This window comes from Glycine max, chromosome 6 (genome assembly GCF_000004515.6).
Source record: "Glycine max cultivar Williams 82 chromosome 6, Glycine_max_v4.0, whole genome shotgun sequence".
Taxonomy (NCBI): Eukaryota; Viridiplantae; Streptophyta; class Magnoliopsida; order Fabales; family Fabaceae; genus Glycine; species Glycine max.
The window spans coordinates 23,828,117-23,900,205 of record NC_038242.2 but is presented as its reverse complement, the minus strand read 5'-3'; the positions used below and the strand labels follow the sequence as shown (position 1 = coordinate 23,900,205).

At 34.6% G+C, this 72,089-nt stretch overlaps 3 protein-coding genes and 1 non-coding gene across 6 annotated transcripts; 3 read left to right on the top strand and 1 right to left on the bottom strand.

The window, feature by feature from the left end:
* Positions 1-3,068: 3,068 nt before the first annotated feature.
* On the top strand, positions 3,069-3,175 carry LOC113001988 (small nucleolar RNA R71). Its single transcript, XR_003267519.1, has one exon. It is a non-coding gene; the product is annotated as a small nucleolar RNA R71 (small nucleolar RNA).
* An 11,281-nt stretch (positions 3,176-14,456) lies between these two features.
* LOC100794308 (UDP-N-acetylglucosamine transporter UGNT1) lies at positions 14,457-24,416 on the top strand. The gene is made up of 10 exons (XM_003525860.5): positions 14,457-14,715; positions 20,664-20,740; positions 20,856-21,017; positions 21,111-21,244; positions 22,183-22,313; positions 22,406-22,450; positions 22,553-22,650; positions 23,172-23,279; positions 23,944-24,000; positions 24,104-24,416. The coding sequence occupies exons 1-10, from the start codon at positions 14,586-14,588 to the stop codon at positions 24,179-24,181; spliced, it is 1,020 nt and encodes a 339-aa protein (XP_003525908.1). The 5' UTR covers positions 14,457-14,585; the 3' UTR covers positions 24,182-24,416.
* Positions 24,417-35,386: 10,970 nt separating this feature from the next.
* On the top strand, positions 35,387-60,286 carry LOC100796770 (phosphatase IMPL1, chloroplastic). 3 transcript variants are annotated; one of them, XM_003527115.5, is made up of 10 exons: positions 35,387-35,845; positions 40,996-41,063; positions 41,773-41,906; positions 42,872-42,960; positions 47,483-47,540; positions 47,666-47,718; positions 49,167-49,265; positions 49,341-49,454; positions 58,669-58,770; positions 60,072-60,286. In XM_003527115.5, exons 1-10 carry the CDS (start codon positions 35,582-35,584, stop codon positions 60,168-60,170), a joined length of 1,080 nt encoding a protein of 359 aa, XP_003527163.1. In that variant the 5' UTR covers positions 35,387-35,581; the 3' UTR covers positions 60,171-60,286. The 3 variants fall into 3 exon arrangements, with proteins under 3 accessions (XP_003527163.1, XP_006582085.1, XP_040872130.1); XM_006582022.4 differs by lacking the exon at positions 35,387-35,845 and adding an exon at positions 35,888-40,379; XM_041016196.1 differs by lacking the exon at positions 35,387-35,845 and having other exon boundaries at positions 41,778-41,906.
* A 7,546-nt stretch (positions 60,287-67,832) lies between these two features.
* On the bottom strand, positions 67,833-68,642 carry LOC102663127 (uncharacterized). The gene is made up of 2 exons (XM_006582539.1): positions 68,378-68,642; positions 67,833-68,212 (listed from the first exon to the last, which is right to left on the bottom strand). The coding sequence occupies exons 1-2, from the start codon at positions 68,640-68,642 to the stop codon at positions 67,833-67,835; spliced, it is 645 nt and encodes a 214-aa protein (XP_006582602.1).
* Positions 68,643-72,089: the final 3,447 nt, after the last annotated feature.

The following is a 72,089-nucleotide window of genomic DNA, read 5'->3' as shown; positions in this document are numbered from 1 at the left end:
ATAAAGCGCCTATAAAACCCTGCATGACCAAGAAAAGAACGAACCTCTTGCACGCAAGAGGGGTAAGGCAATTGTGAAATAACATCTATTTTTGCAGGGTCTACCTCTATGCCCCTATTCGAAATTATATGCCCTAAAACTATACCTTGTTCTACCATGAAGTGACATTTTTCAAAATTCAGCACAAGGTTAGTTTCAATGCATCTATTAAGAACTCTATCCAGACTATCCAAACATGCATCAAAAGAGGATCCATAAACAGTAAAATCATCCATAAACACCTCTATGCAAGTCTCTAAAAAATCACTGAAAATGCTAAGCATACACCGCTGGAAGATACTAGGGGCATCGCATAGGCCAAAGGGCATCCTCCTATAGGCAAAAGTGCCAAAGGGACAAGTGAATATGGTCTTTTCTTGATCCTCAGGAGCAATATGAATTTGTAAATAACCAGAAAAACCATCAACAAAACTGTAATGAGACTTACTTGTCAAGCGCTCAAGCATTTGATCAATGAAAGGCAGGGGAAAATGATCTTTTCTGGTTACCTGATTCAGCCTCCTATAATCAATGCAGACTCGCCAGTTGTTCTACACTCTTGTGGGGATAAGCTCCTCCTTTTCATTCTTGATCACTGTGAGGCATGTCTTCCTAGGAACCACTTGGACTGGACTCACCCACTGGCTGTCAGAAATGGGGTAGATGATTCCAACTTGTAAGAGCTTGGTCACTTCCTTTTTCACCACATCTAGAATGACGGGGTTGAGTCACCGTTGTGGTTGCCTCACTAGCTTAGCTCCATCCTCTAAAAGTATCCTATGCATACATGTAGATGGGCTAATACCAGGAATGTCTGCTAAAGTCCATCCAATAGCTTTCTTGTGCTTCTTGAGAACTAGCAACAACTTCTCCTCTTGCTCAGCAGCAAGGGAGGCAGAGATGATCACTAGAAATTTTTCCTTGTCCTCCAAGTAAGCATATTTGAGGGTTGCTAGTAAGGGCTTCAACTCTGGAGTGGGTGGTGGCTGAACAGTGGGAGGAACCAAGGTAGAGGAAGAAGAAGGTTCCTCAGCCTGTACCTCGTAAAACAAGTCAGAAGTATATGTACTTCCTGCAACATGGTTAGTGCATTCTGACTCTAAAAAATTGACATCAAGAGGTACAACACAGACTTAAATTCAAATTCACTCTCAACATAAAAGTCAGACACAGGATCAAATTCAAACTCATATTCAGATTCAATGCATAAGGAATGACAAGTATGCAAACCAGATAAAAATGGATGTTTCCTACCATGAAGAACATAATCAAAATCAAACATATAATCATCAACAACCTGATCAATTATCTCAGCACGAAAAACAGAATGATCCTCAGATGGATGTTTCATGGCATCAAGAATGTCAAAATGAACAACAATATCACCAAATTCCATAGACAATGTGCCAGCATAAACATCTATCTTGGTTCGGGTTGTTTTCATAAATGGTCTGCCTAAAATAATCGGAACTGAACCATGGGAAAATCCCTCTTCCATATTAAGAACATAAAAATCAACAGGAAAAATAAGTTCACCAACCCGAACCAGCACATCCTCTATGAAACCTACGGGGTAAGCAACACTTCTTTTTGCCAAATGAATCACCACATCTATAGATTGCAAAGGTCCAAGAGATAAAGAATTGAAAATGGACAGAAGCATGACACTAACCGATGCTCCTAGATCTAGCATGGCATTCTCAAATTTATTGTTCCCAATAATGCAAGGTATAGAGAAAGTACCTGGGTCCTTACATTTTTCAAGAAAGTGAGGAACAGATTTACCTATCAATGCCGACACGTTTCTGTCCATGCTAATCCTTTCATTTCCCTTGAACTTCCTTTTGTGGGTGCACAACTCCTTTAGAAACTTGGCATATCTTGGAATCTGCTTGATGGCATCTAGCAAAGGTATGTTCATCTCTACTTTTCAGAAGGTCTCCAAGATCTCCTTTTCCGCTTCTTCCATCTTTTTGTTTGGAATTGCTCTAGGTGGGAATAGAAGAGGGATAAGAGGCTGTTATAAGTCAAAATTACTAGAAGAAGGTCCACCTGCATGAAAATTTTTGTTAGGAAGCTTTCTCTTTTGTGCAACTATCTCATCCTCTTTTCCAGGTGTAGGTGTTGCTACTAGTGGTGGCACTTGAATTTGGTTGTCAGACCTCAAGGTGATGGCACTCACATTTTTCGGATTCTGCACAGTTTGTGAAGACAATTTTTCATAATTTTGGGATTGAGCTTGGTTCAACTGAGTAGCCATCTGCCCCATCTAATTTGTCAGACTCTGAATGGAAGCTCTTGTCTCTTGCAGAAATTGCATATTCTGAATGGTCATTTGCCTCACTAACTGTTCTAAGGAAGGTTGAAGAGGAGCCTCAGTTGCTTGTTGTCTTTGTTGTGACTGCTGTTGTTGCTGTTGCTATATTGAAGGAGGAACATATGGCTTGCTTGGACCAACAGCATTCTAAAAAGGAGGGACAGGTTGTTGTTGTTGTTGTGGAGGACTTGTCCATCTCAGATTTGGATGATTCCTCTAACCTGGATTGTATATATTGCTTGAAAGGTCATAATTATTCTGCTATTGTTGGTTTTGCTACTGAGGAGGTCTATTATAAATGTTTGCAGCATAAGCTTCAGGTTGCTCATTGACTCTAGATTACTGCAAAGAAGGACATAGATCTGTACGGTGATATGCAAAAGAACATAGACCACAGACTCTTGCAACAGGTGTAGATTTCTGATTCATGGCAAGCTGAGTTACTAGGTTGACCAAGGCATCAAGTTTTCCTTCAAGCTTTTCATTTTCAGTAAATGAAGATGAATCTGTGGCCACCTCATGGACTCCTCTAAGAACAATAGCATCATTTCTTGTACTGAATTGTTGGGAGTTGGAAGCCATCTTCTCAATCAAATTCCTAGCCTCAGCAGGGGTCATATCACCAAGAGCTCCACCACTGGCAGCATCAATCATACTCCTTTCCATGTTTCTAAGTCCCTCATAGAAATATTGAAGAAGGAGTTGCTCAGAAATCTGGTGGTGAGAACAGCTTGCACACAATTTCTTGAACCTTTCTCAGTACTCATACAAGCTTTCTCCACTAAGTTGCCTAATTCCTGAAATGTCTTTTCTAATGGTAGTGGTCCTAGATGCAGGGAAGAATTTCTCCAAGAACACCCTCTTAAGGTCATCCTAGCTGAAAATGGACCTGGGCGCAAGATAGTACAACCAATCTTTTGCCACTCCCTCCAGAGAATGAGGAAAAGCCTTTAGAAAGATATGATCTTCCTGGACATCAGGGGGCTTCACGGTGGAACAAACAATATGGAACTCCTTAAGATGCTTATGAGGATCTTCACCTACAAGACCATGAAACTTGGGCAGCAAATGTATTAGTCCAGTCTTGAGAACATATGGAACACCCTCATCAGGATATTGAATGCACAAGCTTTCATAAGTGAAATCAGGTGCAGCCATCTCCCTAAGAGTCCTCTCACGAGGTGGAGGTTGAGCCATGTTCTCAGTATGAAAATTAGTAGTTGAATGCTCAAAATCAGAATATTTAGAATCACCAGTAACAGAATACTCAGAATGCTCAAAATGCTCACAATGCTCAAAATGTATAGAATGATCAGGATGCACACTATGCCTAATTAATCTATGAAAGATTCTATCTATTTCAGGATCAAAGGGTTGTAAATCACCTGGATTGCCCCTAGTCATGCACTATATGCAGCAAATAATGTGTTCTCAGACAAGCACCAAGGGAGGGTAAAACTACAACTATAGTCAAATGATATCCAAATGAGCTGAAATTTTGTGAGCAACACCCTAAAATCATGAAAAGATAGCACAAAAAATTTCAAACAAAAATTCAAAGTCTAACTATGAAAACTACTTAAGAAAAGTTTAGAAAAATAAGACAATAATACTTGAAAAATAAAAAAAAACTTAGTATACAGCTGATTTTTCGAGTTTGGGAGACCTCAACCGGCTAAAGCGGGTTGCCACCATATGGGAGATTTTTTTCTACCCTAAATGCATATATAATAATAGTCATTCTGATACCCAGAGCAAAAGTTATGATCGTTTTAAGTTTTGCTAAAAACAAGTTCCCAAAATTTTTGTCTCTCTCAAATACTGCCACACCAAGTGCTCCTGATTTTTTTCACACAAAATATGGGTCAAAATAAACTACCACACAAAAATAACAACTCTAACTATCAAAACAAAAATCGCCAATTAAATTTCAAAATCAGTCGCTAATCATTGTGCACAGCAAAACACCAACTGAATCAGTCGCTAAACAGGGGACGTGACTGAAATGCAAAACAAAACGCCACACAAAACAAAACAACTAAACACTATTATGAACCTTTGGCCCACTGCTCCTTGGCAACGGCGCCAAATTTGATCGAGGCCGTACCCGAATCAAATAAACATTAAAAATGTAGTATCTAGGAAGTGATCCTAGGTCGTCTCCCAACAAGCAATGGTCAACCAAACATTCATAACATATAGTAATAAAACAGTAACGAATTGGGGGGTTGTTTGTTTTTGTAAATTAAACAGTAAGCAAAATTGAATTAGAAAATAATAAAATTAAAACATGTTGTTTCCCCTTGATTCACAAGCAAGTCTCTTATCCTAGGTTATGAGAATTTATCCTTTATCAGTTCAACCACTTAATCCAACCCTAAATTAAATTACTAAGTGAAATTTAAAATAAGGCTGTCATTATGTGATTAAGCAACACATACACCAATTAATCATGAATGAAACTGATCATTAAGTATGAATGTAAATTAAGCGCAGAGACAATTAATCAAGCACTAAGCATGCATGGATTAATAGCAACAAATACAGAGTAATTGGTGAAGAGGAAAAACTTATCAGAATTCAATAGTAATAATAAAACCTCAAAGAAAGTTGTGCTTGATCCTCAAGAGAAAACAACGCTGGAGACTTAGCCTTCCATTAATCAGTAGAAAACAAATTTTCAGATTGAAGCAGAAAATGAAATTGCAAATTGAAGCAGAAAACGAATTTTATTGCTACGTGAATAGTATGCATGAACAGTAAAAACTAGAATTGCAAAACCTAAAATTATTCTCCTCTCCCAACGAAAAAAACTCCTAAAACTAAAACCTTGGTGCTGTTATATAGGTTCTCAGTCCCAAAGCTTACAAATTTGTTTTAAGTTCAAGCCCATAAATAAAATAAAATCTGGACAAGATAAGATAAGATTTGATAAAATAAAATCTAGATGAAATAAAATGTAGATAAGATAAGATAAGATTGGATGAAATAATATCTAGATGAGATAAAATCTAGATAAGATAAGATTTGATAAAATAAAATTGTCTGCTCTCTTCAAGCCCAAGCCCAATTCCGGATTCAAGCCCAATTGCTTATAATTCTCCTGAAATTAAATTAAAAACACAAAATTAGTCCAGTAGGCCCAAATGATAAAACAGCATAATTAATTTGACAATTAAGGCTAATCATTAATTAAAATGGTGACAAAAAGGGTTAAGAAATAGGAGAAAATGATGACACATCACTTACCCCTGACCACATTGCAAGCCCAATAAGGCCCATGTGGATCGAGGAATGACTAATTTTGCTTTTAAGTGTGGATTCTGGAATGGAACCCGCACATGCTTGTGATTGTTGTGTGTGTGTGTGTGTGTGTGTGTGTCTATATATATATATATATATATATATATATATATATATATATATATATATATATATATATATATAACCCTGAGGTTCGCACTTGCACATTTGAGAAAAAAACTCATTTGACTAGGAGCTCGTGGAAGATGCCCAAAGATAATTGTGATAGTAGGGTACATCTGATGTTAGTCTCTCATGCAAACTCTATGGGATTCCTTTCAAATCCAAGGATAGCTTCATAATATAAATTCTTTAGTGATCAGCTTATGTCATAAAGTTTCAACGGGATCGACAAACCCTTGGCATCACTCTATGACCTTAAATCAGGAAAGTTTCACTTGGTCACATACCAAAGTGTGACAATCCATTACCATCCTTCAATGGGGCACACGATCGATCCCAAAGCCTTATGTTTCCTTGTTGTGCAGAATAAGGTTTTAAACAAAAAAAAAGAAAGGGACAAGCCCTAGGATCAATATTTCAGTTGATTGATTAAATGTCAAACGGCTCCATTGTCGTCACTCCAAAATTGTCAAGTGACTAAATCAAACAAAACATACACTTTGAGGGAGTCCCCGAAGAGATTTGAAAAAAGATAGGATGAGGTCTCATAAGTTATCACGTCTTTTAGAAAGAGACAATCAATCCATGTTTTCCACAAAAAGAAAAAAGCAAAAAAATCAAATCAAAATCAAAATCACAAAAAATAGGAAAGAATGTCATGAGCATTACACAATTTTCATGATTCAAAACCTTTTACATTTTACTGCATTTCAAGATGAAGGTTGCATGCATCTGAATCCCAAAAATCATGTTAGGTTATAAGTGCATAGATTTCTCTTTATATACCCAATTCCCAAATCCTATGTCCTATCTTTTGAGTTTAGGATGAAAGGCCCTCTCAAAGAGTCAACCTCTTGCTTTCTCATAAGGTTAAGCCCTTTGGTACTAGTACCTGTTGGCTTGTTTCGTAGGACTCAACGCCCTTTTCTTTATCTTTCATAGGACTCAAAGTCCTCACTTTTATCTTTCACAGGACTCAAAGTCCTCGCCTTTATCTTTCATAGGACTCAAAGTCCTCGCCTTTATCTTTCATAGGACTCAAAGTCCTCGCTTTTATCTTTCCCAGGACTCAAAGTCCTCACTTTTATCTTTCATAGGATTCAAAGTCCTCTCCTTTATCTTTCATAGGACTCAAAGTCCTCACTTTTATCTTTCCCAGGACTCAAAGTCCCCGCTTTTATCTTTCATAGGACTCAAAGTCCCCGCTTTTATCTTTCATAGGACTCAAAGTCCTCGCCTTTATCATTCATGGGACTCAAAGTCCTCTGTCTTTATGCTTTCATAGGACTCAAAGTCCTCTGTCATTTACATTTCAAAGACTTCAATGTCTTCAGTCATTTATGCTTTCAACGACTACAAATATCTTCATTTACATTTCAAAGACTTCAATGTCTTTTGTCTTTTACATTTACAAGACTTCAATGTCTTTTGTCTTTTACACTTTATAAGACTTCAACATCTTCTGTCTTTTATAGGACTCAATGTCCTTGTCTTTGTGCTTCTTAGGACTCAACGTCCTTTGTTTCTATGCTTTGAAATAAAAAAAAAGAACTTCAAATGTCTTCCGCTCTACAAGACTTCAATGTCCTCCATTTTATGTTTCATAAAACTTCAATGTCCTCATGTTTTTTTAGTTTCACTTCCTTGGTTTTTGCTAGTTGCCCGGTCGAATAGCAAGATCACTCAAAGGAAATTAGTGTCCTTATCTTTACTTCCCCTTTATTTCCAATAAAAGGTAAGTAAAGAGAGGCAACTGTCATACCCTAATTTCATATGGGGACTATCGTTCATTGATCTATTGATCCTTACTAGTTGACTTACAGTGTTGAATGTCAGTTACAGTGCAAAGCAAGGAACCATTCAGTGTTTCGATCAAGAATGCGAAAAATACCAAAAAAAAAGAGGGGCAAAAGGGTCTTTTCATTGAGTTCCCTGGACCCTAGCTCACCCAGGCTAGCCTCTGGCTCGCCTGGGCCCCCATATTACTTCAGGGTGAAGGAACCAGCTTACCTGGGCGAGCTGCAGCTCGCTTAGGCGAGCAAGTTACTTCAGGAGTAAGCATCAGCTCGCCTGGGCGAGCTACCATTGTCCCAAGTGCCTATTTTCCTATAAATAGGAGTGACAGGGAGGCTAAGGGGAGATTCCAAGGTTTAGTACTTGAGGGAATTGAGAGAATTAAGAGAGAAAAAAAAAGAAAGAAGAGGAAATGAAGCCGAGGCGCTGTCGAATCACAACTGTGATCAATCTCTACGTCATTCCTCGTTTGGTGTTCTTCGTATGACCATCGATTAGTTCTTATTTTTGAGGATTGAATGTGATCTATGTACCCTTAGGGGTCCCCCTTGTTGTTTTGTGCACATTCATCTTCTCCATCTATCATCGTCGATCTCTTTTCCTTTGTAAAGTTCAATCTTAACCGATCGCTAGTGTTGTAAAGTTGTCTTTAAAAAGATTGAAAGTTAATAAACAAAACCAAGATAAAACCAACTCATAACTAACTTTTTTTTATCAAATATCACTTGAGATCGTTTCAAGGTCCAACGCCTTAATGACTCTCTCTGCTTTTTTCAAAGTTTAAAACATTGTTTCAAGGTCCAACGCCTTAAATGACTTTTTGTTTGCAATTAAAATGAATCTTTAAAAAACATAAAAAATCAATTTAACACACAACTATTCAGACTTAAAGAATTACGTAGGTCTGAATTCCTCATCGTACCTAAGGATACGTAGGAGCAAGGACAACCCCCTTGTCGACCCCAAAAAAAATTAAAAAATATAAAAAGGAAAAAGTAAATAATTTTGAAGTCACGTTATGCACACTTGATTAAAGGCTACCGTCCCTTGGGATGGGTGTGAGGGGTACTAATACCTTCCCCATGCGTAAACAACTCTCGAACCCTTATTTTCAAAATTCTCAGACCTTCTTTTTGGTTTTTCTAAAATTTTCCTCTAATAAACATTGGTGGCGGCTCCACGCATTTTTTTCATGAGAAGACACTTTTTCTTTTCGCCTCGCCCTCCCGTCGAAGGGTAGGTTGCAATAATACTAAATTATCTTCAATCTGGTATATAGAGTTCTGTGTTTGGATGAACGGACGTGAAACTAAGAGATCTTAGAACAACACCGCAAGGAACTAACAAAGACATTTAGATAGGTGAGGGGAGTTTATTGTTTGTTTACAACTTTTGATACCATAGTTGGGGTCAGGGAATCCAATTATGGGAATGTATGTATGTTCCTGTGCATGCTGGTTTTCAAGAAAAACTGTGTTTTTTTACTAATGAGATGTGATATATTTGTTATTGATGATTGAAATTGTCAATGATGTTGTTGTAATAATTGAATATTTTGGGAAAAGTCTTAATTACAAAAGAGACTCTGCCCAAAATTTTATATTTGTTCTTCTATTTACTTCTTTATTAAATTTTAAATGGGCATAAGAGTTTGTTTTGAATACCATAGTTCTCCTCTTTAATTTAGAATTTTCCTTAAAATATCAGTCTCATGATATTACGGATTGTTGTTGTATGATGTTTATGTTGCTTGAAGATCTGGGGAATGTGAGTCCTAGACATGAATTTATATATACGTATGTGGAATGTGATTGCTTGTGATGTTGATGATGATGCTGAGATGAGATGATATTAATGTTGATGATAATGTTGAGATGAGATGATTTTGATGTTGATAATGATATTGAGATGAGATGATATTAATGTTGAGGTGAGATGATATTAATGTTGATGATAATGTTGAGATGAGATTATATTAATGTTGATGATAATGTTGAGATGAGATGATGTTGATGTTAATAATGATACTGAGATGAGATGATGTTGATGTTGATAATGACATTGAGATGAGATGATATTGATATTGATGATGTCATTGAGATTATGTATGTTGTGTATGTACATGGGGGGGAGCAGTGACCATGTTGGATATCCCTGGAGGCAGAAATAGAGTGTTTAAATAGTTTTAAGTATCCCTGGAGAAAGAAGGAGATGACTTAGAATCTTTAACTATCCATGGTCAGTGCATTGATGATGCTCATGTTTCATACTTCATATTGCATGGAAATTGTATAAACTTTATCTGTAAGTACTCATAGTTTTTCATGAAGAAAAATACTTGTACTTGGGGGCATGTCAACTGGTTTAGAACATCCTTGAAAATCGGGTTTATCACCATAGGGGGGCGAGTTACCTGTGCACGATAAGGTGATCTCGACACTTGCTGCCTAGTTTTCCTAAGTGAGAGTGTCATGTGGTATCACATTACATTTTAAAGTTGAGTTAGGTGCATGCATCATTCTGAGCATAATTGACTTGAATTGTTGAAAAGTTGATGACTAGTTTGTTAAGTGTATGTTGAACTAATGGATTATTGAGAATGATTGTGGTTATTGTTATTGTTTTCTTGCTAATCATTGTCATTTGGTGTTTGTGGATCTTTTATAATAAACTCATCCTTGCAATTTTTGTACCGTATGGTTGGTGCCTATGATGATCTCAAACTTTCGTTCGTGGGAGCAGATGAGCAGCAATTGGTGACTTAGAGGGGAGTCTTTTGTTGGAGTTGTAAAGTCGACATGTAACGTTGGAATTTATTTTGGGGGAGAGTTGTGTTTTGTTATCAACTCTTCCTTAGTTGGTTCCTTGACTCTTTTTTATTGGGCATGTAAGTCCCAGGTTTAGATATATGCGAAAATTGAATTATGTTTTGACATTTGAATAATGTATAGTGATTTTATATATATATATATATATATATATATATATATATATATATATATATATATATATATATATATATATTCATATGTTTGTGTGTTGTTTGATGGATGTATATCGTGAAAAATTTACCATCATTTTCATAATCAAATTAATGGAGCTTTCACTTAAAATGGAAATGTCACATTTTATAGTTAGTGATATCATAGCGACGAGGTGAGTTGTTACACAACAAACATTTCAAACCTCTTTAGATTAAGCTAGAGAAGGAAGCTTACAACCTCAAAAATCAAACGCATGGATCAAAATAAAATTTAAAAAAGTGACTGAACCACACACTTGTTGGCAAGACCATTGACAACCACTTCATTCACTACGTAAGAGAGAACCCAAAAAATATTTTCTCTGCTTCAAACTGCAAACGATTCCAACATTACCCAGAAAATAAAAATTAAACCTTTTAGGGAGTTATCAATAATTCCCAAGTTTTCTTCCTTAATCCTTTTTATTTATTTTCTTATTAGAAAACAAACGAAGAAACCATAGAAGAACAAAAAGTATGGTTTCAGAACAATAATTCCCAAGTTTTCATCCTTAATCCTTTTTATTTATTTTCTGATTAGAAAACAAACGAAGAAACTATAAAAGAACACAAAATATGGTTTCATAATAGAAATCGAGAGTTGAGAATGGAAAAGGGTAATTAATCGCAAACCTTTATTTAGAGATCGTTATAGGAGGGGAGATTGATTGAAGATGTTTCTGGAAATAAGGTGGCGAAGGGGCTTAAACTGAGCGTTGAGTTTCATTTATATTGGTGGCCTTCACTTCTTGACATTATTATATCGAAACGCTAAAATATTTGAAAAGACAAAAAAACAAACCCAGGCTAGCAAGCTTATGTGTCAACATCCTGAAAATAAAAGTAAAAAACATTAATTAAGTAAATATATGAACCAAGGAGCCAGTGCCTTAGCATATGAGATAACAATCAAAAGGGTAAAAACTTTTCAAAACTCATATTTGAAGCATAAAGCTCACCTAGACTGGACATCTTTATAAGACACAGGAAATCCCAGCGTTCACTCCCGTCATCACAGCATAAAAAAGGGTCTTCGGCTAAAGCCTACATAATAATAATAATAACAATAATTAAACAAAACTGAAAAATAATACAAACTAAGAGAGAGTAGATAGAAGACTTGTGCTTGTAAAAATGTTGAAACTTTGGGGGTAAAAATGTTGAATCTCAAGTACCCAGGAATCTGTTTTAGATTATTTTCTGGTTAAAAGTTGAAGATTGAAAGTTAAAAAGTGAAAAATAAAAGTAGACCTGCAAGTAATAGTGAAGGCACCGAGAACCCCAAAGATGGTGACTTTCTTGTGGCCGGTTGTGTTCTACCTACACAATCCAAATGCGAATCGGAAGACAAGAGAATAGAAGAACAAAGAAAGGAAGAGGCAGCCAAGCTAAAAAGCGGAAATGAGAGTGTGAAGGAGTACGAAAGAGAGCGAAGGAAATGAGGATTTTAAAAAGAATGAAAAGACAAAAATGACCTTAAATTTGAATAGTTGTCAACATATTACAATGTCCAATTTTATCTTTTCGATGACCTATTCTTTTACATAATATATATAGATATGTCATACATATTGACACGCATGGCTTGAATATAGATTTTAAATATTAATTCTTTTTATTTTATTATATAAATAGAATTTAAAGACTATCATAGTTGTATAATAATAAATAATAAGATGATATAATATTTCTTTCTTAAAATGTTCGTGCGTTAATATTATGTTCATAAAACTATTTAAATAAGAAGTTGATTATGTCACAAAAGTAACACTTTAAAATTAAATTTGTATTACCAATTTTATTCTTTGAATACGACTTTAATTTTTGTGATGTTTTATGATTATCTTTTATAAAATATTTTTCAATGAGTTTCAATTTTATTATTATAGTATTTTAAAATACAATTTTTCTTTAAAAAAATTTAGGTATGGGAATGGATACTATAATATGTTAGCCACATCCTATATATTGTCATCCGTATAAGCATATATGTGGTTATGACATGTGCTGATTGAATTTTAATTTAGTTTTAATTTAAAAATATTAGTTAAAAATGTCATTTTATATATATATAAAAAAACATTATTGTAACTAGAAACCTTGTATCTCCCGAATTCAACCAGTTAACTTATCAACTTTGAACTTTTAAGTTTTAGCTAGTTTTTCAACTCCTTTTTTTCAATTTTTAACTAAATTATTTGCTAATTTGTTCACGCACGTCCTATTACAAAAAAGATTTGGTTGATCAGTTTGTCAAATAAAATGCACATAACGTCGAGATTTATTTGGATAACACAGTATTTTTTTTTCAGTATTGATCATAGTAATTTTATAGAATCGGAAACATTAATTATTTCCTTTAAATAAACGAGATTCGCGTGACTTTTCCGGTGGAATATTTGTTCGGTAAACATGGTATTTTTTTTCTCATTGTTCTATTTGTATTTTATTTAGCAATTAATTAGTACGTACTTATATATCAATTGGTCTCAAACTAGTACTAGAGTTGAATATTTTAAATAAGATATCAGATTCACTTTTGTCTATTAAAAAATTGTGATTAAAAAGAAAGTCATATTAAAAGTAGTCCGTTAAATTTTTTTAATAAAGATGGATGATTAACAAAAAATTTCGATGAAAATTAATAATTAATAAAGATGATAAATACTGTATCATAAGGAAAATAAAAGAAAAAAATTCTACCAAAAAGTGCATAGACAGATCTAGAGGGGGCAGCCCCTCCTCCCTTGAAACTATATATATATATATATATATATATATATATATATATATATATATATATATATATATATATATAAATTAATTTTGCATTATATGAAATTAATTTTGCATGTTGTTATTATAATCATTGATGGATTCAGATAACTTGTATATAAGTGAGAGGCTGAAAAAAAATCTTTATAATTGTTTATATGTCTAACTTTCAATCAATAATATTTTTTAAAAAAATTACTATTTTACACAAAATTGAATTTTTTTTATATTAAATGATAATAACAACAAGCACATAGCTAATTTTATATAATTTTACACTAGTTATCACTTTATATACTACAATAAAAAAATAAATATAATTAATTTTATATAATTTTTACACTAATTAATCTTAATCATTATTATAATAATAACACACAAAATTAATTTTATATAGTTTTAAAGTAATTAATTTAAATAGTTTCAAGGGAGGGGGCACTTGTTCTCCGGCCTTCCTCTAGATCCGTCTCTTATTATAATAATAGTTAAAATTAATTAATGTAAAATTAGTTATATTTGTTGTTTTAGTATACTGTTTAAAGTGATAGTTAATATAAAATTGTATAAAATTAGTTGTAATGTTGTTATCATTTAATGTAAAAACTAATTTTAATTTTGTGTATAAATAATAATTTTTTAAAAATGATTATTTATTGAAAATTAGACATTTAATAAATGAAAAAAATTTCAGCCTCGAATCCGTCGGATTCACTACAAAAGAGTTAATGTAAGTAGAAGAATTAATTGAACTCAAGTTTCATATATAAAAAAGTGTTTTTTCTCTTTCTAGAGTTTCTTTTTGGGGGGTGGAGGGGGCAAAAGACATTGTTTTTTCATATATATACTATAAAGTGTTCCTATCATAAATAAAATTTGTTGTTTTCAGGTACTTCTGATTTATGTATTAAAGAAAAATAAGGAAAAACAGATGTACTTGAACAGTTACATTTATGACTCAATGTTGTCATGTTGACCAAATAAACCTTATATGACTCAATCTTGGCGATTTTGTTTTGTCACTTTCTCTTATACACAAGGTAAAAAATCAGCCAGGATCATGCTTAAAATATCACTTCTTCTTACGTCCTTTATCTCTCTCTCTCTCCTCTTTCCTTTTCTATCTATAAAATAACATTTGTCGCCTCAATTTCTCATCAGGCAACAGAAAAGAAAAAATAGATCAGTGGCGGTACGTGAAAGTTAACGCCATTAATGGAGTCTGAGAAGAATTTAAGGCTGCCACTCTCTGATGATCGCAATCAGAGGGATGAAAGACAACGAAAAGTTTCAGCCATGACAAGAAGAGGAGTCTTCGCTGCCTTATCATATATGGCCTCTTCGGGTTCGTTTTTTTCTTCTTTTTTTTTTTACTTTAATTAACTTCATAATATTTTCTTTGTTACGTACATTACTATTTAATATTTTTAGGCGTGTATTGTGTAAAACTTTCAGTTTTTTAAGTTTCTTAATTACCCATCTCGTCTGTTACGTAATTCAACCTGATGTAATTATACAACTCATCAGATAATTGCTTTTTTCTTTCTATATTGGCTGAACAAGTGTTAGATGATTTGAAAATTTTCAAATGGGCATCTGAAAATGATTAAGTTTGACAAATCATCCTGTGCAAATATCAAAAGGCTAAATGATTTTACTTTAATTGCAAATATTAATTATCAGTTTTGTTAGAATCTTAGTAAGAGAGATTTAAACCCATAATATTTTCATGATCTTTTTTTTTCTTCAACCATTATGTTAATCTTATAACTTCTTCAACAGTATAAATAATTAATTTGATAATATGTAGTTAGTGTTGGGTTACCTAGTTACTTAATCTGGCACCAAAGAAGGGAGTGAAATAATGTCAAGGAAATGGCATTTTGGTGTTCTATTGGAAAAAAAATTTAAGTCTTGAATAGTGATAAGATTAAAATAGGATAAATGAGGTCAAACCCTCACTTCAATAGTCGGTTTTGTTGGATCAGAGTCAAATTAGATTCTAAACCCATAATGTAAGATATTTATTAACCAGTGCTATAGAATGTCATACATAAATTGTTTTGATGCATCAATTTGAAAAAATCAATACTAAAAAAGTCAAACAATAATTCAAAATAGAATTAATATGAAACTAATCATGAATGGTCAAAGGTGATGCAGTAAAGCTTACGCTTTAAGTCCACCAATAAAAAAATGTTTTTATTAGTATTTAAAAAGTAAAAAATGCCTCATATAGACATTGATAAAAAAAATCATATGTTAGAAAAAAAATCCAACATATTTAAAATTTAAAAAGTAAAAAAATTCTCTTAAAATTTTCTTTAAATCTCGTTTATTATTGGGTGATCGTGCAACTATTTGATTCTAAAAGATAAAATAATTTACATGTTGATGACATAGGATAAACTTATCACCATTAGAGACTAATTTACATATATAGATGTGAACTTTTTAAGAATTAGATCAAGTTGTGGCGAATTCTAGGGTGAATCACCCAAACAAGTGTTGTATAATGAACCACTATTATTTATCATCAGATTGATCTAATTTTATCCTCTCATCCTACACCTCTCCCACTCGATACAAGCTTATTTTCGGTCTGCTCTGTTAGCCACTACACGCTGCTGTGGAGGCGATTATCGGCGACAACGTACGATGCGTTTTTTTTCTTTCCTTCTTTCTCTTCTTCCCCTCCCTCCCTAGATTTGCTTCCCCAATTGTTGCGATCTCTCATTCCTCTCGTACGTGCCACACCAAATCCGCAACGTCATCAACTTCATGAAAGCCGCACCAGATTCACGACAACAAATCCGCACCATCATCATGACTTTTGCGATTTGAACAATTGCTGCGAGAGATTCACGTCTGACGCTTCGAAATCCATGGTGCACCCGCACCAGATCCATGACGTCGTCGAGTTCGTTGGAGCCTAGAACCATGACACCATATCACGATTTGAACAACCATTGTGAGGGATAAGAACCTGACACATCGGAATCCATGGTTCACGACGCAGACGCACCAGATCTACAACATCGTTGAGTTCGTCGGAGCCTAGATCCAGTGCGCCAGATCTACTTTCATCTCAGTTCCTATTAACTAATAATGAAATTTCTCTTTATTTGTTTATCTATCTATTTTCATTGATGGAACTGTGTGTTTGTGTTGCTTATTTGATGTCATTGCGTTTTGTTGAATGGTGGTTGTGTGTGGCGAGCTAGTGGTTTGTGTGCAACGGGGTTCAAGGGAGTTTATATTTGGAGGAAAACGTTGTTGTTGGATTTGTTCAATGATGATTGATCTCGATGCGATGGTCCATGGTGATTGTCTCATAACATTTTTTGGTTTTGGAAGGAGAAAAAGATTTAAAAACATGAAAAGTTGCCATTAGAAATCATCTTCATTGGCGGGAGAAAAAAATAGACAATACTATTATAAAGAAAATACACCTTAGTACTGTGAATATCAGATTAATCTAAAAGTCATTATTAATAATTTATATATGAATCACCTATGAGATGGTCTACCGAAACAATGTCTCGAGTTATATATTAGCTCGTTGAAAATAAGCAGGTGGGTGGGGACCATTTCTCATGTGAAATGAAATATTTTAGGATTGGCATGAAGCACTCAAATATTATTACAATATAGTATATGATAAACAGTAGGGAATTTGTCTGCTTATAGGATGTGATCCATAAACTGTTATGATAATGATACGAGAAAAAAGTTAACAGTGGAATGAATGATGAAGTCCGTATCATGGTAAGGAGTGCTCCATTAAACAAAATTTACAAGTGTCAACTTCAGGAATGCACAATTGAGGCCCTAGTAATTGACATTATTGAATGGGAGTTTTTTTTTTAGTATTGAATGAGAGTTTTTTTAACATGAGATTGATATGAAATAGTTGTCGTGATAAAGTGATTATTAATTCAAATATATATAAAAAGAAAATTTATTTTTAAACATAATTTATTTTATATTTAAAATTCAATCAAAATTCAAATTTTATATTTGTTGATTAATAAATACAAATTATGACCAGTTATATCAAAATGGTTATTGGTGGATTGAATGATAGTTCATTGAGAAGTTGATTGGGATTATGATGTTATAAGGGTTTACTTCTCCCTAGGCTTCATTTTGCTTCCTTCCTTCTCCTTTTTGATGAAGTGACCCCACGAGGGTCAATTGTTGTCGCGCGTGCATAAGGGTATGTGACTGTGCCTTAGTTTTTGGCTCACAGGGACGGGTCGATCGACATGCGCGGTGCTATGGCACAGTGGCTACAAGTGTGACGTGCCTTAGTTACTCATAAAACTTATCTTAAAATCTATCAATAGTTTTTTTTAAATTATCTTTTTTTTTCCATCTATTAGATGTGAGTTATGAGTGAATTTCAATTCTATATATTTCTATCTTATTCACATTTTTCTCTCTTTTATGTTTATGTCCAACCAAATTAAAAACAATTTTATATATATATATATATGAGAGGAGATTTACTTATTTTAAAAGTAACTATTTTAGGATTATTTTTCATTTTCTTAAAATTTAATAATTAAAATGAATACTTAATCTTAATCATTATATTTTAATAAAATAAATAATGAAGATAAAATGATTATTCTTAGAATAAGTGAATCTTTATTTTCTCTATGTATAAAAGACACGAAAAACAAGAAGTGTAAACAAAAAGATAGTTGATGCAATGAAAAGAGAAAGAGAAATAATATTATAAAAGTATTATAGAAAATTGTTGTATATATAAATAATATAAGTCTTGTAAAAAAGTTATAAAAATATAAATAATAGTAGAGTTTGAAAAATGATTGTTTAAGTATCTCTTTGATGTTTACATCTTAAGAGAAATATGGAGAGAAAAAATAATTTTTTGATTTAATTGTTGATGTAATATAATAAAAAAAAAAGATAAAAAGAAATTAAAGTTTTTAATGAAGTATTTAGGATTTAAAAGTGTTCAAATATAATTATGTTTTTTGTTTTGGTAACATAGAGATAGTAGAAAGAAATTAGAGAAAAGCACTTGGGTAATCCAATGTTATAAAGTGTGTAGAGAAGATTACTTTTTTTGGTGGAGAGGATCATCCCCTAGATTTACATAAGTTTTTATTGAAAAAAATAAAGTCTTACATTAACTAATATCAAAATAAAATATATAAGTGGGGTAATACTTATTTTATGAGTTAATTTTTATAGTTGAATTAAATGAAAATCTAATTTCTAAATTTTTTTCCCCATATTTCAATTTTCCGACTAGATTGTGGTTTTCTTAGAGTTTGAGGTTGATTCCTTTGTCAATGTTCTGTCATGAGGTTTTTTCAAAGCTTATCATTAATATGGTGGAAAGTATTTTGGCGGGTGCGAACATGATATAGTACTGTGACAGCCCCTGTGGCTTTTACTACTTTGGCTGGTTGTCGATATCTTTGAAGGCAAACAAAGATAAATTACCAAATTATGAGTCAAGCAAAATTCTAACAATTCTTCATCAGTCTTTTAATTTTAAAAATAACTAAAATAAATTACTTTCTTGTAAAATTAAGAACTAGTTGAGAATTCTTCATCCCTTTCAACTTTTTTGTTTGGACATGATCTCACTGCTTTGTTTCTCACCACGTGTATAATGTGTGCTATTCTAGTTCAGAAATTGGGATTCGTACTCTATAGTAATTTTTCTGTGGAATAAATTGTTTGGGATTTTTTTTTTTTGAAGAATATGCTATTCTATCAGTTTCTCCTTGTTAGTTGTTGAGCATGGCTTCTTTCATAAAGAAGATAAGATCTTGAAAGAGTACTATGTGTTGGTTGTTAAGTGACCCAATCACAGGTTCAAGGTGATTTCTTTGTTGTCTTCTTGTGAGAAAAGTCTTTTTCCTCTTTGTATATTCTTTTCTTCCATGTTTTTTTATCTTTCTTTGAAAGAAAGAAATATGCGTAATACAGGGTTTTTTTTTTTTTTGTTTATGTGTGTACGCATACAAAATTAAAATTTACCTCTCATCTAAAGAACTCGGTATCTCCAGGTAAAAACTTCTAGTTCGGTCATTAATCATACAAATATTTCAGGACAAGTATAAACTGAGAAAGCACAGATCAAAAACATTCTTTAAGTTTAAGACTCTAAACACATAGGAATCATTTTCTAAAATTCTACCTTTAATTGAAACTTATGCTGGCTAAAATTAAGCCGAATTAACAAATAAAAATAAGTCTAAACTAAAAATACAAAAGACTTTGTAAACTTGGTAGTAATTAATACACGTGTAAAACACTGTAGGATAGAGAACACAACTAAATGAGATACAAATGTGAAATTGATGAGATACAAATGTGAAATTGACGAGACCCTTATAATTGATCAAAGGCAAGTAAAACAAAACTTGAGGTGAATAGACTATAAATATTGGCCAAAAACACAGCAATCCACATAGGTGTCTATTTGAAATTAAATAGAACATGTTATTTAGAGCTAAACAGGATCAAGAACATAACCATTGAAACTGGAAACGACCAAACAGAGATATTAGAAATGAACTAAGCCTAATTCACTCCTAAAAACTAGCTTAAAGAAAGAAGTTTGTCCAATTCATATTAAAGTATTTTGACCATATTCCTAACTAATGTGGTATTCTTAGCTAGTATTGCTCTTCCTAATCTTTTACTGAAGCTTGATTACAACTTTTATTGCAGAAAGATTATATACTTTGAAAAGTTATAACTTTTATGTTGATAAAGTTGTCCATCGATCTCCAGGATGGCATTTTGCCCTCTGTCTGGTCTCTTATTTCTTTATGTGTTGCAATTGCAAATTTATAAAAGAACTGATATTTTTTGTTTGTTATTTTCAATATGGGCTTAAACATGTTTCTAGTTCATGTAATATACTCATTTTATACTTTTGGTCCCCATGAATTTTTTTATGGTTTTGGTCTCTGTAAAATTTTATTTTATGGTTTTAGTTCCTATCACTTTTCACTCGTGGATGTCAGCAATCTATTGGAAATAGACTTGGCATAGGACCTAAAATAAATATATTCTAATTTAAGAAGGATCAATATCAAAAGTTTGTAATTTTATAGGGAATAAAAACATAAAATAAACATATTATAAGGAATAAAATCATAAAAATAATTTTAAAAAACTAAAAGCATAAAACAAGTATATTATAGGGATTAAAAACATTTAAACCTTTCAATATGTTCCTGGTTGAAATTTTGTTGTATAGATATTAATGGGACATTGTAATGATTGATTGTTCTACAGTTCTCTTGGTCATGTTCAACAAAGCAGCCCTCTCCTCTTACAATTTCCCATTTGCAAATGTCATCACACTTGCTCAGGTAGTTCTTTTTTCAAGATGATTTTTTACTATCTCCTAGAGCTAATGCTTAAAATTAATATTTTTCTCAAAAGTTGCTTATCATGCTGAAAAGTTATGTTTCATGTTGGTTTCAGATGGTGTTTGCATTTATTATTCTCTACGTGTTGAGATCCTTGAAGATAATTTCTTTCACAGCTGGTGAATCGCTGAGCAGTTCTAAGAATACAATAATATTTGTGTCCTATAGGACATTAGCCCAGACACTTCCTCTTGCTTTAACTTATTTGCTTTTTATGGTAAGTACTTGTAAGTTGTAAGCATTTTGAGCCTTTTTTCCTTGACAATAGAAGGACATGAGTTTTCTACAACCATTTTCTATTTGATGATAGGTAGTGACCATGGAAGCAGTGCGCGGTATAAACATTCCCATGTACACCACCCTCAGGCGAACTGTTGTCGCCTTCACAATGGTTATGGAGTATTTTCTGTCAGGGCAGACACATTCAAGATTTGTTGTTGGAAGGTATGCATGCGACTCTCACTATTCTTATCCAGTGCTTAAACTTGGATCATTTACGATAATTATTCGAACCCAGGAGAATGGCATTCTGTTTTATTTGTTCTGGACATGTTACTATATCTAAGAGGTGGTGGAAAATTATACATCGATAAAATCTAATGGTTAGGGATGAAGGTAAGAAACTGTTTTTCCCTTAGCCACGTTGCTTTAAACAGTCCTCTAGAAAGTGAGCAGTAATCCTCTCAAGGTTAATAAAAGATTTATATTGTCAATAGGTTCATGGGAATTGTTGGAGTCTAAGTGTGGAGTGAGAGGAAAATTGTCGTTTACTGTGAGATGAAGTTTCATATCGAGTAAAAATGAAAAGTTGAACAGAGAGAAGACCTATAAACATGAGCGTTAAGGTTTTGAGTTAAGGTGTAATATCATATTCACTTGTATGATTACCTATGACTCATTAGTGTAAATCTTCCTGGTATTTATCCCTCAATATTTTATAATTTTCCATCAAGAGGAACCAAAATAACAATTACAAAATTTTGATGCAGTTTCTTCCGAAGGAGTTGCACCTAAATTTTATCCAAATATTTAAGAGATGGACCAAAAGTGAACTTTGATATGCATAATACAAGTAATGTACATTATTTTTTCAAAATATAATTAGAGTCTACATATATAATTCTTCTCCCTGCTATTTTATACATATTATATCAATTAATTGATTAATTTGATGATGGAGATGAGGGCTATATGCATAACAAGAACATGATATATTTGAGCAAATAGGTCGTGTCATGCCTTTAACTCTTTTCCTACATTCATTTTTTGAGCCATTTTTTATTGATCAACGTTAGTTGTTAGTTTTTGTTACTTTTTGAGCTAGATATGTTAGTTTTAGAGCGATTATGTTTCTTTGCCTAACGGACTAAATGATTCATCAGTGTTGGGATAATCATAGCCGGTGCTTTTGTTGCTGGAGCTCGTGACTTGGCATTTGATGCTTTTTCCTATTCAGTTGTATTTGTAGAAAACATGTGTAAGGCAGTATACCTGGCTTCTGTTTCTCGTGTTGGTAAGATTTCATCATTTCCTTGTTCTGTCTCATTCTTTTGATTACTTTAGGCATTCTTCATTGAATATTGGCACATTTACAACTTTTCTTAGGTAAATCCAGCGGCCTCAATATTTTTGGTATTGTATGGTGCAATGGTAAGATTTAGTGATCTTGAAGTTCTGTTTAATTTCCAATTAATGTCATCTGATCATAGCATATTAATTGTACTCTTCTTAACTCTTTAATTTTCTATTTAGTGGTGATTTGTGGACCAATCTTGTTTCTCTGGTCCTTACTCAGAGGAGATCTCCAAGCAACACTAAACTTTCCATACTTCTTTTCCCGTGGATTTCAGGTGCTTCTAATTTGTTTTCTAAACTTCATGCACAAATTGAATTCTGATACTTCCATAAAAAACTTGGCATGACATATCATTTTGTGGTTAGTGTTTTGAACAAGTAGTGTAATCAGTTTCATAAAAATTATTTTCTAATCTGTTTGTTTTTAGAGATATTTCTCATCTGATAGAAGTAGAATATCATAACATATTTTAAATTTTTCCATCTAAAATTGTACTCATACCATAATATTTCTGGTAAGTTTATGCTGTAAATGCTTATGATAGTGCACATAATATATTAAGCTGTGGTGCATCTCCCAATATTAAAAATTTCATCAATATCTTATTGAGTGTAACTTGAATGCCCTGATGTATTTTCTGATTATCCACTATTCATCAGGTTTTCAATTTATTAGAACTGTAGCATATGCTTGTGTCATGCATTTCTTGATTATATAACGTCATTGTCATTATTATATCTGTCAATTGATAATTTAGAGGCATTATATGATTTGCTCCATTGGAATCTTGGGCAGGTTGTGATGCTTCTTTCCTGCGCTTTTACTTTCTTTATAAACTACATCGTAGTTTTGAATACAACTATCAACTCGGCACTTACACAGGCAATCTGTGGTAACTTAAAGGTTAGTAATGTCTTTACCCATTTTTCCATTCCTGAATTATCAAAATTACCTAAAGATTTTGCTGACAAAACCAATCGTTAGTTCACAAGTGAAAACCATTTTGTTCTCCTTGCATAGTGATGTACGATACTCTTATGTGTACTATCTGAATTCAATTATAAGTAAAAACAAAATGTTATATATGATAAACTTAAATACAAACAAAACAAAATTATTTTATTTTATTTAATTATGTTATTCCTAAAACATTTTTTATTTAATACCAATTCTATATGTAATGAATTTTCTTTTTATCAATGATATTGAATTCTAATAAAAGGTATTTAAAAAATTGAAGTTAGTAAGATTAAAAAATGTTAACTTATTTTTAAATTTTTTTATCCACAAATATTACTAATTAGTATATCATGTTAGAATTGCTTATCACTCTAATCCTTATGCACCTTCTCCAACTATAAGATTATTACTCTAATCCTTATTAAATGATTTTCTTAATTAATGTTAAATTAATTATTTTTTCTTATATTTAACTGTGGAAGGAGAATTAATATTGTTAATCTGTGAAAAATAAAATTTGTCGCTTCTCAAGATTCCTAACAATACTTTCCTTAAAAAAAAGATTCCTAACTATTATACTGTTTCCTAATCTGTACGTTTGGTCCAGGATGTTTTCACAAGTGGTATTGGTTGGTTATTATTCGGAGGACTTCCATATGACTTGGTAAGACAAATAATTCCTTTGGAATCTTGAATTTCTTGATGGGTGTAGCATTTATTTTCACTATTTTTCATTAAACTTCTTTGTCTTATGTTTTTGTTCACAGTTCAATATTCTTGGTCAAGTACTTGGCTTCCTTGGGTCCTGTTTGTATGCTTATTGTAAACTGATGCAAGCAGTATGAGGATGACCTTTCAGGTGGGTGTTTAGGAACATCAAAACACCAAACAAGCATCGTATAGTGTCCCTACAAATTTTTTAGGGTTTACAAATTAAGTCAACAGAAAAAGGTCAAATATCAAATTATCTTTATCAAAATTTACAGTATAAAAAATGTTTTTGTCTGCCCAAGTGTAACTTAGGGAATGACAATAGAAATGAATTCCTGAAAATATTTAATATAAAAGCGTTTAATTTAACTTTTATAATTCTGGTCAACTAGTAATATAGTATGTGCTAGGCTACACATTGATATTTGATAAGAGCCCAAAAAATCACGTGAAATCAAGTAAATAACGCAGAAATTAGTAACTTGTTCTGCCTTGACGTAGTTCCTATATAGTTTTGGCAAGACCAAATATGCTCTAATGATTTAAATTCTCTAAAAAAAATTAATGATTTAACTTCGAACAATTAGATATAAGTCTTCTTGAGAATTAAACTAGTAATGACATTCGATATGTTTATCTTTGCTTGCAAAATGGTGCCTTGAGATGTTTTTGGAAGTTTGAGAATTCACACTATTTTTTATTAAAAATTATAAATTGCCCAATACACGTAATCTAGATATTGCGAAGACCTTTTTTCGTAGTCAACTATTCTTCGGTTTGAAGGATAGAAATAGTGGTGCGAGAAAAGGAAGGTTATGCTCTTAGTTAAGTTAGTTTAGGCTTTTTTGGTCCATATGGTTGACATTTTTTTAATCTTATAATTGAAGAAGGATTGGTGATTTATAGTTGATGTCAATGCTAGTAATAAAATGTTACTACTAGTAAAAAATATGAGAGAATTAAATATTTTTTTATAAATAAAAGTTGGAAGTTTTTGTAAATTTTTTATTTTTAATTTCAAATGTAAATTTCAAAGCAAAATATATACGATTAAAATGAGACTGAATTGATATTTAACCTATTTTTGAAACATTTAAACTCAATTTTTAAAATAAAAAGACATTTTGATATCTAGTTGAAAAATAACTCATTCAACTCTTTCTCAAAAGACTAATGTTTTTAAAATTGAATTGGTCATTAAACCGATTAAAGCACTAGTTCAAGGTATAATAGTTAAGTCGTGGTTGGACCATAGTTGAACCAGTATTAATAAAATAACATTTAAATCTTTTAATAAAATTAATTAAGTAATATTACAAAATATATATTGAATTGTTATTTATATACTTTTCTTGACAATCCTTAATACATTGTTTTATTTTATTTTTAAAAAAAGAATAAGTTGTGTAAATAATTACTTATCAATTCCTTTTATGAGTAAATGTTCATTTTGGTCTTTAAAAGTGTGTGATAATAATAAATTAGTTCCTGAAAGATAAAAAAAATTCAAATTTAGTCTTTCAAATCTAAAAAAAAATATGACGAATTGATCATATTGTTAACTCATTCCCGTTAACCTTCATGTACATGTCTATGTAGCACTTTTAGTGATGTCGTGCCAGCTGAAGGTTATCAGGTGATTGTTACATGTGTAAAAATTAAAAATATATATCTAGAATTAATATAGAATAATTTAAATTTAAAATAATAATTATTTTTATAAAACTAATTATATGATATCAAACCTTAATAAAAAGTAAATTAGGTGATCACAGGCAATAGACGTAGGTGTGATTAGTAAGGTGCAACATCCTCGAGCCTTTCATCATTTGTGCTTTCTTTTTCATTACTTCTATCAAAATTTTAATAGGAGTTCTTCTAAATAAAACATGTAAAACAAATGGTTAAAAACATTTTGAAGAACTCCTATTAAAATTTTAGGGTGTGTTTGGATTTCAATGGGAGGATCCAAAAGTATGTTTGAGAGGAAAATGAGTTTTGGATCATGTGTGGTTGCTTCCCAAAAATATATTTGAGAGTAAATTTTTGCTTGTAAACTCAACTTCAGAGAAGCAACATTTGGGATACTTTTGCAAACTTTAATCTAAACGTGCACTTAGAATATTGCATGGTTCCAAAGCACTCTCCATTGAGTCTACCCTTCTTCCTCTCATGTTGCAAAGCCAAGTGCTCCTCCATTTTTGTCATCTTTGGCCCACAAATGCTACCAAGAGATGCTACTTACAACCACCATCACAATTTGCATCACTATAAGTCTATCAAGGTTCCTCTATTGCTGCATTAACACTACTAGAAAATAGGTTTTTAACATCGGTTATTAAGGACTTTCAACATCAGTTATTAACCGATGTTGAAACTACCGACATTAAAAGTATGAACGTTAACATCAGTTTCCAAAAACCAATATTAAACTAAACTATGCAACATCGATTTTCTAAAAAATCAATGAAAATCAATGTCGTATAGTAAGAAATAACAAAAAAAGTAAAATATGTACAAAACAACATTAGTTTCTATAATAACCGATGTTGTCAATCAAAAACATCAATTTTTAGTAAAATTGATGTTGTCATTGACTGATAACATCGATTTTTACCGATGTTGCTTTTAAGAGACAGCATCGGTTTTTTTTAAAACTGATGTTGTTAGTCAATAACAACATCGATTTTTTGGTAAAATCAATGTTGGTATGCAGCTAAAAATCGATGTTGTTTTTTGGAATTTTTTTTAATATCCTGACTATTTTTTTTAATTATCCCAAATTAACTTGTAAATTGAAAAACAGAACCAGACCAAACAATTTTCATAGAGTTTTGTATCATGCAATTCAAATTTTGTCCATAAAAATTGAATATTTACTATGAATTAAAAGAAATATTTAAAGTAATGAAAGTTAATACATAAAATTAAATCATTTATAACCTAATCTAAATTAATATAACTCTACAATTTTAAAATTACTTAAATACCGAGTGTTTCATTTTTAACTTTTAGATAATATCTTGCCCACTAAATGCGAATTATCTTCATTCTCTCTAGTTCCAATGGTCTTGGATCAGTAAAATATTACATGATATAATAAAACATAAGTTAATAAGTATAAATAATAACAATTATAACAAATTCAATTAGTTTTGAAGTGAACAATTATCGTTTCCCCGTTATCCTTGAAACCTCCTAGGACTATTGTTGGCATTCAATGCATTACATAGTACTCGCACTCAGTGCTTCCTTTTGGCTTATTACACTAAATTGAATAGGATATTTAGATATTCAAAGTTAACAAAAAATTACTGTACAAAGTAATAAAATTTAATTTTTAAGGCATCAAACATTGTTTAAATGACTTACTTTAACTATAATTTGTGTAGCAGCAGCCTTGGATTAACTTTGTTGGCTGTCGTTGAATTCCTTCAAAGCACTGATTAAGAGAAACAACCATGCATATTGTACAATTAAAATATTGATGTCAACTATTATCTATAAAGTAAATGTATTACAAAATACAATTGACCTGTTAATAATTCCTTTCAAGTAGTCGTCGGGCCTATTGTGCAAGGAACAAAATCAGATGACAACATTGTTCTTAGGACATATAACGGCCAATTGCCAATATGCACTGCATTGGAGACATTCAAATTGCAATTGTCCAAATTTTTGTATGGATTGTGGCTTGAGGAATCCATACATAGAGGCATTCCCCGCTTGCATACTTGTCTCAGTTATATGCTTAATTTTGTTAAAATAAAGTAAATTATGTATGAATTTAAAACAATTAGTTAGCTAATATAGAATAATATAAAATGACTTACAGAATCCACAATTGTATAACAGAGATGCTCAGACATTGACCACCGTGTGCTATTTCAGAAAGATCTTCATGTTTTATGTACAAGGGGAAATTATCATTATACACCCCAAACACGGTAACATCCCACAACACCTACAATGACTTGAGGAAAAGCTTCGAGATGGTCAATGTCATAATGTATAAGGGATCGACATCAAGATCCAACCTATCTATAGGTTTTGTCGGTCCCTCAATTCCCTGTCTATCCTACACAGGTAATAAACATAAGTGAAAGAGAATGAAAACTTTATTTGTAACAAATATTTTTTAATAATTCTTAAAAACAACAAAATGAAATATCTATTCTGAAAAAGGCTTTACAAGATATGTCGGCCAAGCAAGGAAGGTGTTAAGTGCCTACCCCATTAGATGGGTCCTGCCCCGAGGGGTCGACACAACTTTCCTTTTTGTTGACACAAGCAAAAAAAGGACCAACCTCAGCCTCAAGAGGCAGTGCGAGTCCCTATGATTGCATTTGCAACTGCATCTGGCTTAAGGATAATATTAGTTGTCGAGTCACTTTTTTGTGATAGACTCCTCTAACAGGTCCCTATTTTTTTATGTCAGCTGCTCTAGGTCTTTAGGAGCCATGGATGAAGATGTTTAGGAGCTCCTTGAAGCCGGTCCAAAGTATTGTTTGATCGTGACACCGGCTCCAACAACACGGACACGACCAGGGTGCTCTGGTCGCCCAATGGTAGCAGTCAGTAATATCTTGATGTCCATGGAAGACAAAGCTTCCCTGTGAGGCCTGCTCTTCAAGGGAATCCTGTAGTCAATAGATGAAACAAATTTGATTTATTGATCCAACAATTATTATAAAAAATGACTACAGACAAATAAGAGTCACTTACAATCCTATCTGCAATTTTCTTTGCTTCCTGAGACGTCATTTGAACAGATTTTTTTGTGCGAGCCATATTCCACTTCACGTGTCGTCTAATGGGAGATGGAGGATCAATGATTGTGTTGGTGCTCTTGGATTGAGCTACTTCCTCCAATCGTTTCTTTTTCTTGTCCTTTATCAACTTTTTTTCTGGAAAATCATAACCCCCACGAGACAACACGTATGTGGTAGTGTTTTCTTTTTGAATGGCCTGCGCCTTCTTTCGAACATCTTGTAACAATTACACATAAGTCTAACTTAATACGGTTCACAATAATACGTAAATATGAAGTTTAAAAAACAATGAAAATCAACTAACCTCCCATGAGGGGTCTCTACGGCTTTGACAAAATTAGCTCCACTTGTCTTTGCTTATGTCTTACTTTTCACATACTTTGTCATCCTCGTCCTCCTTGTCGTCTGCTAGAGCCTATTTGGAGGTCAAATCTGACTTAAACTGCCTCTACCGCTCTCCTATGGTCTGAAGTATTTGTTTTTTCTTTGTCCTCGAATCAGATGCTTCAGGAATATAAAATTCAGCCTGTGATACAATAAAAACATTTTATAGTTAGTCAATTTCAATTTAAGATTTTTGGTACAACCAATTACCAACATTCAACATTTAATTGAAATACTTGAATATCCTCCCAGATCAAATCCTTTTGAGCTGTAAGGACTTGTTTCCAATTATCATATGTAACATCCACTTTATTGCAAGCAACAATCCCCAAATATGTTCTTAATTTCTTTTTATGGGGACCATCAGTTTTCCCCATGGCAGGATCCACATGAACCATTGGTCTCTTCACCCCAACTAGTCTAGTAGTCAATGATCTGAGTCGTGTTGTTTTTCTTGTCTTCTTCGACGTAAATAGTGAAGGTGTTGCTGACTCAGGAGGAGGATGAGGGGAGCTAGAATGGTGTAGCCATGTGCTTGCTAAAAGAAAACATTAATTAAACCATGAAAACTATATTAAGTTGTGTAATTGAAATTATGAAATCAAGTAAATATAAAATAAATTACATTATACGATGTTAATTAATTCTCTTTCATCATAATCATTACGATTTGTGAGGACGTTGTCAACTTCTTCTTCTTCATTGACATTAGTCGGCATTTGTCTGGAGAAAGGACCGAGACAAGTATCAACAATTGAATCATCATCTTCATTGACATTAGTCGGAATGATCTTGAACATAAAACACCTATTTAGCTTATTTTGTCATGATGAAAGACTTATTCTGATAAGCGAGCTTCTTTATATCTACCAAAGTAAATCTGAAATGATCGGTTCGCACACTAATATTGCTATCAACTCACTTACACTTGAAAACACAGACACTGAATTTTACATAATTAACCTCCCAGGTTTTTAATGACTCTAAAGTGAGGCATGAAAGCTACACGAGGATTGTCATCATGCACAATAGCAAAGTGTTGAGATTCAGCCCTTAGACTAACCCCATTGTTTTGCATTGTACTCTTGTTGTCTTATGATTTCATGTAGAACGAATACTTGTTGATATCGTATCCTTGCCAAGTTTTAACATTTCTTTTAGGCCCATCTGCTAACTTCCTTAACGTTTTAGAAGCATTATCGCAACAAAGATTATATCTTTAAACCAATTTAGGAAAGTCTTGTTATGCTCTTTCAATACCTTATTTTTGGTCATATTTGGGTTACTTTCCTTGACTAAAGCTTTGTCACAAACTATGTATGGCAGAACTTCATTAATGTTATTCAATATATACAAATGAGATTGTTGTAATTCTTCTAGACTTGAAGTGATAACATGCAGTCCTCTTGAACCCATACCTCCCACTTTTTTGTCATGTCGAGACTGGGGAACCCCAACAAGTTTTGCCTTTTCAATGTACTCTAAACAAAACTCAATAGTTTCTTCTGCAATGTACCTTTCAATAATAGATGTTTTAGGACGGTGTAGATTCTTTGTATACCCTTTTAAGATCTTCATGTATTGCTCAACCGAGTACATCCACTGCAAATAAATGGGACCACAACATTTAATTTCCCTCACCAAATGAAGAATTAAGTGAACCATGATGTTGAAAAATGGAGGAGGAAAATACATCTCCAACTGACACAAGATAATAATAGCCTCGTTTCTAAGCTCATCTAACTTGATATGATTAATGACTTTGCTACATATGACATTGAAGAAAAAGCACAGGCGAGTGATGGGATGCCTCACTTTGTTAGACAAAATGTCTCGTATCGCCAGGACTAACAGTTGTTGCATTAAGACATGACAATCATGAGACTTTAAGCCAATTAACTTTAGATCTTTGAACTGCACAAGGCTCTTAATATTTGAAGAGTATCCCTGGGGCACTTTGACACGATAGAGACATTGACAAAAACTTATCTTCTCATTTTTGGACAAAGTATGACATGCTGGAGGCAAGTATATTTTCTTACCATCAGACCTTGGATGTAACTGGTCTCGTATACCCATCTCAACTAGATCTTGACGAGTATTCAAATCATCTTTTGTCTTGCCTTGAATGTTAAGAAGCATGTCGATGACACTATCACACACCTTTTTCTCTACATGCATAACATCAATACAATGTCTGATATCTAGATCAGACCAATATGGAAGATCAAACAATATCAACCTCTTCTTTCATATACAAGTTTTAGTTTTTTTCCTTCTTCAACAGGTTATAAAAGCATAGGTAACAAAAAAGAGCATCAAAAGTTTATGAAAAATATTTGTGCTTGTGATAATGGTCACTATAATGTCCAACAAGGAATGTCGTGATCACAATGCAAACAACAAAACGAAAAGTGCCTACAAATTAAAGATTTGAATGCTAAGTGAGACATATGAGAAACTTGGATATATAAAGTAAGACTTTACATGAAATGAACAATGACCCTTGAGAATGAATGAACTATATCTATAATGAATAATGTATTTCATGATGAAGTCTTTACTTTATTCTTTTGCATGGAAACAGGGAACTTCTTAGGTAACACTTAAACGTTTGATAATTGGGGTATACTATTCACTAATGATAAATTTAAATTTTACAAATTATTTATTAATTTTAAAAGCCAAAGGAACGAGTAGTGAATATACAACATTAACTCAACACGTTCATTGCCTCAACAAGAATGACACTATGAGTGGAGGAGCTATGACACAGAGGAAGATGTAAACGACATCAAAGCTGCAAAAGAGAGAAAGAGGCAGGAGAGAGTAAGTGAATTAGGGCATGGAGGCAAAGTGATGTTAACGTTAACATCGATTTTCACTAAAATTCACCAATAGTGGTGTTATCTTTTTCCAACATTGGTTTTCGAAAACCAATGTTAACATGACTTCGTTAACATGAAAAATCGATGTTAACAATCTCATGTTAACATCAATTTTTTTAAAAAATTGATGTTAACGAACTCAAGTTATTTACAATTATGTCACCACGTTTTTGTTAACATCAATTTTTATCGAAAACCGATGTTAATATAGTGATGTTAAATCTATGTTTTGTAATAATGATTATTCCACTTACATCCCCATCTCTTGATCATCGATCAACTTCGCCCCTTACTCACTTCTCAATAGACCTACTTTTTTTATTTGTTCAACATTAGTTTCTAGAAAATCGGTCTAATCCATAGGACATTAGTTTGTAAGATATACAATAATGAGAATAAAAGATAATTTAAAATAGGGTTCAATATTTTATTGGTCCCTAAATATTTTTGGATTTATGCTTTTAGTCCTTAATCTAAATTTTGACCAGTCAAAGTCACTAAACTTTTTCTTTGTTACCACTTTTAGTCTTTACTAGCAATTAATAATATTAACTAATGACATGATAATGATGTTGACAACCCAATGACTTGCCACATCATTAAGAAATCTGACTAGGCAACCACATTTTTTTTCCGTTAACTATTTTTTTAAGCCTTACCTATTTAGATAACTAATGATGTTAGACAATTGATAAGGGATTAAAAATACAAATTATAAAAAAATGTGCATGGCTATCTCATCAGACTCCTTAATAATGTGGCAAGTTATTGTGCTATCAACATCGATGTTACATCATCAATTAATGTTGTTACTTGACAGTAGGGACTAAAGTGGTAACAAATAAAAAGTTCAACGACTTTGATCGGTCAATTTTTGTTATTAAAGACTAAAAACAAAAATCAAAAGAAGATTAGGGACTAAAAATGTATTAAAACCCTTAGAATATTAGATATCTCCTTTACAAGTCAATAAACAACTAATAGTGTTGGGTTAGTTGAGAATCTAGAAGAGGGGTTGGATAGATTCTTTCAAAATCTTTACCATTTTGTTCGTTAGTTCAATTAAAACGGTCTCTTTTGATTAATAAAAGTTTTCTCAAAAGATTACCACAAAAAGATTATCACAACAAGAAAACAATGATAACAAGATTATATGAAAAACAAAGTTTTATGGCCTTTTAACAACAATTCCATTTCCAAGATTGAATCACAGAACCAAGGGTTAGAGAAAGAGAATCACTCACAAAATTTATGTTGGTTCAGTCTTTAAAGACCCAACATCCAATTGTTTTAAGACCCTTAGAACTTCCACTAGTAGAGAATTAGGTACACAAACACTATGCACATGCAATTTCCTGAATTCCACTCTTACCTTAAACCCTACAAGACAAAGAACGAGAGTTGAAACCCTATCAACTCACAACATCTTGGTAACCCTAACCAAGATAAGAAATAACAAAGAAGTTCAGAATAGGAATGGATACACCTTGATGTGTAGATTTTAATCTATTCTTCCAAGAATGATCAAGTTATGATGAACAATGAATGAATCTTGATAAACTTGAATCTGCAGAAGAAATGCAGTAAATTTTCATTAGTTAACTCTCTTGAAGTATTTTCTCAGAGTTAAAAACATATCGAGAGTCACTAACGAAAAGAACATAAGAGTATTTATAATTTTGACAGATAAAACTGATTTAATCGATTGTCAATTATGATAATCAATTAATTTATCAAAATCCTCTTTTTTCTGCATTTCCAGAAACATGATAATCGATTATGTCGTTTCAAACATAGAGCTTCTCACGCTTTTGTGATTTCTAGAATAATCGATTATCAATTGTGGCAATCAATTATTTCATCTCACAAAGAGTTCCTTAAGTTTCTAGACGCAATCTAATCAATTACAATAAATGACAATTGATTATCTCAAGCTATCAAGTCTTCCTTCATCTAAATTTGACTATTGTAATTGATTATAAAAACTGCTAATCGATTAATTCATCACTTCTTGCCAAATTTCAAGTAGAAGAGAGTTTTGTTACTTGTTCTAATGCTTTGTAATTGATTACAAAACCTTGTAATAATCAATTACATTGTTGAACTCATTGCTCATAAGAAATTTAGAGATCAATCCATTTTTCTAACATCTTTGATTCATACTAAGCATGAATATAAGAAAGAAACTTAAACTATATCAAACATCATGCCTAGACTAAAACATTCAATACAAATGCCACATTTATAAAACTTGTTTGGCATTGTAAAATCATCAAACCAAAACTAAGACCTAAAGACAATTCTTCAAGGCTTCAAGCTTTGATCCAACAATAAAAATGTATACGTGTATATAACTTTTGTTTGGGTTGGATTTCAAAATCAAATCTGAAATCCGATCTAATGTAATTAAAAAGAATCATTTTTTTTGGTTTATTCAATTTTATTTTCAATTTTTTTTGGTTTTGATTGGACTAAATTGGTTTATGAATTCCCCTAGTCTCTACCATCACAACCACTATCACCATTGATCACCAATACTGTCACTATAACCACAATGACCATTGTTACTATTGTCACAACCAACTACCAATTGTTGACTGGTAGTTGTCCTTATCACTTATATTGTACAATCCCTTCAATGTCACCCCCACAATTATTGTTATCACCATCACCATTAGTCAACCATTGTTATCATTGTCATTTTGTCATGACCACATACCACCAACATTGTCACACAATAATTACTAATCAACCACTCTTACTATCACAGGTGGAGGAAGGGGAGATCGACATGAGCCATGAACTATCCATCTTTTTAAAGTGTGTATAAGTTATTATAAAATGATTTTTTGCCCCTTAAAATTTAAAAAAAAGCTTAAATAATTTTTTATTACCGATAAAATAAGTCATTTTGATTTTATTACGTAAATTATCATTTTTATTTTATTTTAATACTTCACATTTTTTATGTTTAATTTTAGTATCCATTGTTAATAAAGATCCATTAAATGATGACAAATTTAGTCTACAAATTTATTAAAAATTTAATATTTCAATATTAAACTTCAAAACTAATTTAACTCCACTTTAACATATTATAAATATGCTTTAAATTTTAAATTTAAATCTTGTAACAACTTCCAAAAGCACTTATATATATTTTTTTCTGAGTCTAAATTGACTAATGTTTACTCATTTTTTTTAAATCTAGATCAAAGGACTCAAACTCATGTCTCGAAATTTCTTATTAAATTGAAACAGCCTCACTTATCGACTTGCTTGGTGGTATATGAGTTTGCTCAATCTTGGGAACAAATATATCCAAAATTAAAAGATTTGTTTTTTATTTTTTATTTTTTATTTTTATTGTTTTTCTCCCCTTTGGGTATCCAACAACTATCCATTGCTTTGCTGAAATTAGTGGAGGAGTTTCGACACATTGGTTGGTTCCTCCTTCCTCCAAAGAAAAAACTAGAGTGAATCTCAAAACATGTCAATTGTCTTCTCTGCTGCTGCAACCCTTTCCCCTCGGTCTCGGTTATTATTCCCTCCACTTAGTTTTTCTCACACTTACCCTACGAAATTTCATCGAAATGGGTGGCATCCAAGTCTCTCCAAATCGAGGACGCAGCCCCTTATTACAAACTCTTTGCTTTCTGATAAGTTTCCAACGGTGGGTTCGCTGTCAACGGGACCCATTCCATCCACTCACCTCATTGAAGTGGTTAAAACTGCTGCACAGACTGGTGCTCAGGTTTTTATTTATTTATTTATTTTTTACCGTTTTCCTCTTTTGCATTGGATTGCTAATTTGGGTGATATTTTCTATTCTGCGGTTTGGTTATACATTTCTGTTGTTTTTGTTGCTACTAAGGGTTTTCTCTCGTCTCCCTATGAGGATTGAGGAGGAAAGAAAAAGTTGGTGAGTTTGGGAGAGAAGAAATACGATGGAAAGGAATAATTTTTTTTTAAAATTGTGTGGGTTTCACACCTTCGCCATTCGATTCACATATTTATTCTCTATTTCTTTTTCGCTCCACCAAATCCACTTTAAGTGTTAATTTTTAGTTTAAATATGCTTTTAGTCCCTCAAGATGTGTTTTTAAGTCCTCAAATTAAGATGTCTTTTTAAGTCTCTCAGAATTTCCAAAATATTTTTTCAGTCATCTCTGACTAATTTTTGGCGGTTTTGATGCACAATACAATTTGTGGCGGGTTTTTTTATTACAGTAAGGACTAAAAAAAACATTTCGTGAATGTGAGGGACTAAGAAAAATGCAAATTTTAATTTAAGGGACTAAAAAAGTCAGACCCCTAAATTTGAGGGACTAAAAACATATTTAAGCCTAATTTTCCTTTCCAGATTCTAAGCAGATTCTAAGTTTGAAGTAGACTCTAAGTTCAAAGTGTTATTATATTTCTGTGAAACATCAATGAGACTCTCTTGTTTTGATTTGCATATGTGCTTATTTTGGCTCTGAATGATTGCAAGTTGCCGCTGTGTTGTCATTGTGTTGTTTCTAACTTGTAAGAATTTGGTACTGGGCAGTCCATCTTGTTTTTGAGATTGTTGAGTGTGGAAGCTTTGCATTAAGTTGAAGGCTTTAGGCACATCACACAATCACCTTTACTTATTAGCATAGCAGATAAAAAGAAGGCAGTGTTTGTGGACTACGAAAGTGAAAATGTGAGTTGAGAGGAAAGGTAGAAGGTGACAGGGACGTAGAAAAGGTTAATGCATTTGTTTGACATATTATTTTTTATCGAAAAATGTTAGTTCGTTAGAATGTTAGTTTTGTTAGCAGAGGGAATCAAACCCATAGCCTTTCCCCTCTTCCTTTCTCCCTTAATCATCCAACCAACCTTATATCTCCTTTATTACAAATTTATGAATTACAATTAGGTCTTAGGAATTTAGGACTACCACAATGTTATGATAGCTGAACAGAAAAAGCCTTTTCTCACTAAGTTTTATATTGTAATAATTTTAATACACACACATATGCCATAAAAGCTAGGACAAGATTAGGGCACTTTGGTAAAGGCACAGATGGAGAGATACCTCTAAACTTTCTTTGTTATGGTCAAAAGGATGATTGGTTAAAACTATACTGTCTTACTTAGATAGTTTTAGCTTTCAAAGTACTTTGTTATCATGGTAGTAGGAAATATATCATGACCAAAGTAAGGTATTTTATAATACATATGGGCTAGGTTTCACTAAGTACTTGATGTGGGAATACAAACTAATGCACAATAGATATGTCGATCTGCAGCCAACTTCATTAAGTTGGACAATAATCACTGAGTATAAGAAATGGACAGAGCATGGCTATTCACAGAATGCTAGATCAATTGTCAGAATTTGGGTGCTTTAGGCTGGTTTGTTGTTGTGTTTAAGTGGCATTTGATCTCTAACTGAGGCACTGTTTTAAATTTTCATGGTATTTTGAAACATGACTTTGTCTTAATGCTTTTCAAACTGTTCAAGTTAAGCATTAAAATTCAGCACATACATAATGAGTTGTATAGGTGACTCATATATTAGTGCTATTTATCTCTAATTTAGGAGATGATTCCTCTTATAATCAATACTGTACATAATACATAAGTATATGTACTTGTATAGACTGATCAGTCACACAAACAAAATCTCTTCTAATTCTATATAACATCAGTGGTTCAGTTATCCTTTACATCACTGTGCTTTGCCAGTGGTTTTGTTGTTCTATTCCCATGCAAACAACTATTACCTTTTTGGAAAAACCATCTATTCCCAGTGCCCATAAATCAGTGGAAGAACCCACCAAACAAGTCCAACCATTGACAACTCACCTGTCACCGCCTCCAGCCCAAAAGTACATTCTCAGGCCTGCCGTCCATTTTTTTTTTTCATTTTCTCGTGCACTGACAGTCTGACATGTGTTAGCATAATCACATGCATTCTGTACGTTGGGATTCTGACATTAATTAACTTGGTCATAAGTAACTCATGCCACTATTTTTACACTCCACAGCAACCATTGCTGACAACACACATATGCACTCAGACATAAATTGAGGAATGGAGAGGGAAAAAGAGCGAGAGGTGCTCATGTAAGGAAGGGAACTGAGGGTCACTAAACTTTCAATTTGGGTGGGAAATCTAATACTGTTTCTTTTCTTTTACAGATAAAAACTCCTTGTTTATGTTGCTTGGTTTCGTATGGTAGTAATGCTACAAGTTTCCTGCCAGATTTACTCTGATTTGAGTTTGAAGAACTTTTGATTTTGACCTTATATTCAGTCATGCTATTACTATACTGATCTGAACTAAAGAAAATTTGGATTTTAAACTGAAAGGTATAGATTCTTGCTTGCCTTGGTTTGTGATTTGTCATGATTATTTTTCAAGAGATTTGATGTATGAATCTAAATTTTGATGGAGGAAAGGTTTCTTTTCTTGTAATAAATGAAGAAGCCTAAATGTTTTTGATTGGTTGAAAATTGGAGTTTTATCAGCTACACCCATGAACTCTTCTGAGGCAAACTCATGGTTCCTTTCTACATATTTTTTCTACTGTTCTGATATGGAAACTCACCACATGATTTATACTCAAACACAAGAGGTGCTATGGCGGTTTTTTTGCCAACTGCCATAGGCAATTTGTGAAGGGAGGTCCGCTATGGTGCTGCCATAGGCTGTAATGGCGTGCTTATATGGAGGAATTTCGGCCTTCCGTTGTGTTCTGCCATCCGTCATTGATAACATTGCTTGGTCTCCTGCTTCTAGATAACTCTCTTCCATAATGAATTCAGATTTATAAGAAAAAAAATCACTGCATTTGGCTAAGAAAAAAGAAGGCAGATAAGTTAGGGTTATTGAGGATATAAGGGTCCAGTTTCATAAATGCTAAGTTCTGTATGTAATCATTTTTTGATTAGGGATTGTGTTTTGAGAGACTTGTACCCGGTAGGTAGAGTTTTTGAAACATTTTTACCTCTAGGTAGAATGTATATTAACATACCCAACTAACTACTTCAATGTAAATATTGGTACACGAAAATGATGTAAAAGTTGTTTAAAACATGTAACAGTCCCTGATGTGGCTGCAGTACAAGTTCTTCATGTTTAAACCTTAAACTTTTGGCTTTTGACAGCTATGTAGTTTGGATTGTCATTATCTTTCATATATTTGTAAGGGACACCTTATCATTGAATAGCCATAGACATTGGACTATGACTAATTGGAATGTGCCAGCCTTTTATATGATAGATTATCTTACATGAAGAATTTCACAACATATTTGGCATGTTTCCATAAATCTTTACATATATGGAGACAGGACTGTGACATATTTGTACACAGCATGAGGAAGTAAGCACGCCAAGAGTAGAAAATGCTGAATGATTTGAGATGCATTTTCATTGTTATGAACTTGGTCTGCTAACTTTAAATAATTAGTAAACTTGTTTTAAAGATAAAATTTACTGGTAAAATATTGATGTGGGCATGTTACTTGACTCCTCTGAAGGTAAGTTCTTACCACTTGATTAGCTTATCATTAATACTTGATTATTATCTCTTTATGTAATTAGTTTATTTACCTACTCCGTATTAAAATTTTAATAAGATAATTGCTTTATGATCCGTATTTATTATATATTTTTGTGTTTCATAAGTAGCAAGTTTCTTTTGTAATCAAAGTCAAATGATTGGTTAATGTGCATTTCTTTCATATCTTTGCTTTTAGGACACTGCTCATGTTTAGTTACTCTTAAATAGAATAGGTACTATATCTGGAATTGTGTAGATAGTGTATCTAGCAGATACACTAGTAGAGACCAGTGTTATTAAAAAGCAGCCATGGCAGAATGGCGTCGTGGAATTTCGAAAAAACGTCACCAAATAGCGGTGGCGTTGCGCGTTGCGTATGGCGGCCACCATAGCCATGGCGGTCATGGCGGAATTGCGTTAATGGCGGAATAGCGGGTTTTTTTTTTTAAAACGTGCGCAATAGGGGTTGGGCTGACCTGACCCAACCCTACCTGAGTTTCTCCTGCAAAAGGAAACTCGGAGCGCGAGAACGAAGCCACAAACAGAACAGCACAACAGTCTTCAGCGGTGCGACCAGCAGCAGTCTCCAGGGCATGAACGGCGGCGACGACGATGCACACGACACCCGCACACGACGTTCTCGAGTGCGACGACGGCAGCCGGCCAGCAGCACGACGCACGCGAGAGACCCGAGCAAGACGCACGCGAGAGAGAGGACGCAGATGACCGAGCGACGTCGACAGTGTTCTGGTGCGTTTTTTTTTGTTGTTTCTTTTTTCTGTTTGACACCCGTTTTTGATGTCTGGAGCTTTTCTTTTTCCTTTTTCTATTTGACACCCTTTTTTTATTTGACACCCGTTTTTATTTTTTTTTCTGTTTGACACCACGTTTTGAACTCTTGAATGAGTTTATTTGGTGTTGGTACTTGGTTATTGTATGAACTCATGAAACTTTTTTAGTTTATTTGAATGCAATCCGTTGTTTTTTTAATTTTTTATTTGTATTTATATGTATATATATTTATCTTTTTATCCGCCATGACGCCCGCCATTTTCCGTTACGTCATCCGCCATATTTTTATGGCGGATTTTTGGCTTTCTGCCATGAACCACCATTCGCCATTAACAACTTTGGTAGAGACTCATGGAAAAGTACACATTGAGGTATTTAAGTTAGTTTTCTAGAGGTAATACTAAGTCATCAGGTAGCTCTAATCATGCTCCTGCAATGTTGAAGTTTCAGTTATAACTTTCACTGTATTTTGCTAATTATAGAGTTTTTAAATTTTGTTTTATAGCTAAATAAGATTTTGGCATGCCACTATCTTCAATTCTTCATATGGATATTACACCTCCGTTATTTACAGGTTGTGATGGAAGCTGTTAATAAGCCTCGGAATATTACATATAAAGGATTAACTGACTTAGTGACTGAGTAAGGTCTCATTGAAACTCTAATCGATGTTTATCTTATTTGATGTTCAAATCAATTTATCAACGCAAATAATGTGCCCTCTCTATTATTTTCCTTCTTGTATTCATATGGTTGGAATACAAATAATTTGGGCAATCTTTGAGTTGCCCAGTATTTTTGTGTTCAAACTCTGTTATATATGCTCCTAGATATTATGCCCTTGATATGTATTAAATATTAATCTCGGAAGTCCTATCCTATGTCTGGTAACTATTAGAATATATAAAAATATCTAATCATATCTTAGATTATTCTTTAGGACTAGTTTCCATTTTTCCAATTATCTCTTTAAGATTGGTTAGAATATTTCCTTATAGCATGATTTGTCCTCCAAATTAGTTAGAATTATGATTACTATAAATAAAGGCTAGTGCTCTAGGTTTTAAGAACCTACCATCTCATTGTAATACATTACCGAAATATTTTTTCTTAATAAAACTGCACAAGGGGAAATTACTTTATCTAAACTTATATTCATGACTACTTGCCCAGAATAGAGCTATATTACAGGCGGCAAATCTGTCCTAATAAAAGAAGAAAATAAAAAATCTGTACAGAATGAAAACAAAAATAATCGATAATAGACAATAACTCTTAACAACTTGTTTGTGTGTTTTGTTTGTTTCTCTGTATAACCTTATTTTCACTTACTTTTGTGAATAAATTATAGGACAGATAAAATGAGTGAAGCTGCCATATTAGAAGTGGTGAAAAAGAATTTTGAAGATCATCTTATTCTTGGGGAAGAAGGAGGAGTTATAGGAGATGCAGCATCTGATTATCTCTGGTGCATTGATCCTCTAGGTCTGGGATTTCATTTGACACTTCCTTCTAAACCATAATTTAAGGAATGACTGTAATTTACAGCACTCAAGTTTAATTAGTTCTCAGAAACTAGAACCAGGCATTCAGATCTGTTTCTTCAATTTTAGGGTGGACTTTGTTCAAATTTTGTAGCTTCATTTAAAGAAATGCATGGTTTTAACTTCTTTAAACTATGTTTCACCTTTCGTTTGAAGTATGTGTCTTATTTAAATGTGCCATTTGATTCTTGTGATGCTCCTTCTCGTTTTTTCCTATTAATATATTCTCTTTAATTAAATAAAATAAAAGATCCATTCTTAGTTCCTTATTTTCTTGATCAAGAGAAATTCCTTCCTGTAAAATAGGATAAAACTGTGGGATATTTGTGTGAAAACCGTGTATCAGAGTACACAACGGATGTTCTATTATATAGTGGTCATTACAATAAATACGGATAAAGAGAGGATATTCAATTTCCTCTAAATCATATATGTTTCCTATAAATCAGATCCTAATAAATCTATACATTAAATATTTCTGAATCTCAACACTTTTGGTAATTAAAGTCCTAATCCTAATCAAAGCCATATCTTTTATTTGGGTTGTGTTGCATTTGGAAATCATAAATCATGGCATAGAGTCCACCAAGGATGTGTGTTTAAATATAGGCTTAAATATGTTTTTGATCCCTAAAAATATGATGTTTTTGGTATAGTCCTTATAAAAATTTTATTTGTTTTTGGTTCCTATCTTTAACAAAATCGATGTGGTTTTAGTCCCTTGCTGAGGTTTAAAAATGCATGACTTTTGTAAATTTTAGGGACTAAAAATTAATATTTTTTTTGTGAAGTGTTATTTTTTAGGACAAAAAAATATGTTTAAGCCTTAAATATTTTTTTTCTCTTTGTATGATTTTCTCAGAGTGCATGTTCCTCATATATTTCTTTTTCTCTATATTTTTGCAGATGGAACAACAAACTTTGCTCATGGTTATCCCAGCTTTGCTGTTTCTGTTGGAGTTCTATATCGAGGGAATCCTGCAGCTGCTGCAGTGGTAATTTAACCATACATTTACTTATTTTTAATGTTGTGTGCATAGGCATATATATTTATGGTGAACATAGGGAAAACAAACAAGAGCTGCTTCATTATAATGGTCTCTATATTATGTTTTCATTGCTCTTAGCTGCCGTTATGTATTCAATCACAATTATTGACTCCACACAGCACCACACCCTCAACTGCTTCTTGTGCATTGGCAAAACCTACCAGTGATAATATTGGCATGGCATGGCAGATGTCGAACTATGGCTTCTATTTGTGAACGTGTATGATAAAAACAGTTTCAAGAGTTGAAGTTTTGCAGGATAAGATCTATGATCTAATTTGTGATATGAAGAAGCATTGCACACTGCTTCCAAATCTATTTCTTTCATGAAAAACTAAGGTTCCATTTGAGATGCTTTTCAGTTGAGTTTCAGTTTTCAAAAAGTTGTTGCAAATTTGAAATGGATAAAATGAGTAAACTCACTCTATCCTACCCCGTCCCACTATGAAGGGAGAAAATAACCCTTGTCACTCTGCTCTCTTTTCTTGATTCCCCTTGATCAATATGAATTTAAAATCGATTTTTTCAAAATTTATTTTAGAAGCAATAACCACTTCTAAAAAACACAGAATCTTATTATCTTTCCCTTTGTACTCAACATTAGCAGCCTTTCTCCTTGTACAATATGAAGGGAGAAGATAACCCTTCTCACTCTGCTCTCTTTTCTTGATTCCCCTTGGACAATATGAATTTAAAATCAATTTTTTCTAAATTAATTTTAGAAGCAAAAACCACTTCTAAAAAACACAGAATCTTATTATCTTTTTCTTTGTACTCACATTAGCAGCCTTTCTCTGCTCTTCCTTTGCCAGCAACTTTCTCATCATCGAAACAGAAAAAGAAAATGCATCACTAACAATACTCTAAAAAACAAAACAAAGAATGACATTCTCCAGCACTGGCAACAAGTACCAGCTAGGGAGTAATAATAAGAATTCCAACCTAGGAGGCATGGATTGCGGTGCTGGTGTCATATCGGTTGAACTTGCTAGAGACATGCTTATGGTTCACTGGAGCACTTATGTAGTTGTGGTCAGCACTCAGAATATTACTCAATATAACAATGTTATTTACTGTAATTATGTAGTTGTGTTGCACATGTTATTCTGATTTATAATGAATCAAGAGTACAATATAAGGAATCATAACCACTAATAATGTGTATAATCCTTAATTATCAGCTGAGAAATTTCCCTATTTATCGTGATCAAATCATATCTGTAAAATGAGAGAAAATAAAGAGGGATACTAGAGTGAAAACCGTGTATCAGAGTACACAACAAATGCTTGTTTATATAGGATAATTACATTAGTGGTACATAAATAGAGGATATTTTGTTTCCTCTAAATCAAATATAATGTCCCTATAAATTACAATTATTAATAGAATCAGAATATTAATTCTGATTTTCAACACTACCCTCAAGCTGAAGCTTATTAAGCTCCCGACTTGTTACAAGAAAAATTATTCCCAAACAAAAACATAAAACTTGAGCTCCACTAAAAATGACAATAGTTTGAAAGACAACTCATGGGTGTTGGTGAAGTCGGGCAATATTGCTAGAAAGAGAGGCCTAGAATATCCATCAGCCTAAGAAAAGCAAATTCTGACTTAAAAAACAACATTTGGAAGCTTCAAACAATATTTTTGAAGACAACTCAGGGATCTTGGTGAAATCGGGGAATATTGCTTGAAAAAGAGAGCTGGAGTATCCTACACATCAGCCTAAGAAAATTCAAAGCAAGTTCCGACTTTCTTAAAACCAAAATTTGGAAATTTCAAACCAACAATAGTGGAGGCCCAAAGTTATTTAAAACTTGAACAACTAAGTCCATTGCTTCTGGGACAAAGACAATGCATCTGGGAGAAAGACAAAGGCCAATGCATGTAGGACAAAGATGAAACAATGGAAGCCATTGCAGAGAGAAATAGAAACAGGATCCTAACATGGTGCAAAAGGGGTTTTTGCCCAAAACACGTCTGATGGAGTTGAAACTCCAGGGGCAGAAGATGGGCTTTGTTAAAAGTGCTCCAATTGGCGCGAAACTGTAGGGGGTGGGTCGCATTTGGAGGGTGACCATCGTGCTGGATGCGCTGCCGCACGCTGGTTGAAGGCGTTGCTTGGCTAAGTTAGGCATGCGAAAGAGGACGACTGTGAGGCCACATCAAACCTCCGATGAGGTCGTGGTCACTATCGTTGTGTAGATCGGTGGACGACGATGCAAGTGTTTGGGTCACTGATTGCAAAGGTCGCCAGATAAGGAGATGGGGTTATTAGAAGAAGGGTAGCGAGCAAAAAGGGCTCACCGGGGGCAGTGGGCCCCTTTGTGAGAGATGTTTTTTTGTTATTCCCTCAACCTGACTCTAGATACCATGTAAAATGAGAGAAAATAAAGAGGGATGATAGAGTGAAAACTGTGTGTTAGAGTACACAACGGATGCATGTTTATATAGGATAATTACATTAATGGTACATAAATAGAGGATATTTTGTTTTCTCTAAATCAAAGATAATGTCCCTATAAATTACAATTATTAATAGAATCAAAATATTAATTATGATTTTCAACAATATCTTTAACACTCCCCCTCAAGCTGGAGCATATGTGTGATATGAACCAAGCTTGTTATAAATGTGGTCAACCCGGTGGAAACTAAAGGTGGTTTGAGTTGTGTGGTTGTGCCAGATAAACTTGGCTCGGCAAAAGCCAATGAAGACTTGCAGTGATGATAGAGACCAAATTGACGCTTGCTGGAGATGCGCCACGCATTGTGTGCGTGAACTTCATGTGCTACGGCCATCCATCGGGTGCGTGCGACGGTGTTTTGAGTTGGCGGCGCACGTGGACAGTGTGATGGTCTTTGTAAGGTTGCCGAAAAAGCTTAAATAGGTCGCTGAAAAGTGACGAAGCACGATGTTGGGCCGCTAGACTGTGGGTCAGCCAAACAACCACAAACAGAGCCAAACAACAGCCAAACCAAGAGGTCGCTGGAAAGTGGGTTGTGTGAAAACGTCATGTGCCAGAAAGGGGATCGTGCGTGAGGGTGACATGTCGGAGTCTGGGGAGCGTGGTGGCACATGCGGTGGCGTTGGGTTTGTTGGAGAGAGACACTTCTGATCAGAGGGTCACACCAGCGAGATGGCAGCACAGTGGCGGTGTAAGCGCGCATGCTCGCAGCATGCGTGTTAGTGTTCGCGTCAAAGGGGAACATTGCGGCGAAAATGGGAAAAATCGCCGAAAAGAGGGATAGTTAGCATAGAGGTCCATTGGGGACAGTAGAGCACAATTTTCGTTATTCCTCTGTCAAGAATAACCTAAGCTTTAGATACCATATAACAATGCTACTTACTGCAATTGTGTAGTTGTGTCACACATGTTATTCTGATTTATAATGAATCAAGAGTACAATATAAGGAAACATAATGACTAATAATGAGTATAATCCCTAATTATCAGCTGAGATATTTTCCTATTTATTGTGATCAAATCATATCTATAACACTCAAACTTGGTACTTGGGGAACAAGTTTATATTGATACCTTACTGTTTGTTCTAGCAAGGGCTCTGATAGGAGATGAGCCAAGTACAAGCTTATTCAAGTCATGGTTGTCAAAATCATGATCTGTCTTATAAAATCATTTGATTTTAACATCAAGCACCCCTTGACAATCTGAATCTTGAGTTGAATCGCTGGAGAGTAGGATCACAGAGGGATTGCTTTTGTCCATGTTTAATCATGGGATCATTTATCCTGGTGAGGCAGAAGACGGACAAAATCACAAGGTTGGGGTCATATGATCCAGTTTGGGCAAAACCCCTTTTTCTCCTTCAAACAATTTCCTTTCCATATGTGACTATGTGACTTCTCTAACCTAATCTCCATCAATTGTTTTTTGAATTGTGTGCCATTGGACCTCTTTCACAACTGTTGAAGCTTTACCTTGTGCCACTATTGCTACTGCGGGTTGTGGTTAGTTTTGGCACTGTCAATTGCACCTCCTTTACCTAACATCTTTCTTTGTGGGTCTCTCTTACTCAGTCACTCTCATCTCATTCTCTGTATTATCTTTCTTTTCTTTTCTTTGGCTTTCCTCACAGTCTATAGAATTCCTTTTGAGTCATAGATGCTTCTCTCACAGAGGTTGAACCACTGAATAGAATATTTTAATTAGCTTGTATGTAATGTCTTATGACTTGTTAATATGTTATTAGAATTTCTTATGAATTTTTAATCAGGCTTAATTGCTTCTCTCATCATGACATATGAACTTTCTAATAAGTTTTGTTGTTTATTATGTATTTGACTATTTGGATCTTATGTTATGACAATACGATTATGAATTTTCAATTTAGGTTTGTTTAATATTGTGATTTAGGGGTTATTTTATTTATTTATATTGATTTTTATGCATATGTATAATTGTTGCAAGAGAGGATATGCCAACATGAATTTTTTTTTTTCAGGTTGAGTTTGTTGGAGGTTCAATGTGTTGGAATACCCGCCTTTTCTCTGCAACTGCAGGTGAAAGAAATTTTCTTGACTTCCATCAATCTCTTAAAGAAAATAAAAATTAAGTATAATAGTTTATTTTTATGCTAAATTTATCAATAATTTTCAATTTGTATGTTAATTTAGTTCTCTTGTAGGTGGTGGGGCATTCTGCAATGGCCAAAGGATCCAAGTGAGTGCAACTAATCAGGTGATTAATGACAAACTGATACCTTGAATGTTGAGTTAGCCGGGAATCTAGAAAGGGGGTTCAATGGATTCTTTCAAAATCTTTACCAATTCGTTCTTTAATCCAATTAAAATGACCCCTTTTGATTAATCAAAGTTTTCTCAAAAGATTGTATAAAAAATATCAGCACAATCAAGCAAACTTTTGATAAGTAGATCATGTGAAAAATAAAGTTTTTATGGCCCTTTAAAATCAATTCCAATGCCAAGATGAATCACAAGACTAAGGATTTGAGAGAAAGAGAATCACACTAGAGTTTATACTGGTTTAGTACATACAGGACTTGCATCCAGTTGTTCTAAGACCTCTTAGAACTTTTACTATTAGAGAATCAACTACAAACACTATGCATACACAATTCCCTAAAAGAAACTCTAATCTTTCCCTTCAAACCTACAAGAGAGAGAGACCCAGAATTGAAACCCTATCAATTTTCTAAACCTCTTGGTAACCCTAACCAAGAATTTAAGAAAAGGATTGAATACACCTGAAAGTGTAGATCTTTAATATCTTCAAGCTCTTCTCATAAGATGATCAAATCATGATGGATAAATGAATGATTCTTTGATTAACTTCAATCTTTAGACTAAATGTAGTGCAATCCTTTAAGAAGATTCTCTTGAAATATTATTCTCAAAGACAAAACGAATCAAGAGTCTCTAATAAAGAGAACACAGGGTATTTATAAATTTTGACAGTTAAAACAGATCTAATCGATTATGAAATCAGACAATCGATTAATTCGTCAAAATTTCTTTTGTTTTGCATTTCCAGAAACTGGATAATCAATTATTAGAAAGGGTAATTGATTAATTCGTTTCAGTCTGAATACTTCTAATGTTTCTGTGCTTTCTGGGATAATCAATTATCACTTGTAGTAATCGATGAATCACACAAAGAGCTTCCCATTGTTTTTAGAAGCAGGGTAATTGATTATCTAGGAAGGCAATTGATTATCCTAAGCGGTAGATCCTTTCTTCTTCTGAAACTGACTTTGGTACTCGATTACCAAGCTAGGAAATCGATTAATTCGATGGTTGCAGCCAAATTTCAAGTAGAGGTAAGTCCTATTGCTTTTACTTAGGAAACTTAGAGACAAAGGATACTTCATTCACTTCACATTTGATCACTACTAAGCATGAAAAAAACTTATATCACACACATGCCTAGTCTAAAACATTCAATACAAATGCCACATCCATTAAACATGTTTGGCATTGCAAAATTATCAAAGCAAAACTAAGGGCTTCAAGCTTTGATCCAACATTGAATACTGAAAGTGAACAGCAATCATGGGTTTATGATTGTTGCAGCATTTTATGAAACAATCTGAATTCTGAAATACTATTTATCTAGTGCTTCATGATTGTTGTATGTATGTTTTAATAAGTAATCTTCCTTTGTTTTAGGTGGAACGATCTCTTCTAGTGACAGGCTTTGGGTATGATCATGATGATGCATGGGCTACGAACATAGACTTATTCAAAGAATTTACGGATGTCAGCAGGGTATTTGTCTGAAATCTATTAAATTGCACCTCATTTCTCTGCCTTCCACTTCATATTCTTGACTTTGATGTTTAGGGTGTAAGACGACTTGGCGCAGCTGCCGTGGACATGTGTCATGTTGCATTGGGAATTGTAGAAGCTTATTGGGAATATCGTCTAAAGCCATGGGATATGGCTGCTGGTGTTTTGGTATGCTTTGAGTTTTATATCATTGATAATGATTCTGACTAGTAAGCCTTGAATCTTTGAGACTAAAGTAATTTTTCCTGAAGAGATTATTTGTCTAATGATTATGACAAGCAATCAAATGCTGGATAAAGAATATATTTTATCCAAACTTCAGTAAGAGCGTGCGCAACATGTGTATATAAGCTTGTGTGCATGGTTACTTTCGTGAAACATCAATTATTAACTTTTTATTGTTTAAAGACAAATAAGAGCAAGGGTAGACAACATGCAAACCATTTTGACCTTTTATTGAAATTTAACTTATGAGTAATTGAGGAAGCAAAGATCAAACACTTAATTACTTAGCCATAAAGATTATATTTTCTTTTTAATAATCAGTGACCAACTCTCCTAAAATCTCTAGTTATTAGATGATGTCAGGGGAATGTTATGAGTTTTCAGCATTTATTGAATCTGTTGAGCTGTAAATATGTAAGTATTTGCTGTAAATATAATTATTAGAAGAAAATTTGCTGAAAATATAATTATTAGGATAGTCAACTCACAATTCCTTAAATCAGGGGATTTATTTAGATAACTAATTGGCAATTATTTCATTTGTTGAGAAACTGATATTGTTGATATCAAAAGAGAAATTACAATTGGCCAATGATTCTCTGTGTACAATATGATATATATAGAGCAGAGACTCTAACTAACTGACAGTTGTACTGACTAACTAAGGGTTAACTCTAACTAGTAGAGTTAATTTACAGAGTATACACTCACATTCCCCTGCAAACTTAATGGGCTGAGAAACCAAAGGGAGTTCAGCAAAATTAAGTTTGGAACTTAGAAAAGAAATCTAGTAGAGGACAAAGGTTTGGTCAGCAAATCAGCCCACTGATCATAGCCAGGAATATGTTGAACAATCAACTGCTTGGAAAGAACCTTTTCTCTTACAAAGAAGAGATCCAACTCCATATGTATAGTCTTTAGTATGAAGAACCGGATTATGGGCCATCTGCACAGTACTGGAATTATCACAAAGCACCATAGGAGTAAGATGAGGAACTGCATGTTCACTAAGAAGAGTCTGAATCCACAAGACATCAGCTGTAGCAGCTGCAAGGCTCCTGTACTCAGCCTCAGTACTTGATCTAGAGACCACTGTCTGCTTTCTAGACCACCAGGAAGCTAAATTTGGACCAATATAAATTGCAGCACCAGAAGTAGATCTTCTGTCATCAGGGTCATCAGCCCAATCAGCATCACAGAATGCTCTAATGAAGAAAGCTGGATATAGAGGAGCAGGATGAAGAACCAATCCATGACGAAGATGACCTTTGAGATACCTAAGAATTCTTTTTACAGCAGCCCAGTGGCTCTCAAGAGGAGAAGATATGAATTGGCAGACCTTATTTGCAGAGTAGCTTAACTCAGGATGAGTCATTGTCACATATTGTAAAGCTCCAACAATGAACCTGTAAAAAGAACCATCCTGCATAGGATCAGAACCATGTTTGGACAATTTGCAGCTGGATGCCATAGGAGAGGAAATGGGTTTAGAATCAATCATGTTGGTTTTGACCAGAAGATATCTGATATATTTTGATTGAGTCATTAATAAAGACCCATTGGACAGAGAATGAACCTCAATTCCTAGAAAATAGTCCAATGCACCAAGTTGTTTTAGAGCAAAAGTGCCATTGAGCTTGTCAACTAACTGCTGCACCAAAGGAGAACTGCCAGTGATGATAATGTATACACCAAAATGTACACAGTAGCTGATTTAGTGCTGTAGGTGAACAGAGAAGAAAGAAGGATCACAGTTGCTGTGAGTGAATCCAAACTGAAGCAAAGTGGATTTTCAAAAAAGGCATTGTTAACATCTAGTTGTAAAAGAGGCCATTTGTAGGTGATGGCAAGAGTAAGAATAATTCTGATTGTAACCGGTTTACTGGGGAAAAAGTTTCATGAAAGTCAAACCCAAATTTCTGGTTGAAGCCCTTTGCTACCAACCTATTTTTTGATACTTACATCAGAATTTTCTCTGATTCTGAATACCCATTTGCAGCCAATTGCAGATCTGTGTTGAGATAGAGGAACTAGAGACCAGGTGTGGTTCCTTTCAAGTGCATCAAATTCATCTTTCATAGCAGCAAGCCACTTAGGATCATGTAAATCCTGTTTAACAGATTTAGGTTCAGCATGTGCTAGAAGCAAAGTGGGATTAATTCTTGGTTGAACTATCTCATATTTTGCTCTAGTGACCATTGGATGAACATTGGCAGGTCTGACTGGACCAGGACTAGGAGAAAGCAGAATTTTGAAGACGTTCAGATGAAGTAGTGTGAGCCAAAGGAGAAGGAGAATTCTGATTCTCAAATTGAGAGACTCATGAAGTGGAGAGGAAACTGACTCAATAACTGGGGAATGAACAGACTTATTAGGAACAGAGGGTTGAATAGACTCGGTGGAAGAAGCAGAATTGGTGTTTGGAGGATCTGGACTAGTAAAAAATAGGTAAAGAAGGGGAGATAGGTGAGGATATTGGTGAGGATTGAGAAGAAGGAATGCAAGGAAACAGTTGAGGATAGGGAAACCTATGTTCATTAAAAAGAACATGTTGAGATATGATTCTAATGTGTTAAGATATCATTCTGATAGGATTGTTTCCTTATTTCCGTTATTGATTTAGTTTCCTAGTTACCATTTTTAGGTAATTGATTTAGCTTGATTATTATCCCTACAAATAAGGGATTAGATTATTAATATAATTAAACATTGATTATTGTGAGATTATGTTTTTATATTATTCCTAATATTGTATTTATTATTAAAATATTCTATTTCTTATTAATCAATAATGATTCTCTTTTCCATATTATAAATAACATAAGGTGAGGTCTACATTGACTCAACATTACACAGTAAATAACATTATTATATGGTGTCAGAGCTCAAGTTCTTCTTGAGAGAGGAATAACAAAAGCCTGTGCTCCATTGGGGACCTACCGTGGACCTCTTTGCTTGTCGTCCTACCATCAGCAATCTCCATGCGGTCATCGCTCCGGTAGCCCTTGTTGCACGTGCCTCTACGCACGTCTCTTTTGTTCTTCGAGTGAACAGTACCCGCAACACCTGCATCCATCGTTTGGCCACCGCCGCCTATCCATTTCACTAACAAACTACTGCAACAAGAGTCGCCATCCACCGGTGGCCTCTGAGCCGGAGTCGAAACATGTAACTCCTCTGCATGTGCCTCCTTTCTCCGGTGCATGTAACTCACTCGCTCTTCACAAATCGACACGTGGCATCGTTTCCGGTGAGACCCATCCTCTGGCGACCCCTCCGCTGCCATTCCTTACTTTTGGTGAACCTATCCAGCCTTTGTTCTAACCTGTTTGGCTTAGTTTGAAACCAAACACCCCTCTCAACATCCTCGTTTGCTTGTTTCACTGTGTTTTATGGCCTCTACCGACCCTCCTTCAGAATCTGCTTCCGCTACAACTATGGCGTTCACCAATGTCCCTCACACATACACATGTCTGTGCGCAACTTCCTTTGCGGGTGAACTGTACCCGTGCCCACTGTTGGGATTGTTTGGTAGGCAGTGCACAACCCTCTTGTTGGTCTACATCAGCGATCTTTCAAGAATGCCACGTTGCAACCAACTCAACACACTGATGCAGCGACCCCATGTAGGGCCCTCTTCTGGCGAGAGAAATTCACGCGCATGACGCGTGACTCATCTCCGACAAGTGTCACATTGCAACCGCCTCCTTCCGCCTCAGGGCATGCTTTATTCACAGGTGAACACCCATTGCAACTACGGGTTTTTGTTGGCTGCCGTTGAGGTTTTTTGGTGCAACCACACTACTGAAACCTTCTTTATTTTTGTTTTTGTTGGGTTTACCTCATTTGTAACAAGCTTGGTTCATATCACATATGCTCTAGCTTGAGGGGGAGTGTAAGATTATGTTTTGATATTATTCCTGATATTGTATTTATTATTAAAATATTATGTTTCCTATTAGTCAATAATTGATTGATCTTGTAATCAATATTATAAATAGCATAAGGTTTGGTCTACATTGACATGACATTACATAGTAAATAACACTGTTATAATTACTATAAATAAACAGCCAATGGGACATTCTCTTTAGGCATTTAGAATATACAATTCAAATATTCAAGTTGGTATCAGAGCCTGGTTGAGGGATAATGAAAAATCGTTCTGCACCGAGGACCTACTATCCCTAGTGTACTTCTTTGCTTGTCCTCTGTTGTCTCCCTTCTTCCACCTACATATTTCCACATTCTAGTGGACCTTTATACGCGACATACCTTTTCCAGCAATCCTTTTTCATCTGTTTTCACTTTCTGGCGACATTTTCTGCTGCAAGCAGCATTGCCACTCCAACGACATTTTCGACCATTGACTCGTCTTCCGTTGATTTACATGGCGGTGGACACGACATCCTGATGCAATCCTCCCTAGTAAGGGACCAGTCACTAGAGCCATGAGCAAGAGACTCCAAGAGAATTGGATTAGGGCTGCTGAAGAAGGCCCTAGGGTTCTCATGAATCTCAGGGTAGATTTTTGAGCCCATGGGCCTAGGTTGGGTCCAATTATCTTTGTACATATTAGACTAGGATGTCATTATATTTGATCCTTGTATTTAGGGTTTCATAATGTAGGTAGGGTACCCTAGAAATATAGGATTTTTCAGCACTTGTATTTTTGGACACCTAGACTAGTTTTTGTATTAGGGGTAGTTTTGTAATTTCACATGCACTAAGTGAATATTTGATGTGTGTGTTGGGAAATAAAATTTAATTGAATTGGTAGAAGACCAATCCAATTAAATTTTAGAGGGGGGGTGAGCATTTGCTTACTACACCCCATTGCCACATCATATAGTCACACTTTGTGCATGTCCTTCATGCTTTACGTGCCTCGTGACACCTAAGCACACTTAGTGGAGAATCTTGGAATTGATCTTAGATTAGTGGGTTGAACCATAACTAAAATTCACTAATCATAATTAGTGAAATTTTGGTTTCACAAATTCAATTTCAAATTCAAGTGAAATTTAAATTGAAATTCAAATTTCTCTCCAATTTTGTGTGACACTTAGGCTATAAATAGAGGTCATGTGTGTGCATTTTTTTGAACTTTGATCATTTGAATATTAAACTTCAGATTTCAGAGCTCTTTTAGAGCACAAAATTTTGTGCTCTTCTCTCTCTCTCCCTTCATTCATCTCCTTCTTCCTCCAAGCTCTTATCCATGGCCTCCTATGGTGGTGAGCTTTTTCTAGACTCATCTTCTCCTTGAAGTGGCGTCTCCTCTTTCTCTTCCTTCTCCATTTCGCTGTCATTCATCTTCCAAGAAGCAAAGGAATCCATTGATGAAGAAGATCCTAGGCCTACAAGCTCCAATGGCGGTGGACACGACATCTGATATCTAGCGCCCTCTCACGTGCCTTTTTTTCTATGCGCCAAACAGTCCCATGCAAACCTTTTGTCAGTGCGTGATATCCTTTTTTGCCGGTGACATCACTGACAAACTTGCCAGTTGCTGGTCTGTCCAAATCTGATCTTTGTTTGTCCTTAAGATCTCTGACGCGCAAGTACTGTTATGTGTTATTCGGTTCTTGTCTCTCTCAACAATGGCTTCCACTGCCTTATCTCTGTCCCACATGCCCTGGCCTTGACTTTGTCCAGTTGCCTTGGCCCTTGTCTTTGTCCCAGTTGCATTGACCCTTGTCTATGTCTTAGATGCACTAGCCCTTGTCTTTGTCCCAGATGTACTGGCCACGTTTATGTCCTAGGTGCACTGGTTCCGATGATTGTCCCTGATGCATTAGTCGTGCCTTCAATTTGAATAATTATACGCCTTCCACTAACAAAATTGAAATTGACTATCACTTTATGCAAGAGAAGATAATTTATGGAGAAGTCACTGCCAGATATTTTTACCAAGTCACTTAGATGGCCGAGGACATTCTACATTTGTTCCAAGCTGGATGTATATGATCTATATGCTCCAGCTTGAGGAGGGGGAGTGCTGAGATATGATTCTAATGTGTTAAGATATCATTCTGATATAATTGTTTCCTTATTTACGTTATTGATTTAGTTTCCTAGTTACAATTTTATGTAATTGATTTAGCTTGATGATTATTCCTACAATTAAGGGATTAGATTATTACTGTAATTAAACATTAATTACTATAAATAAACAGCCAAGGGGACATTCTCTTTAGACATTTAGAATATGCAATTCAGATATTCAAGTAACATCTTTAGAGATAAAAATGTGACCAGATGGGGACATACACTTGTACCCTTTATGACTAGTTGAATACCCTAGAACACATTCAGTGGAACGAAATTCAAGTTTGTGAGAATGATAGGGATGCAAAAAGGGATAACAAGCACTGCCAAAGACCTTAAGAAAGTTATAATCAGGAAAGTTATAATCAGGAAAAGTGTGAAACAAGGCATGATAATGTGTGTCAAAATTAAGAGGAGCTAAAGGTAAGCGATTAATCAGATAAACTGCAGTAACAAAGGCATGATCCCAAAAACTTAAAGGAAGGGAAGCATGGCTAAGTAAAGACAAACCAAGTTCAACTATGTGTTTGTGTTTGTGTTCAACCACACCAATCTGTTTGTCTACTTAATTAAGGTAAGAGGAAAAAGTACAAAACTCTCCTCCCCCAATCTGTTTGAAGTGCTTTAATATGCTTATCAAGTTGCAATTCAACCATTGATTTGAACTGTCTAAAAACAGTTAAGGTATCAGATTTATTTTTAAGCAAATACAACCAAGTAACATGTGTATTAGTATCAACAAATGACATGTAATATCGGAAACCAGAATGTGAAATCATAGGAGATGGACCCCACAAACCACTGTATAATAATTCCAAAGGAGATTTATACACAGTTTGAGAAGATTGAGAAGGTAAACGTATCTTGCCCATACAACAAGCAGAAGGAAAGGGCATATCATCCTTAACAGAAAATTTTAGATTACAGTGATTAAGAACAAGCTTTAAAGGTTGGGATTTTGGGTGTCCTAGCCTAAGGTGCCAAGTATACACAGAATTGGGCACTTTATTATTACAATCAGAAGTGGAAACAGTGTTTATACAAGGAGAAACAACAACAGCTGAAGAAGAGACAGCTGAGCAGAATTTCCGGCTAGGAAACTGATACAGCCATCAGGTCCAATGTCACCTTGAAGAAGGATTTCATTGGAATCCTGAGATTTGGAAAAGCAACGATTAGCATGAAACTCAAAGAAAACATGATTGTCATGAACAAATTTGCTGACACTTATGAGATTCTTAGTTATTTGAGGAACATGAATCATATTTATAAGAGCAAGATTAATATTAGGATTATAAGGAGAAAGGAAATTAGAGTGTCCAGGAGCTGAAATTTTCAGACCTTGTCTTTTACCAAAGATTTGGTCTGGACTCTCAAAAGGTGAATTCTGCTGAATTTTCTGAGAATTGTTGGTCACATGAAGCAAAGCTCCAGAATCTGGAAACCAAGAGGTGGAAGAAGTAGCATCGGAATTGGCTACCATAGCTTGTGGAGGACAAGATCCAGAGTTCTGAGATTGGCCTTGTCATGAGGAGATGAAGAGAAATTCTGAGATTCGCCTTGCCATTGAGAGGAGTTCGTATTGTTTTGCTGCTGAGTTCCAATTGGAACCAAAGGAGATGTTCCAATTCTGATTCTGGTTTTGAGACCAGTTAGCGATTACCATTACCTTACCATTATTGCCATTGTTTGAGGCTTGATACTAAGGATTGTATCTATTGTAACAAGTGAGGGCAGCGTGATTGTACTTAAAACACACTTGACACTAAACTGAACTCCGACTACTGCGGCCACCACTACGACCACCACAGCGGTTGAAGCCTCCTCCACCTCGATTATTACGACAACCAGAAACCATAGAATTAGAGGAATACTGATTTGTGTACATCATATTGGTATTAGAAAAGGAATTGGAGCTAGAATCAACTTCTGACATCGACTGCCAAGAGTTTCTGTGAGTGTGATTCACTGTTGGCACAAAGGAATTGCTCAACTAGATGAGTGACATACTTCTGAAGTCGCAGTTCTGGCGCAAGAATTAAACCTTCAGCCTCTTCGATTGAAATATGTGGAAGACTACTCTCTATGAGAGCAACAACCGAATCAAAATCCTTAGGAAGACCTTCAAGGATTGAATCCATATGTTCGTGATAGGTTGCAGCATCTCCTACTGAAGTGAGATCATCAATAATCGTCTTGATCTTGACCAGAAATTCCAAAACAGGATGATTGTCGAGATATGTGTGACGAAGTTCCAATCGAAGTTGTCATGCCTTCGTTCGAGTCTGATGATGAAAATAAGTGGATTTTATCCCAAACTTGCTACGAATGCAACAATCCAAGAACTCGAGCAAGCATCGAGCTGAAAGTGTGGACTGAAGCTAAACAAGAAGAAATTTGTCTTGCTTCTGCCACATCAAGAACTGAGGATTAACGCGATCAAGATCATGATTGGCATCAGAAAGGTATCGTGGAGGGATTTGAGGACTAGCTATGAAACTATTTAGGCCAAGCGCAGTAATCGCTGGCTCAATTTGCTGTCTCCACAGCAAAAAATTCTTATCAAGCTTTTCCGTGATTTGTTGCGAAAAATTTGTTGTAGAAATTGACGAAGGAGGAATATCTTGGTTCATCGGTGTATAAGTGACCGGAGTTGGAGTACCATTTGCCAAAGTCTTGCCAGTGTTGAACAGAATCTCACCAACGTTTGCTGAAGCCACAAAAAAGGATCAGAAAGCTCTGAAGACCATGTTGAGAAACTGATATTATTGATATCAAAAGAGAAATTACATTTGGCCAATGAGTCTCTATGTACAATCTGATATATGTTTAGAGCAGAGACTCTAACTAACTGACAGCTGTACACAGCTGTTCTGACTAACAAAGGGTTAACAATATAACTAGTAGAGTTGACTTACAGAGTATACACTCACATCCTTCACTAGGATTAATTGAATTGTTTCTTTTATCTCCCCGTATCATATTATAAATTTTCAATGTGCTAGCCTCTTGAATAAATTCGGTTTTATTTATCATTCCAGTTTCTTAACTGAATCATTCAATTATGAGAATATTTTTTACTCAATTTTGTTCCATCCATTCGTAGATGGTTGAGGAAGCTGGTGGCACAGTTTCTCGGATGGATGGAGGAAAGTTTTGTGTTTTTGATAGATCTGTTTTGGTTTCAAATGGTCAGCTCCATGCAAAGGTTAGTCTTTTCTAATTTTGCTTTTGGGAGACATTTATATTGCACCTTTTGGATTACACTGGTGTCCTTTGACTCTAAGAGCTCTAACAGGTTTCATCGCCATTTACAGACAAATGTTTACAACCCTTCTAATTTTTAATTTTATGTTAGTTCCACAACCCTTTTAATTTTCTTTGGCTATTTAGCACATTAAAAGAACTCCTCACTCCCCAGTCATGCAATCTCCTCTATTGTCTTATCCATACCTATTGCAAGCTTCTACATAGAACTGGCATGCCTTTAACTGCACATAAGTTATCCATAGTCAAATGTTGGTTTAAAGGGACACCAATTAGTGCTGCTAAAGCTTCGTCATAATACTGCCCAAAATATTGCATCTCAAGTGAAAGATACCCTCTTTGTCCCTTCTTATAAGTATCTTTTCAAGTTGTTTTTGCATTAATTATTTTTTAACCCAAATACCTTTAATTACTTTACAATAAATGTTATGCACTAAAAAGATAAATGCATGATCTCTCTTATAAGGATTAGATAAGAAGACTAGTACACATTAATTAGGCGGGAAAGTAATTAAGTGAAAAAAGAGAGCTTGAGTCCCAATAATTCTAAGGTAGTTTTGGTTAAATAAAACAAATTGTTAACAAATTTAATGCTACTAACTATATTAACTAACTTTTTTTAAAGTGCATGAATTAGTTAAAAGAGTCTTATATTTAGTGATAGAAAGAGTAATTCTTTTCCCAAAAACAAAATGCATATAAGAGAAAAAACATATTCAGTGGTCAACCCCTCTCTAGTCTCAATCAGCACTTGGATCAAGACTATGTTAATTTAAAAATTTCAATTTTTGTTTCGGAGTTTCACATATCTACATCATCTGTTTCTATGGTTATTTTTAGTTGTGATGAAGTGTCCGAAGTATCGAGTGAATGAATACTAGGTTTTTTGTAGCCCCTACCTTCGGTGTAGTTGCTTCATCATCCACTGTATTAGAGTTTTTGGATGAGTCCCGTCCATTTCGTTATCCAGAATCGACAATATGCTTGACAATACTGAAAAAATGCTTCAAGAGAAGCAAAACTGTACTTCTGATATTTTGACATTCTTATGTTAATTCTATAATTTAGCCGCATCATGTGCTAATAATAAATTTCATATGGTTTACAATTATTAGTTTTCTGTTGGACTTATTTTCTGATAAGTTCAGACTATATATATATATATATATATATAATGAAGTGAGTGAATTTTATAGACTGGAGTTAATGCTAATAAGTGCAATTTTTATGCCTGCTTCGCAGCTTCTGGAGAGAATTGGACCTGCAACAGAGAAACTAAAAAACAAGGGAATTGATTTCTCATTGTGGTATAAACCGGAGAACTACAGGGCTGACGTTTAAGGCACCAAGAATTGCTTTTGTTCATGGACACTGCTAACAGCTAGCAGATGATATTTTTCTTCTTCTTTGGATTTGTACAAATCTGCTTGTCATAGTTATAAATTACATTTGTGAAATTTTTTACCCGATTACGATAATTACAGTTTGTTCAACATTTGTGAGAGCCACAAAATTTGGACATTGAAATATTTACAATATCTTATACACGTGAGGCGATTTTTTAAAGTAATTTTAAAATCTTCATGACAGTGTCGTAAACAACAATCTTTAAACTCAACTCGATACAACAACAACAACAACGCCTTATCCCACTAGGTGGGGTCGGCTACATGGATCAACTTTCGCCATAATGTTCTATCAAGTACCATACTTCTATCCAAATCATTAAGTTCGAGATCCTTCTTGATAACCTCTCTTATAGTCTTTTTGGGTCTTCCTCTGTCTCGAATTGTTTGCATTCTCTCCATCTGGTCTACTCTCCTCACTACAGAGTCTACCGGTCTTCTCTCTACATGCCCAAATCACCTAAGTCTATTTTTCACCATCTTCTCTACAATAGGCGCTACTCCAACCCTCTCTCTAATAGCTCCGTTTCTAATTTTATCCTGTCGTGTCTTACCACACATCCACCGCAACATCCTCATCTCCGCTACACCTACTTTAGTCTCATGTTGGCTCTTGACCGCCCAACATTCTGTTCCGTACAAAATCGCCGGTCTTACCGCAGTCCGATAAAACTTTCCCTTTAGCTTGATCGGTACCTTTGCATCACATAACACCCCCGATGCTTTTCTCCATTTCATCCATCCTGCTTGAATGCGATGATTCACATCCCCTTCAATTTCTCCATCATCCTGTATTACAGACCCAAGATATTTAAACTGTGTGACTTGAGGGATAATATGGTCTCCTATTTTCACCTCTGAGTTAGATACCCTCCTACTTTTGTTGAACTTACATTCCATATACTCCGATTTGCTTCTGCTTAGGCGAAAGCCATGTGTTTCTAGAGCTCGTCTCCAAGTTTCCAACCTCTCATTCAACTCCTCCCTCGACTCTCTAAGGAAGACTATGTCATCTGCAAAAAGCATGCATCTCGGCGCTATCTCTTGGATTTGTTCCGTGAGGACATCCAGAATTAAGTTTAAACTCAACTTGATAAAGCAAATAAATCATTTGCACTAAACTGTCAGAATTTCTGTTTATCTGCCTTTTCATTGGTCATGATACCATCTATAAATATTACAAAGATATTTACAGCCATCAATAGCAATGATGACACAATTATTCTAATTCCTATAATTAGACAATCTATAATGAATACACATATTACTAATTTAAATAAACAGATTACAATCAACATATAATAGGAAACATTATAATCAACATATAATAGAAAACATTAATTTCAGAATCCCTGATTGACATTCCCCGCAAATTGATGTGGTTGGTCAAGGAGCATCAATTTGCTGATAAGAAACTGATGGCGGGGGCGCGGTACAGCCTTGGTCAAGATATTTGCAAGCTGAAGTTGTGACGGGCTATGGTGAAGAGGTATAAATTGATTGTCCAATGCTTCCCTAATAGAATGACAATCCACCTCGATATACTTTGTGCCTTCATGAAAAATCAAATTATTGGCAATCTGAATGGCACTTGTATTGTGAGTGTAGAGTGGTGTGGCAATGATTTGAGGGAAGCCAAGCTCAGCCAAAATGTCCACTTAGCCAAATGATTTCAAAGCAACCCCTAGACAATCTAATATTCAGATTCTGTTGAGGACTTAGAGACACCAAACTGCTTTTTACTCTTCCAAGATATTAACCTAGAACCAAGAAACATGCATCAACCAGTGATCGATTTCTGTGTATCGGGACAACCAACACAATCTAACATCACTATAATCAATCAAAATAACAAATTGTCTTGTAGGAAAGAATTGTCCTTGAGTAGAGGTGCCTTTCAAGTAACGAATGATGTGATGAGCAACAACCAAATGCAGATGGCAAGGATACTTCATAAATTGACTCACTTGATGGACAACAAAGGCAATGTCAAGGCGTAAGGCTACCCACCAGCTAACGATATAATAACGGATCAGACAACAAATCACCCTTGTCACAATGATACTTGACATTAGCCTCAAGAGGAGTATCCATTGGGGTAGCAAAAGCAAGACCAGCTAATGAAAACAAATTTGTAGGATACTTATATTGATGAAGAAAAATTCCTTTGGAATCAAAGTAAACCTCAAGGCCTACGAAATAGTTAAGGCCACCGAGGTCTTTCATACGAAAAAAAAGCCTAAAGCTACTCTTTAGTTTGTTGAATGGTTGGATGATCAGAACCGGTAATAATTATATCATCAACATAAATAAGTAAAAGAACAATACCAGTGGGTGCGTGATGAATGAACAAGGAGGAGTCAAAGCGACTCTGAATAAAGGAAAAACCAAGAAGGGTAGTTCGAAACTTGTTAAACCATGCTCGTGGGGCCTGTCGCAAACAACATAGAGAAGGATTGATCTTGCACAAACCATCAGAGGAGGAAAACATCCCATGAGGGGGAGTCATGTAGATATCTTCTGCCAAGTGGCCATGAAGAAATGCATTATTCACATCCATTTGAGTGAGGGACTAGCTGTGAGAAGCTGCAATAGAAAGAATGGTCCTAATAGTAGCCATTTTTGCAACGAGTGCAAACATCTCATCATAATTCACACCATACTTTTGTTTATTACCAAAAGCAACCAGATAGGCTTTATAACGGTTAAGAGTGACATCAAAATTTATCTTCACTGAATAAACCCATTTGCAACCAATGGGCTTAACACTTGGAGGCCGAGGGACAATGTCCCATGCAAATTTCTCTTGAAGGGCTTGGAGTGTTGGATCAAGTGGCCTCAGAATAATTAAGAAGGAGGGGGGGTTGAATTAATTATTACTGAACCTTTACTAATTAAAAATCTACCCTTCTTAGGCTTTTACTATAATGGTAAGAAAGTAAAGAACAAAAATATTAACTTAACCAAAAGTAAAAGCGCTAATTAAAGTGCACAGCGAAAATTAAAGAGTGTGGAAGAAGACAAACACACAAGAGTTTTATACTGGTTCGGCAACAACCCGTGCCTACATCCAGTCCCCAAGCGACCTGCGGTCCTTGAGATTTCTTTTCAACCTTGTAAATTCCTTTATAAGCAAATATCCATAAGGGATGTACCCTCCCTTGTTCTCTTTGAACAACCTAGCGGATGTACCTCCACAAGAACTGATCCACAAGAGATGTACCCTCTCTTATTCTCAGTCACAACAACCCAAGTAGATGTACCCTCTACTTGTACCACAAAGGATGTACCCTCCAATGTGTTAAGACAAAGTTCTCAGACGGTTAGTCCTTTGAAATCTTTTGTTTATGGGAAAGGGAAGAATCAAAAGAATTCTCAGACTGTGTCGTTTTGAATTCTTTGACAAGGGAGAAGGGAGACACAAAAGAATTCAGACGGTTAGTCCTTTGTTCTTTTGGAAAAGGGAGAAGAGAGACACAAAAAGAATTCAGGCGATTAGTTCTTGGCAAATTCTTTTTGGCAAAGGGAGAAGAGAATGAAAACGATGAATAACACACTTTTGTTTTCTGTGAAAGAACAAAGTTTGGAAACCAGAAAACTTAGAAAGCTTTTGGCAAAGGAAGAAGAAGAAGAAGAAGAAGTTCAAGAAGATTTTCAAAGAGATTTAAAGGTTGTAAAAGAGTATGTTAAAAGTTGTAATAATTGTATTTGAAATGCAAGTCAAGGTCTTGCTTTTATATACTCTTCATGTCTGGTCAAGAAAACCATTAGAAGAGTTATAACCTTTAGAAAAACCTGAAAATCATTGGAAGAGTTATATCTCTTGATTTTTATTCAAAACTTGTCACTGGTAATCGATTACCAAAACCATGTAATCGATTACACAAAGCTTTTTATGAAAGGATATGACTCTTCACAATTGATTTTGAATTTCAATGTTCAGATACACTGGTAATCGATTACCAATATCTTGTAATCGATTACACCATTTTTAAATCAATTGGAACGTTGCAAATTCAGTTGAAAGCTTTTTGAAATCAAACTTTGCCACTGGTAATTGATTACAGGAAACTGGTAATCGATTACCAGAGAGTAAAAACTCTGGTAACTTAAATTTTTTTGAGAAAACTCTTTTGAAAAAACAAAATTGTGCTATGTATGTTTTTTGAAAAAAACTTTTCAATACTCCCCTTGTGAAGTCTTCTTGATTTCTTCTCTTGAATCTTGAATTCATCTTTTCTTGAATCTTGAAATCAAACTTCACTTGATTCTTGAATCTTCTTGATTTCTTCTTGTTGACTTAATCTTGAAATCATTCTTTGGGCTTTTTGTCATCAACTCTGTCATTATCAAAACTACTTGAATCGACTTGATTCATCATCATGAAGCTTGCTTCTACATGGAGTTCATCATCCATTGCCCTAACCCAACAAACATCTTTATCTTGGGAATAACATGTAGAATAGTTGTTCCAGATAAAGTAGTAGTAAGAGAAACGTGTCCAAAACAGGCGGCAGATCAGGAGCGAGAAGGGACAAAGTAGGATTGTTCCTGACATAAACTTTACCTGGTTAGCAAGGAAGATGCAGACAAGTCAGTTCAAGCACGCAGCAAAAATGCACAAATGCTCAAGGTTAGAAAAGGCAGAGGCTAATGATTTTTAGGTAATGATGCAATCCTCCCTAGGAAGGGACCAATCACTAGAACCATGAGCAAGAGGCTCCAAGAAGATTGGACTAGAGCTGCTGAAGAAGGCCCTAGGGTTCTCATGAACCTTAGGGTAGATTTCTGAGCCCATGGGCCAAGGTTGGGTCCATTTATCTTTGTACATATTAGACTAGGATGTCATTATATTTGGTCCTTGTATTTAGGGCTCCATATTGTAGGTAGGGTACCCTAGAAATATAGGATTTTTCAGCCCTTGTATTTTTGGGCACCTAGACTAGTTTTTGTATTAGGGGTAGTTTTGTAATTTCACATGCACTAAGTGGATATTTGATGTGTGTGGTTGGAAATAAATTTAGTTGAATTGGTAGAAGCCCAATCCAATTAAATTTTAGAGGGGGAGGTGAGCATTTGCTTACTACACCCCATTGCCACATCATATAGTCACACTTTGTGCATGTCCTTCATGCTTTTCATGCCTCATGACACCTAAGCACACTTAGTGGAGAATCTTGGAATTGATCTTGGATTAGTGGGCTGAACCATAACTAAAATTCACTAATCATAATTAGTGAAATTTTGGCTCCAAAGTTTGGCTCCACAAATTCAATTTCAAATTCAAGTGAAATTTGAATTTCCCTCCAATTTTGTGTGACACTTAGGCTATAAATAGAGGTCATGTGTGTGCATTTTTTTCAACTTTGATCATTTGAATATTAACTTCAGATTTTAAAGCTCTTTTTGAGCACAAAATTTCGTGTTCTTCTCTCCCTCTCCCTTCATTCATCTCCTTCTTCCTCCAAGCTCTTATCCATGGCCTCCTATGGTGGTGAGCTTCTTCTAGACTCATCTTCTCCTTGAAGTGGCGTCTCCTCTCTCTCTTCCTTCTCCATTCTGCTGCCATTTATCTTCCAAGTAGCAAAGGAATCCATTGATGAAGAAGATCCTAGGCCTACAAGCTCCATTGGAGCTTGCATCATGTGGTATCAAGAGCATCTTCATCTAGGTGATGTTCTTTTGCTTCCTCTATCTTTTTGTTCGGTGAATTCTCTTTAATTCCTTGTTCTTCATCTTATTCTCCATGTATATCCTTCATTGTCTTGTGGTTTGGTGCTGTTTAGAGTAGATTCAAAAAAAAAATAAACCGATTAAATCTTAGATCTACACTTGTTCTTGCATTTCTATGGTTCAAATTTTGTAGATCTACTCTTGAATCTTGTTTTTGTGTTGATTTTAGGTTCTATCAATTTTCATTCATAATATTCTTGTGCTGAACCTTTAGATCTAAATTTTGTTCCAAAATATTGATTAGAAAAAAAAACACAAAAATCTAAGTGTAAATCACTTAATCCATGTTGTCTTAGAGTCATGTTTAGTCATAGTAATTGTCACATTATGCTCTAAGTTTGTGTTGAATTTTTATTTTGTTTTTTGAATTCTAGATACATTTGTTCATGTATTCTTGTCATTCTTAGCCTATCTTTTGAATTTTGAGTCTAATTCATGCATGTTATTTAGTTCATAACATGTTCTAAATCAATTCCTAGAAGTAGTCTTGTTGTTGAACTCTTTTTTGTTTTCTAAGATTCCTACATGATGCCTATGATGAAGTTGAGATGTGGTGTTGAGTTGTGGCTGGATTTGTGAATCAAATAAGTCTTAAGCTCTCTTGAATTGTGTTATTCAAGATAATTGAGCATAAGCAAACACAAATTGTAACTATCCAAGCCTTAAGCAACATAAACACTACTCTTGATTTCTAGGTTGAAATCGCTGGTGCAGGCAGCTTGAACATACAAAAGTGTATAAATTACTGAGAATTGGTCACTACGATTTTTGAGCTGAAATTTTTAATGAATTTTCTAGACATCTGTACAAAAAATATAAAAAAAGAACCAAGCGATTTGGATTAAAGGAAAAAATAAGAAAAATCGCAAAAGTTGGCAGAAAAATCAGTGTCCAGAAAAAAAAAGTGAAAGGAAAGTGTGCTTGTTGTTTTGGCTCAAAATTTGTTCTATAATTGGAGCCTATTTTATACCAATCCTAGTTCTGAAATTTCAATTGAAAATTATTGTGAAAATTGAAAATTTGTATGGCACGCTTAGTGCGCAGCTGCACTTAGCATGCCAACGTGACGTTTGAGTTTAAAACACTAGCGCTTAGCCTAGCCTCGCATTAAGCCCAACTTGAAGTTGTAATGTCCAGTGAGCATCTGGGGCTGGCTGGGCTTAGTGCTTTCTGCAACACAAAATTTCTCTGCAACATGCGCTTAGCCTGAGATGTGAGGCTTAGCGTAACATCAAGCTTCAACTTACAGAGAGTAGTTTAGGCTTAGTGCCACTACATGTGCTAAGGGCACTTCCAATGATTTCAAAATTGAACGATGGTTGTTCTTAGCGCATCCTTTCCCCGCTAAGCCTAGCTTGAAATCTCAACTTACAGAATGAATCTGGGGCTTAGCGCAGGATGGCGCGCTTAGCACAACTATAATAAATTTTCGCAGAGAGGAAGTGGCGCTTAGCACATCATCCACGCTAAGCCCAATGCTTAAGGTGCAACTTACAGTGAAGATGTTGGGCTTAGCGCAACAATGTGTGCTTAGTTGAACCATTTAGCTAATCAATCAGGGGTCTTTGCACTTAGCACGAGCAAGCTCGGCTTAGTGCGTGAAGAGATGGCGCTTAGCGCAAGGTTTGCACTTAGCGGATAAGCAATCTGAAAATTTTTCTAACTCATTTTCTGCTTATCTCTTCACACATAATTTAAAAACCATTTTTGCTCATTACTAAACAAGCTGAAATAAATCACAATCACAAGCATGATGTCCTAACTACATGCAAGAAATAAAAATGAAGATAGAGAAAGGAAAGAAAAGCTGGGTTGCCTCCTAGTAAGCGCTTCTTTAACATCACTAGCTCGACACATCATCTTGTTATCCAGGATCCAATAAAGTTCCCACTTCAAGGACCTTCTTCTTAGGTCTTCTTTCCTCCATCACATGAACTTTAAAACAGACATTCCGGTTAGGTGGCTCTTTATCTTCATGAAATAGATCAAAGCTGATTTTCTGATCTTCTATGCCCATTTGCAACATCTTCTTTCCCATATATACTACACAACTTGTAGTAGACATGAATGGGAAGCCAAAAATTAGAGGAATATCAGCATCCTCTTCTATGTCTATCACCACAAAATCAGCTGGAAATATAAGGTGTTTCACCTTCACCAAAACATCTTCAATCACTCCATACGGTCTTGTGATGGAGCGATCAGCTAACTGAAGGGTCATGCGTGTAGGTATTATCTCAAGCTCTCCAAGTCACCGGCACATGGAAAGAGGCATTAAATTGATACTAGCTCCCAAGTCTATGAGAGCTTTGCCCACAACAACCTCACCAATAGAACACGGTATCGTGACAACTCCAGGGTCTTTGTGCTTGGGTGGAAGAATGTGTTGAATCACAACACTACAGTTACCTTCCACAACAATTCTGTCACTATGGATATACCGGTTCTTCTTTGTCAGCATATCCATAAAATATTTGGCGTAGAGGGGCATTTGCTGAAGTGCTTTTCCAAATGGCAAAGTAATTTCCAGTTTCTTGAAGATATCAAGAAATTTGGCCAAATGTCGCTCTTTATCTTTCCTGGAGGGTACCAATGGATAAGGTACCTCCTTGCATTCAATTGGAGTAGTATCCTTCTTCTTTTTAGTGTTTGCCTCACTCTTGCCTCTCCTCATCTCATCATCAACAACTTTCTCTTTTTGTTTTTCATTTTTCAACTTTTTTCTTTTTATTTTTCTTCTTCTTTTATTCTTTCTTTTTCTTTCTCTTTTATTGGTGTCTCTTCTTCCTTATCATCTTCAGCCTCCTCATTAATGTCTTCAAGTTCTACAAAATCAGAAATGGGTTCAAGTGCTGGCTTAGGTGCTAGCTGTTGTTTATGTTCCTCCATCTTCTTCTCAGCTTCACTCTCATGGGTGCGTCTTCCAAGAAAGGAATACGCGCGGAGTCGCCACCAACATTTATTTGAGGAAAACGTTGGAAAAATCAGAAAAAACGTGGTCTACGAACTTTAAGTGAAAAGGTTCGGGAGTTGTATTTACGCGCGGGGAAGGTATTAGCACCCCACACGTCTGTCACAAGAGATGACAGCCTTTAATCAAATGTGCAAATATGACTTCAATTTATGTTATTTTCTCTTTTTATGTTCTTATGTCTTTTTATGCCTTTTTATATTTTTATTATTTTTTTGTGGTCGACAAGGGTGTTTCCCTTTGCTCCTACGTATTCCTCAATTGTGATAAGGAAATCAGACCTACGTAGTTCTTCGAGAACTAAGCGTTGGTTAAGTTGTTTTTTATCCTTTTTTGCAAGATATGTTTTTATTGAATGAAAGGTCATTTAAGGCATTGGACCATTAAATAATCTTTCGATTCTTTTAAAAGGAGAGAAAAAATTAAGGCATTGGACAATTAATGATCTCTTATTTTTTTTTTGAGAGAGGTAATAAAGCTACATGTTGATCTTAGGCCTTTAGAAAATCTACGTTTAACTAATAAAAGCGGAAAAGACCATTTCAAGGCATTGGACCTTAAAAAATGACTTTTTTAGGTGATGACAAAAGTTTGATTTATGAATTGATTTTAGCCTTAGATTCACTTTGGTTATTAGTCAATTTGATTCAAAAAGAAAAATCCCAAAGAAAAACGTTCGATTGATTTTTTTTGATTATTTTACTAAAAGATATTTTTTGATTATTATATTATTATTTTGCCTCTTTTTGGTTTTAAACGTGGTTACGACATGATCGAACGATCGGATTTCATTTTAACAGAAATTAAAAGATGTTACAATACGAATTATCGGTGGAAATTTATTTTATTTTTTGATTAAGTGAGAAAATGACTTAAATAAATGATTAAAGCACGTCAAAAGGGGGTACGGAAAGTAAATGAAATAAAAATAAAAGCACGCGATACAAATGAGGACCACTAAGGGTACATAGAATGAATTGAAAATTTTGATTTCGGAAACTTACCGGTTGAAGACCGAAGAACGAACGAAGAACGGTTGAAAATCTTCGCGAAATCACCCACGGAAACGTCACAGTAGCGTTATGGAAGCGCCTCAACTTGGATTTTCTTCACGAAAACAATTTTTCTCACTAATTTTAAGTGAATTTCAGATACCAGGAGGGTTGAACATTTTTGTTCTTCCCTCCTTCCCCTATTTATAGGAAAATGAGGGAGGACCTTGCCACTCAGCTTGCCCAGGCGAGCTAGGTTGCTTCCTCCAGAAGGCACCGCCTTCTGGAGAACTTCCTGGAAGGCCCAAGTGGGCCTGGTTACTATTTGCACCCCTCTGTTTACCAAATACACCCCTTGCCTTTTTTTGTTGATTCTTTTTTCGTAACGTTACGGAATCTTACGAATTACGTAACAATACTTGTTTTCTTTCCGTAATGTTACGAAACCTTACGGATCACGTAATCATCCTTTTTTTGGCTTTCGGGATGTTACGAAACTTTACAGATTGTGCACTAACACTTCCTTTTGACTTCCGGCATGTCTCGGAACTTCATGAATTACCTAACGATGGGTGTTGTCATACCCTAATTTCGTCTGGGGATTATTACTTGATGATATGCAACCTTTGATCGGCCGCTTTGAGATACATGGCATCCTTTGTTTCACAATATGTGAAGTCCCGAGACATGCCGGAAATCAAAAGGAAGTAGGCTTACGCGATCCGTGAAATTCCGTAATGTGGCAGAAACCAAAAGGTGTTTTTGCGCAATCTGTGAGTTTCCGTAACTTATTCGAAAGCTAAAAAAGAGTAAATAAATGATCTGTGAGGATTCGTAACCTTACGGAAAGAAAATAGGTGTCGTTACAAAATTCGTAAATTTTCGTAACGTTACGGAAAAAGAATTACCAACAAAAAATAGAAGGGGGTGCATTTAGTAAAAAGGGGGTACAAATAGCAATCAGGCCCACTTGGGCCTTCCAGTTTCTTCCTCCAGAAGGCGGTTGCTTCTAGAGGAAGCAACCTTGCTCGCCTGGGCGAGCTGGGTGACAAGCTCCTCCCCTATTTTGCTATAAATAGGGGAAGGAGTGAAGAGGAAAGGGGTTCAGCCTTCTTGGCACTTCTTATTCTCTCGAAATTGCTGAGGAAAATTGTTTCCGTGAAGAAAATCCCAGCCGAGGCGCTTTCGTAACGTTTCTGTGAGTAATTACGCGAAGATTTTCAACCGTTCTTCAACATTCATCGTTCGTTCTTCATTTTCTTGAGTCTTCAACTGGTAAGTACCTCAAACCGAGCTTTTCAATTCATTCTATGTACCCGTGGTGGTCCACATTTTGTTTCATGTATTTTTATTCTCATTTTCATTTACTTTATGTATCCCCTTTTGACGTGCTTCAGTCATTTATTTAAGTAATTTATCGTCTAATCAAAAAATAAAATAAATTTCTACCGATCATTTGATTTGTAATATCCGTTAATTTCTGTTAAAATGAATTCCGACCGTTCGGTCGTGTCGTAACCACGTTGGAAATAAAAAAAGAGGTAAAATAATAATATAATTATAAAAAAAAATATCTTTTAGTAAAATAAAGCGAAAAAATCAATCGGACGTTTTCTCTTTAGGATTTCTCATTCTTAATCGAATTGACTAATAACTAAAGTGAAATTAAGGCTAAAATCAACTCGCCTAGTCAAGCTCGTCCACAAAAAAGGTCACTAAAAAGGGTTTGAAATTTTATCATTTCAGTTTTCCTTATCAAATAAATGGATCATTTTTAAGGTCCAACGCCTTAAAATGATCACCTTTCAAGTAAAAAGAATCACTTTATTCACTCTTAAGAAAGAACTACGTAGGTCTGATTTCCTCTTCGATGGAGGGTACGTAGGAGCAAAAGCCCCTGCTTTTGTCGACCTCAAAAATAAAAAAAGAAATAAAAAGTAAGATAACACAATTTCACAATTCTAAAAAATAGGTTGTTGTCCTTTGAGACAAACGTGAGAGGTGCTAATACCTTCCTCAAACGTAAATACAACTCCCGAACTTAGAATTTTCATTTTGATCGGTTTCCTTCGGTTTTTCCGACGTTTTCCACAAATAAACGTTGGTGGCGACTCCACACATCTTTCCTCCTTTGGAAAGCGCACCCGTGAGCCTCGCC

What these genes read in the sequence shown, in the direction of transcription:
- LOC100796770 (XM_003527115.5), top strand. Translation starts at nt 35,582, where the DNA reads ATGTCAATTGTCTTCTCTGCTGCTGCAACCCTTTCCCCTCGGTCTCGG. An exon ending in CTGCACAGACTGGTGCTCAG is followed by an intron (nt 35,846 to 40,995) that starts GTTTTTATTTAT and finishes CGTTATTTACAG; the next exon opens with GTTGTGATGGAAGCTGTTAA. An exon ending in CCTTTTCTCTGCAACTGCAG is followed by an intron (nt 47,541 to 47,665) that starts GTGAAAGAAATT and finishes GTTCTCTTGTAG; the next exon opens with GTGGTGGGGCATTCTGCAAT.
- LOC102663127 (XM_006582539.1), bottom strand. Translation starts at nt 68,642, where the DNA reads ATGAGGAGAGGCAAGAGTGAGGCAAACACTAAAAAGAAGAAGGATACT. An exon ending in TGACAGAATTGTTGTGGAAG is followed by an intron (nt 68,213 to 68,377) that starts GTAACTGTAGTG and finishes GGTGACTTGGAG; the next exon opens with AGCTTGAGATAATACCTACA.
- LOC100794308 (XM_003525860.5), top strand. Translation starts at nt 14,586, where the DNA reads ATGGAGTCTGAGAAGAATTTAAGGCTGCCACTCTCTGATGATCGCAAT. An exon ending in ATGTCATCACACTTGCTCAG is followed by an intron (nt 20,741 to 20,855) that starts GTAGTTCTTTTT and finishes TGTTGGTTTCAG; the next exon opens with ATGGTGTTTGCATTTATTAT. An exon ending in CAATCTGTGGTAACTTAAAG is followed by an intron (nt 23,280 to 23,943) that starts GTTAGTAATGTC and finishes CGTTTGGTCCAG; the next exon opens with GATGTTTTCACAAGTGGTAT.